Below are 72089 nucleotides of genomic sequence, written 5' to 3' on the forward strand. Positions count from 1 at the left end.
CCTAATGTTCTGTGGCAAAGGAATTGCAGTCATCTCAACGCAAACAAATTGGATCTTGCAGCTCATCTGCAATGCAAGGCATGCCCGTAGGTATGGCGACAAGCTGAATGGCCACCTCTGACGAGCAGAGGAGGATACAGCTAAATTCTCTGCTGTCACAGCAGTTCAGTGGTCAAGCTGGGTTCAAAATTGGACGAGTGAAGGAAGGAAGAAAAGCTGTGTATGATATCTATGATTGATAGGTTTCTGATGATGCCCCGAGTGCAGCTGGCCAGTGGATCTGAATCTATTTGTCAGATATGATTGCGCTGATATTGAGTTAGAGAGGGAAAAAAAAGAAGACGGTGGATGACAATGTGAAAAAAACTGAAATACTGAGAGAGCGAGAAAGAGAAATAACAGGCAGCATTGCAGGGTAAGAACAGAAGGTGGCTTGGGAAAAATGTTGAAATGGAGGTGTGATCAGTGTTTCAGAAAACTCAGGCTATTACACAGCCTGTCAGAGCCACCTCCCTTTGCACTCAGCCTCTTTTCTCTCCCTTGTTGTCCACCCCTAGGTCATCCTCAGCAATGGTCAGTGTAGCTACAAGACTATTTTTGATCATCTCGCTTCCTGGCTATTTATTGACCTTCTTTTTCCCTCTTGTATTGTAGTGCAGTGCACAGGTTCAAATGCCAAACGCACAATATATTGTACATGAAAGGAAAGAGGCGTCAACACTGCAGATCCCTCGCTGAACACGTAGGGGCTTTGTCTTTAAAGATCAAAATGGCAAGATTGTGGCCAGGATTCCACTTACGTGCTGCTGAAGACGATTTAGATCCCAGATAACGATATGGGATTTCAGACCTGGCGCCTGCCTACCTTTGAAGTCCATTCACTTAAATGAGCTACTTGAACTACGCATTAACCCCATGGAGACTGAACTTTAAATAATGACCTTCATTTAACAGTAGGAACATTAACCAAGCCTTTTAAAGAGTTATAGCCTATCAATCACAAACTATGTACTTTTACACATATATTAACATTCAAGATTGTCAACATATTAGGATATATGTTTTCATCTACATTAACTTCATCTTTATGACGCCGCAGTGATGACTGAGCTCTCCTTTCATAATCATGTCACATTTCTAAATATAAAAACACCAGTAAAATTGCACCGCTGAAAATGACACTACAGAGCAGAGTCCTTCAGAAAACCGCTGAAGCTGGAAACTGCAGTACTCTTCAGTTCCCATATCCACACAGCATTAATAGAATTCCCTCTCACTCTAAATTCTCTTACAGATATTTGTGGAATTTTATTCTCTTCAATTGTGCTCTTGTACAATAATTTCTTCTCTTAACCGGAAGCCAAAACATGGTTTGCACAGAAAATGCCGAATGTGTGCTCACAAAGTCTGACAGAATTTTGAGTTTTTCCTCCTCACATCCAATGATGTGTGTTTTTGTTTCTATGTTTGATGTACAGTACATGTGGGCGTGGGTCGGTCAGCTAATGTGGGTGTGGGTCAGCTAAGACTGTGGGTGCCTTAGCTGACCAAACAAGAAGAGACATTCAAGACAAGAAGACAGCTAGCTATGCAGAGAAAATACTGATGTGTGAGTGCATGTGTGCATTAAATCTATGACACAGATGATTAAAATCCTAATTTTGTTAATGTGTGTCAGAAAGGGAGATTTATAGTGATTTATAGTGAATGATCAGGCATCGGCTCCACCTACAGGAAGGCTGAAAAATGCAATAAATGGTTCCCAAGTCTGAGAAACAACAAATGCTCCAACCAGAGCAACCATATAGATTGTTTGTCCCCACCCTGTGAGACGACACATAAGAGCATAGGACCTTCGTTGTCATGTTTACAGTAATAAACAACTGGGTAAGCTTATGGAATGGTCACAGTTTGGTTGTGGAACAGTCATGATCTAAAGAAACAATGATGACTATTGGTTTCATATGAGAAGAGAACAGTAGTCTCCTCTGTCAATGGGACAAAGTCCTGTGTTTTATTGTCTCCTGTGGAACGTTTATTATGTGGAGTACATTATGAAACATTAGTGATGCCCAGCATGACCGAGTTTGTACAGTCTTTTCAGTGGAGCAATATGATTTTCTTCGCTATAGTTAGAGAGAGTGTATTTCGGTGAATAGAGATAATGTGCTTTTTGCCCAAATTTGTGATACAGGGAGACAAATTCTATAAACTGTGTATATAATTGTCAGGTCAGGCTTTGCAGTGTTGCTACAAGGAACAAAGGGGTAGTTTCATGGGGGGGTGATAGTTTTGATTGGCATATATTCCTTTAACAAAGTAATTGATATATGAACCATAACTGTTGTAACTTTGGCAGATAATTGTTGAATGGTGTCAGACTTCAGTTGCTCCTAGTAAGCAGCTAATTGACAAAATAGGCATTCGAGGCCTTTAAAGCCTAGCCTTCATTAGTTCTGGTTCTCTAGCCCCATTTTGAAATTGAGGAAAGTTAAAGTGACTAATTTGAGTGCCACAGAAATGTCAGAGTGCCTTCTCTTCTCCTCGAACTAATCAAATCAGTAAGCTCACTACAGACATCACTGGTCCACTCAGCGTAATTGTAGTGGCTGTTTAAGAAAGGCACCTTTTTACCTGCTCTCTGCCCTGAGACACTTCAACTCATGAGAGATGACACTGTCATATATTCCTGGTCACTGCTCACTTAAATGACAACTATGTGGTATTTGTTTTTACTTTACTATCACTTGCATTGGTATTTTTTTATAGGTTACACACGTGCTCCACACACACAAAAACTAGACAGTAGAATTCAATAACTGGTTTAAAACTGGGAGTGTCTAAATGATCAGTAATCTCCAAGCTCTCCAAGATAGGGCTTTGGATACTGCTGCCTGCTGACGATTTGCAGGAGGAAAAAAAAAAACCATCGGCTCTAAGAGAAGATTAACCTCATTTACACATTGGAAGTATTCAGTCAAAGTAAACGTATGCACGCAGGGAGGGTGGACGCTGTCCTTCTCTGTGCGCGCACTACGAAGCGTACTGGACTCCTCTCCTCCTCTCTCCATCCGCGTCTCTGAACCTCTCCGCACCAGGACCCATCTCTCTCTCTCTCTCTCTCTCTCTCTCTGTGTCTCTCTTAGTCTCTCTCTCACACACACAGAGAAGGTGTTTTAACTTTCCGAAGGGCGAAAACATTTCAGTCGACTCTCAAGGTAAACGATTTATTGCGAAGAAGGACCTTCGTATTTATAGAGGAGAGAGATTACGAGACTGTGACTGTGGTCGTGTCTCTCCGAGTAGGAGACCTGTTCGCCAGAGATGATTGGCTTTCTCTTCAAATAAGAAAGTCTGAGAAATGTCTTTTTCTCTGGGCGACACCGTCAGGCATCCCAGCCGTAATGTACCGGCGGGTACAAGCGAGTGTTTGCACCTTCCAGACAATATTTGGATTGTCAAGAACTCAAAGGTAAGGGAATTATTAAAGCATCTTTCCTGATTTTTTCTTTCTTTCTTTTAGTTTTAGTTCACAGTTTGCTTTTAATGGCACGCGTTGTGTTTTGCTTTAAAGCTGCAATTATATTTTCTAATACTGGGGAACAAACTGTCTTTACGCATTTTTTCATACGTGAACGCACGTGTTTCTATCTCAGTGACAAATAGAAATAAGTGGTGACTGTGTCGCATTGCAATGTGTCTATTGTGGTGGAGGAGGTGGAGGATGTTGTTGATAACCAACTCTGCACACAGTTTCCACCTGCGACTGCTGGAGCATAAATCCGATTTCCTTGTCTTTGTGTGTGTTGTGGCTAAGATGTAACACTAGCAGTCTATATACATATATATATATATGTATGTGTGTATTTTTTTTCTGTATGATTGCTCATTACACTTGGCTAAAGAGTGGATTCAAAAATTATTTTCACCCTGTAAACAAAGAAAGCCAAGGAATAAATAATAATTATAGCAAAGAGTAGTAAAGGAAAGGTTCAATGGCTGCATTCATGATATTTTACTGTCATCTTAATTTGTATGCATGTAATAAGCCATTGTTTAAGGTGGTAACAAGGATAATTGTGTCATCAAAGATTTAGGTGCTTAGGCAAAAAAAAAAAAAAAAAAATGGATGCAACAAGGAGCTTATGCCCTCTCTCTAACACACACACACACACTCACACACACACACATATACACACATATACACAAACAGAGCCATCAATCCCCACCTTTCCCCTCTGATCTACCCCTCGTGGCTGCAACAATTGGGACAGCACAAGTGATGTCAGGTCTGATTGCTGCTTCATCTGCAGTCCTAATAGATGGAACTGAGAAACCTCAGCCTAAAAAGTGGCTGGTTTTCACCTCAGAGCTTCAGTGGTGTTTTGAGAAAATCAGACATTTAAAAAAAAAAGATTCAGACTTAATGCACCACACATTTATTTCACTGTTGCACTCTGATTATCTATCTTTCTATACATATCTATATTTCAATATATCTATCTATTCTGGTGTCTTGCCAGCAGCTACTGGAGACCACAGTCAATAGGCAATGAACACAACTTAGCCAGAGCCTGCCTCTCACTAACAACAAACCACTCCAGCAACAGTGTACAAGGCTGCTATTGACAGCAACCTCCCACTGAATTATTCAAACACGTGGCTTAGATTTTCAATGGTGGATTTACACATCAAGGAACACTTTAAATCATCTGACGGAGGTGTGGAAAACACTAAGCCAAGAGATAGGAGTGTAGTGGTACAAGGCTCCAGAGGAGTCCTGACTCCTGTGTGGAAGGTCCCTGGCTAAGGGTTTAATGTTTTATCAGCTCCTCAGATAGACATGTAAACGGAGGGGACAGACTATCAGCAGTGGCGGCTGACACAGGAATAGGATTCAGATTAATTTCGAGTGGATTATGACATTTTTACACAGTCTCCTTTGATGATAATAGTTCATAAAAGGATCAGTCAACACTGTGTTAAACCCATTACACTCTTCATCCTTTTCTGTTGCTTAATCTGTCAGTGGACCTTCATGTGCTGAGGCCACGGGTTTCACTGGTTTCACAAGGTTCACTGACAAATGTGCTTTAGGATGCATTTGCATTTTGGGCAATGAGCTCTCATTCATTGTCGCATTCCGTGATCATCAATAACTACCTGCCGTCACCTTATTATGCATATTATGCGGCAGCCACCGCTCCCAAAATTAAATTACAGAAAGATGAAGATGTTGTTGTCGTGCGCAGTGAGCAGATCTCCGCATGCGGTATCCAGCAAAAGCTGGGAGAGACAGCCTGGATGAAATGGCTTGGTAAACATGGGCGACAGATAAGACACATTGGTATTCAGCTGCATCTCGCCACGCTGGCCTCGAGGCCTGGCTGATAATACCCGCTCTCGGCTTCAGGGTCAGAGGTCTGAGGTTGATTGGCAATAGGCTGACACAGGGAAATAGTGTGCTGACTGTAGTCTAATGGGGTTGAAGCACACATGCATATCAGTGCGGCTGGCACTTAAGCAAAGCCACGGCCTCATTCTTACCCTCCCTCACCTGGATGCTTACAGGTTGTTCGCTAATCTATTAGCCCCTTGTCAGACACCACTGGGCTCTCCTACACAGCAGCACTGCAGCACACAGGCCCGTGCTTGTGCCATCTCTGTCATGCTGAATTGTTTTCCTCACAACAGCGTTTTCCCTGCCTCGTTCGCTTTCAGCTGTACCTCCCAGCTCTTTATACCTCCCAGCCGCTGCTGTCTACCAACATGCCCAAATGCACTCAACCAGAGAATCACATACAAGTATGATCTCTCTCTTTCTTTCCCCTCTTCCCTCTCGCTGTCTCTTTGTTGCTCTCTCCTTCTCTAACCAACACATCCACCCACTCATACACACTTATATTTACTCACACATGTACATGCACAAAACACAAACGCCGACAAATGCGTACACACTCACACACAGAACCATGGTTATTTCTACAACATTCATCTCCACTGATTATGAGGTGTCCTACATTGCTCAGCTTGCACTGGAATGGCTTATTCACACTTAAATTCCCATTTACCAAAAAAAACACAGCCGCAATGAATTTGGAAGCATGACAACACCAAGAAGATTTCTCAGAGCATCCCTAAGTAATGACACGAAAAGTAATCCGCTGTCAGCTTGTAGCGCTGGTGCAGAGTAGGAGGTTTACACTGTTAGAAACAGGGAAGTGGTTCGAAGAATACTTATTATGCTATATGACAGCCATTGTGTCTGCTTCCTTAGACCCTGTAGAAGAGTTATTTTACCTAATGTAAACCATAATGTACTGTTGTGTTTGGAAAACCTTAATGAAGAGAAATTAAAATGAACATTTTTGTCTGAAGCTCCAGAATCTGACAGTGTGAAAAAGAGCAAGATCCTGATATGTGTTGCTTGGCAATTCCTCTTTGAGCTGCAACCCACCACCATCAAATCATAACTGTGGAATAGAAGCCAGTAGAAGTAACTTGTCCTCTTGCAGACTGTCTCATGTGATTATGGCAATCACAGAAGTGCTCCAGTATTAATGCAGTAGTGATTTATTGATGTTAAATGATATTTGTAGCCCCTTGTAACTGAAGTGGCTATCCTTTTATCTGAAAAGTAAAAGCTTTCTGACATTTTAAAAATCAGGGACGGAAATGGTCTTATATGTTATGTCAAAGATGTCTGCAACACCTTGTTAAAACCAATAAATATAAAGAAGCACAAACTTTAAAACAGATGAAGTTCATGTCCACAAAATAAGTTTTAATTATTCTGCAACCACACCAGGGAGCTAACTAATTTTCAGCAACAAATCATTCTGCATTCTGCTGATGGATGCTTTAGAAGAGTAGGGACCACCATGGGGTTTGAACCTAGGACAGAGTGTATCCTGGCCCAGAAAAGCAGCAGTGTATAACACGTGACAGCAGCATCTTAAGTGGATAGCAACCTCAGCTTCTGCTCATCTTTAGTCTTTCATGAGAATTTGTTCATAACCAAGATATTCACACTTTAAGTCAACAGACTCAAGAACTGCATGACTGTGCGTTCCCTGGAGCTATGCGTGGACCAAAGGGTGCACTGGTGTGGAACAACAATGTCAGCACATTGAGGCGCAGCAGGTCCAACAGGGAGGAACCACGAAAACTTTGTTAGCTGTCCGGTGCTTACTGAGCTTCAGGAAGCCTGGAAGCGTAGGCCTTGTATTTTATTCATGCGGCAGAAAACATGAAAAGTATAACAAACAAAAAGCCTACACTGGGGGAAGACAAAGAAATGTTCAGAAAAGAAAAACCAACATGAAAAGGGTAAAGGAATCTAAGAAGCAAGTCATGATTACGCTGTAAATGAAATATTAAAACAGAAGGTTAAGACTGCAAACTTTCTTGGATGGAGAATGGGTGAATAGAGGAGCAGGAGGGACAACACACTGAAGCTTCACTTGATGGGCGATCGATATCCTCCTCAGGACACTGATGCAGTGGGTCCTCTATGTCCTGTCCAATGAGAGACTGTTCTTTGAGAACTGCTCCATAACAACGTACAGTTTGGAGGAGACTGTAAATATTTTCATTACTTCTCCTGCTCATCTAAATGTCATATACTGGATGTTTACATGAATGCATGGCACAGAATATATAAGGTTTAGAAAAACAGCAATTATTGTTTAGGTTTCTGACCATGATTAACCACTGGATAAAGAAAATATCACATCATCTATGAGACGATTAGTGTGCAAGTTATTAACCTGTGAACCAACAAGCTATTATCCATATCCCATCACCACAATTTCATTTCACATTGTGTGTAATCTTGTTGTCTTCAATTGGAAATATCTTCTCTTTATGGAAATACTGCAGTAAGCTAGCCATACACGATTGGGGTCAGGATCCCAAGGAATAATCTGCTTTTGGCATTTCTATTTTAAACGCAGATTAATCAGACAAAGGTTGAGGGTGGCAACTGAGAAGCAGAGAACTCTGGGTTATTTTTGAAGAGTGGAAATAGCCGGGAGGGAAAGAAGTTTTGATCATTTTGATGGTTAAATGTAGAGCAGGTGACTTTTTTTGTCTTTTGTCCTCTGTGGGAGCAAGAGCCAAAGAAAATTTTAGTATTCACTGTATGACAGGCATCAGTATGATAATGATCAATTTTCGACTTACTTGTTTATATTAATGCTTGTGCATCTGTGGTTTACATTGATGGTGAAATGTCAGAACACTTAATGTCCTAACTTGACAGCTTTATGGCAAACAGCCACAGTTCATCTCTGGTAATTTTATTTTAGAGGGAAAATTGTATAAAAGCAAAATCATGTCTATAAAAATCTGCATCTCATGAGGAACTGAATAGATAATTATGAAATGTTATCACTGCTGAATACTAAATGTTGAAATTTAGATATCGCTGAGTTTATAGTACTGAAATATATTATTTTGAAACCCATCAAAACTTTATTTCTAGTATGCAGGATACTAAGGATAATCAATCAAGCCTGAATGGAACTGATCCAACATTGATTCAGTTTCATTATTAGGTATTCAGTTGCTAATCTTTTAGACCTGGCCATCTTAGTTATCTCATTATCATTAATGATTAAAGTACAGTTACATGTTGGTAAATAAATAAATAAATAATTTTAAGCTCTGCATTTTTTTTGACTATTATCAAATACTGATATAGTAAAGGAAATTTGCAACCAATGTCAATGTAATTTCCACATAAACGTCAGCTATATATTTGCACAGATGTGGAAGATTACAGCCCTGTGAGTTGCATACGTTGTTGTGTTGGAGGTCTCAGCTGATCCGTATCAGACTGTGAGGCTGATGCCACCAAATAAGACCTAAACAATGGAGCGATGATAATCTGATAAAGTGCACACAAAACACACACACTGTGATGGCGAAGGATAATATGCTAAGCTAAGTAGACGGCGGTGTTTTGATATATTGTTGTTACTACACTGAGATGTGTGTGTGGTGTGTATTAGCTTATAGTAAGGAAGGAAATTAAACTCAGTTGAATCATCTGCAGGGTGAAGTTCTTGAGAAGTGAGACGCTGTGAAACTTGTTGCTGCTGAGGAAATGACAGCTGAACTTTGATCTGATCTGAGAAAGTGTTTGATAAACTGTTAGCAAACTGTTACCTGCTGCTGGATCTAATCTACAAACTCCCTTTCTGTCGCTGTTTGTTTCCTCTCTAGGTCTCAGAGTGCTGAATTCTGAGTGCCATTAACACCTTTAGCGACATCAACGCGTAATTGAGGAGCTTGTTTCAACTGTCACTCTTCCATCTCCTCGCTAGTGCTAAGATCACTGAGAAGCTCCTCCTATTTGCCCTTTGACCCCAGCTGCTATGGAGAACCTCAGTGAGCTCCAGAACCCGTTGTTGGACAAAAACAGTAAGCACATGGTGAACGGTTATGGGGGAGACTTCCCTAATAACCAGTACCAGGAAAACATTATTAATTATTTTGCTGGAGGAGGAGGCGGTGGTGGAGGTGAGGGCGGAGGAGGAGGTGGAGGAAAGGTAAATAACAGCAACGTGGTAAGCGGAGGAGGATACAATACCAACGGGAAGGTGAAATCTCAACAACTTTTGGACGCCACCTCGCTGCATCTGGCAGTAGAGGCCTTCTACAGGCCCAACTTCATTCTATACAAGGAGGACAGCGGCAGCATCAAGGCTAAGGAATACAAAAGTGAGTGCTGTGAGACCACCTTCACGGAGAAGAAGGCGAAGGAGGCATCCAACACAGCAGGGGCAGACACGCCTGGCACAGAGGATCCTCAGGCGAAGTTGCTGGAGGACGGCGAACACATCAAGATCCAAACAGTTTCCTACGAGGTGGAGGAGGAGGAGTACGTGGAGTATGAGGTAAGGGAGAAAATACATGAGTGGGATGAAGGGAGAAACCAAGGAAACTTGGATTTGACCAGAATGGATTTCTAGAAAGAAAGTTTTTCTTATATTCGGTGTCAAATTTGATCTTTTTAATGTCAAAAATATCTTAAAAATCTAAATTATGCAGTTCAGAACTCAGAGTTTCTGCTTGTGGCAGTATTCAAGACAGATTAGAGACCATCAAGGATGCAAAAACTCTCCAAAGAGACCCACACAGATGAATTTAATTCAGTTTAGTGAGAGATTTTTAGGCAGGTGATGTACGTGTCTTAAGGGGTCAGGGAGAAACTTGCGTGATTTGGGTGTTTTTCAATGAAGGGCCCACCTGATTCTGCTAATCTATCTAACCCAAGCTTGGATATGTGTGGTGTGTTCGTGCTAAAAGAAAGAAAGAGCGAGCATGCTTGTATTCCTGTGATGTTTGTACATTTGTATCATCACACCAAAGGATTGGGCTCGATGCCTGGATCAGACTGACATTTTACCAACCACAAATCCCATTTGATCCGCTGACCTTGGCCTCAATTCCCAACTCTAGTAAAATTCATCATTAGATAATAATAAATCACCCACGCCTGCCTCACACAGGGATATTAGGTGCTACAGTACTACAGCATTAGCCACAGTATTTTCACTCTCAACTGGCACGGCCAGTGGCAAAAAAGCACTCCAAAGGATTTAAGGGATTGGACAGGCGGAATAGGGTGTAGAGTTTGACCAGTGTCCTGCAGAACCAAGGGGACTGAGCACACACCTGCTGGTCCACTAGAATTAACCTGGATTGGTGTGATAAACATGTAGCTGCTGAAATGCAACGTGACATGGGTACATATACTGAGGGGGCTCACTCTGCAGAAAGACAGTGCAGTTCACATTATAAATAAAGAAATCTTTGGGTGTGGGACTAAATTAAAACTAAATTATTATTAAATGTCGATATGCAGATACCAAAGCCAAAAAATAAAACAACCTACCAGTGTGATATTGTACTTTTTCAAATGTAAACTTAGTGGATGCACACAAAAAGAGAACGGATGAGTTAGACACAATTTTATGCTCCAACTGGAGGCTCCTCTTAGCTGTTCAAAGGTTAAGTGAGCACATTACCATATTGTTCATATTTTTCCACACACTTCCGTTTCACAAATGAACTAGCACATAAAAAAAGGCATCATCAGGCCCCACAGCCAGCTTCCAGATGCAAAGAGGAAAATACACAGTGGGACTCATTATGTAGCCTCCCAGCAGTAGACCATTGACACCACAAAGTGCGAGGTGTCTCTACCACCCTGCCCACAGTCTGACACAATGCAAAGACCTAAGACAAGAAAGTCCTTCCCCTGACATACACATGCTTCTTGGTGTTCTACCAAGAGGCACAAGATGTGTGATATTATGTAACCCGAGATGGAAATGCTTGCTACAGTTAATCTCCTAACTAATTTAGTAATCATCATTTATTCACTCGTCTTGCTTTTTTTTTTTCTCCCATGGGGTTTGACCTAAAACTGAGGGCAAATGAGCTTAAAGGTACCCTGTGGATTTTTCTTGCAAACAATGTTTACATTCATTGTTACTCACTAAAACACTTCCTTTAGGTCTAAGAGTTGAATGCATTTCTTTCCATATAAAACAGCCAGAAATTTCTTTATGCGCCACTGCCACCAACTGCTGACCAGAAAAATAGTCTGATATTATGACAGCTGGTATTTATTGTAACAATGCTTCACACTCAGCGTTCACAGAGGCTAACGTTATCTTGTTGAGACTAATGCATCAATAGCTTATAATGTGAGCTGGGTGGTCATACCGTTAGTAGATTACTCTCATTACAGTTCAGACTGTCAAACTATAATGTTGGCGATAATGTTAGTATTTTCACACAACTGGTCTTTCACAGTGTCAGTCAATTTAAACTGCTGCTTGCACACTAATTATATGTAGGGCTGCGTGTGTGTGTGTGCCATGGTGCTGAATTTGGTATCTCAAATTGTGGAATTTCAATGGTATCTGTATCAAATACGTACTTCTACCGAATTCTGGCACTGTGACATCCCTCGTTTATGTTCTCCCTATAAAAACTTAACAGAGAGACTTAAAGTGTCACTGATATGTCTATAAAATTATACAGGAAGATTAAAACTTAGCAGCTTTTTTATTTTTTCAAAGTATTAAAGTTGACATGGACTTTACTGTATGAGAAGTTATTTTTGCTCAGATTTTGATTTTAATTTAATTTAATTTAACTTAATCAACCAAAATGTAGATGTGCATTTGTGTGTGTGGATGTTTGTTTAATTAATAATGTGTTTTTTCCAACACATGCTGTGCATTCACCAAATTAGCTCATGCACAGTGCTTTATAAAGGTGTGTAGAATACTGCATCTATCTCCTGAAAACGTAAAAACACTGTACTAGTACAACTGAACTTAAATAGAATCCAATCTCTTATTCTCTTTATGAGGGAGGCACAAAGAAGATGAAATTTTTAGGCAGTGGAAGCTTCCTCTGAGGAGGGAGTGTGACAAAGGGGTGGAACATGATACCCCTATATCCAGGCAATTTTTCTGGTATAATCTAAACTGTTCAGTTCTCCATAGTTACACAGCGGCCTGTTATGTCTGCTCTGCTGTGTGTGAGAATTTTAGGAAGAGCTGTCTTTGAGGAAAATGGTGGCTTTTGCACCACAGTGATGTCTCATGTTTTTTCTTTGATTATGGGCACAGTGTTGACAGTTATGGGGCTTTGTGCAACATCATGAGGAACTGTCAGCTCTAGAGCGAATTTGTTATTATCATGGGCATGATGGTGATATTTCTCAAAATATACAATAAAAGAACATAGTATGCTGTACATTATCACTGCATATGCACCTCTTAAAGTTTTTTTTCTGAATAGACAGTATTGAGTATATGAATTAAGCCCTGGTCAAACCAGCAAATGTTGCCACAAAATCAATTCAGAGAATCACTTGGTTAGTGGGTTGTGTTGTGTGGGTGTTGAGTTCATCTCTGGTGAACTCTGACCTGTGACTTTGCACCGCTGACCAATGACAGTGTTGACTTTTGAGGGAATTTAGAGCTCAAGAGTTCACAATGGAGGAAGCCAGTATAGCTCATTAGCTGTGGTGAGCTGCTGAGGGATGGAGTTCCCTACAAAAACGACATGGTTTACGGATAGTTATGAGACAGGAGTCGATGGTAAAAATATGTCTTTTGAGTAAAATGCGTGAACTTTTTGTCCTGTTAGCGACCTGACAGCTTTGCCACGATTTGGCGTGACCAGGACTATTGTCTGCCAGGGATTGAACTGCTCCTCTTTTTTCACACTCTACATCTGAGTTGTGTTTTTAAAAGTCTTAATCCCTCTCTATCATGTCAGTTTCTCTTTATATGCAGCTTCTCCTTGGGGAGTTATAAAGGATGAGTTAATAAATGGCTTTTAGTTTGTGCCCCTAAAAATGATGTTTTTCAACAATCATGTTGCTTAATTGAATCTGCTGTCTAATCTATAAACATCACAATACTGCAATGCAGAATGGTACAGCCTTTGCAAATCAATATGACACGTATTATCTGAAAAGTTTTCATCAGCACTTTGTAACTAGATAAGAGAAAACTAGTGACAATGCCAGAAAGCTTTCTGAGAGATTAGCAACCAATTCTTAAACCTAAGCACATCCACAGCAGGATGATAGAGCAGCAAATATGTCAATACAATATAATATTACCCATCAAAGAACATGATCCATACCTGCTATATAAGGATGGTTGCAGCGATTAAAAAAGGCCAGAGATATTATTGTTGGCTTAGCTATGAATTGGAGGAAGACTTGGCATAAAGAAGTTACAGAGGCAACAACGTGTGTGCGCTCACCAGGTGTTGCACACAATATGGGAAACAGTGTAAAATAATGAGCTCACCAATTCATAAAAGGTCATTAACTCCAGGCGATACGAGATGTGCTCGTTTTGCGTTCCCTTTTACTCGCAGATGTTGAAAGGTTAGTGTTTTCAGAACTCGCCGCAGAAAGATAAAAAGGAGAAACTACTGCAGTGGAAGAAAGCGTTCTGCATTTCATTTTTTAAAGGAGTTATTAAACAAAGCACATAGTATCCAATTATCAAAGAGCAAGGGTAAATTACAGACGGCCTCTGTCAGTAATCAGTGAAGCAGAGGAGAAATTTCGTCAAGGAAATTTAAATCAAATTTTCCTTTGTTTTAATTTCCCTTGTTGTCAAACTTTAAATGTAAACTCTTGCTTTTAATGATATATATATATATTTATTTTTTTCAATGTCAAGTTTGATTTAACCTTACATTGTCATTCTCAAACATTTCTAGAGCTCAGTAATAGATGCAGAGGACAAACCTCTTTATTCAAAAAACCATAACAGCCAATTATCAGTTCTTGTTAAGATTCACTCATTGTTTCTAAAAAATGTATTCTCTTTGTCAAGTGCCTTTTTCATGCCTTACATCTCTACATAATTCCCTTTATTTTTGTTGGCTTTATTGCTTTTGAGAAGAACCTGTTTGTGTATCCTCAAACACCACTTTTAGTCTTTCTCTCCCTCCTTTTTCATTTACATTTTCATTGTTTTTTGATTCTTTTTGAGCAGAACATTAGAAAAGCACCAGTGCAGTTAGTAAGCAGATGATGCATTAAATAGAAGGCATAAAATAAAAAGATCTATTTCTGCTGAAGTGCCGTTAAGCATGGCACTGAATCCCTCCAAGCTGCTAGTTCACAGTTCTGCGCTCTGACCTCCGTGCTGAAGATTAAAGTGAAGAGAGTTTTGCCTTCAGAGGCCGACAAGCCCAACTCAGAGTCTTTCATGGCCTCTGTGCCAGGTAACTGAGGAAATCTCATCTGTCTCTTCTTATCAGCTCCAGCCTTAACAAGTGTACAGTATGCACTGGAGGTCTGCCAAAGGGACCCCCCTCCCCATCTCTCCCTCCTAGTCTCACTGCACGCTGGCAGGTGAGGCCGTGTTCAGACTCAGTCAGCTACTACAAAGCTCCTCTGTTTTGACCTTCCATCCACAGCCACTGTTATATCAAGTAAATCTTCTGTATACTATCTATGGACACACCTGACAAAGTTGGAAGAATGAAGTGGCAACACAAGGCAAGCCAAGGTCTGTTATTAGTTTAAATTGCTCACCTCTGCAAATTACTTGTGATAGCCTCAGACTGTGGAGCTAACTGGGGTTAATGAACCAGCAGGAAGTGATTTACCTTCATCTTAACCAGATCCCATTGCTGCCTGTAGTCCTCAGTAGTATCGGGTTTGCAGGCAGCAAGTGAAGATATTTTTGTTGGTAGCTCCTCATTCAGCTTTCAGTTCTGTTCCCAGAGATCTGTTCAAAATGACATGTTTGGTGATCAGGAGATGCACTTCAAGCTGTTACTCTGTCAGATGAACAACAAAAGAGCAAATCATGAAAATTGTGTTCTCTACACATGCTGTGTAGTACTATACGTCTACAGGGCCATATATACTTCCTCTTCAAATGACTCTACTACTGACAATGTAATCTACTATACAGAGAAGTGACAGTGGAAATATGTTTAACAGTTATAGCAGAATAATGCCAGACATAAATAATGAAAAAAAAAAAAGGCTTAATATGACACAATACTGACTTGACTCTTGATAACCTTTTATCTGGCAGGGATTCAGTCCATTAAAATTTTCATGTATTTTCACCTGCATAAAAAATAGCACTTGAGTTAGGCAGAAGACCCACCATTTCTATTTGTCTGCCATCTGTTACAACATTTCCAATGCATGAAATTAGCATTTATCTGTACATTTCATATTCACGTAATAATCTGAACATGTGGCTGTCCTTCTCATTTCATTAGCAGAATTTCAATAAAAATGACCTCTTCTCAGCTTTTCTGATTGCACCATTGTTTTGTTTTTTTTTAGCATGAAATCACAGGTGTGGGTGTAAAATAATTGAGAGATGAGTTTTAAAATAAACATATTTCTCACTGCCCTCTGCCTCACCTCTGCAGCATTTTAGATCAGGCCAGGTTTGATTGGAGGAGCTGGCCATTCTTACTAAATCTGAGGGGACGCGAGCGCTTATGCCTTCATTAAATCTAAAATGTAGTCATGCTTCGGTTCAGTGCACACAGATTGTTCCTTTTGTGAAAGGTCCTGCACCCAGTATGAGCCTGTGTCATATATTCTAGTGAAATCGTTCAGAGATATCCCATTTCTCATTTAGCAGTAAATGACAAACCAATCTCTTGGATCATTTCAATTCAGCAGTAAGCGGGTCTGTCCAATGGATTTTAAAACTTGCTCTCCTCCCATAACTGGGGATATTTATTCAATGGTTTGGTGAGTCATTCTGAGCTAGAGAAATCATTACTCTGTGATGCTGGAAAAATAGATTGTGACATGTCAAAAGATATAACGCTATTGCTGAATAAATGCTGTAACATGTACCAGGAGGACATAAGTCTTTTACCCTGGTGACTAGATCCCATGAATCACTGGTATCACGTGAGTTGATCAAACTCAAATATTTAATCAATATAAACAAAGATGTAGCCTTGCTTAAAGATTTGGAAAAGTTTTAATTGATTCTGTCAGCACTTGAAAAAACTGAATTAAAATGGAACCACATTGATGTTAAATAATAATACATTTGATTTTGCTTACTATGACTGGAATCCCCACATTTCACTTGTACTTTTTGGTACTTTGTCCCATACTGCTGTCACTGTCAGCTGTATTAGGGACCATCCAGTCAGGCATCCCAAACATTTTTCCTCTTTCTTCTGTCATCTAAGAACTTCTTCAATGTTCACTCACATTTGAAATGTTTCTATGAACAGCCCTGGTGAGAATTTCTGCCAAAATGACACATTCTCTAAATTTTCATTTCCGTTTAGTTCAGCATGAGGGACAATTTTTATTTATTTATTTTTTTGAAGCAGCTCAAAATCCAAAATGTTTAAAATGTGACTGCCCTTTCACATGGTCTGCAAATGTGACAAGCCAAACCTCACAGCTCAACTAGTACCACTGAGGTAATAAATCTAAAGTACCTCAAAATATCCTCCTTAAAATGACAGCATGGTTTTGGCAAATTGTAACTCCGTGTGAGAACATGAAAGACACTTGAAGTTGTAAAGACTCCTGCTATGAATATAAAGAATCACAAATAGTCTTTCAAAGGTAGATGATGTTCCTGTGCAAGTTGAATTTACACTTCAGAAGACGCTGAAATTCTTCTCAGTTCTAATGCTGCTCATGTAGTCCTCTTAGAAGACAATCATATCGGTTCAATCACACAAGAATTACAGTGACACCAAATGTCCTATAGTTCCTACTGAGTACCACATCGTCATAATAGCATCACTGTAATGTGTTACATTTTGTAGCTACCATTTGCAGGTGTTGCTAGGCAGCTGCCTCAGGGAAGTCTCTAGTTCCCACTCAGTTACTCAGACAGTTGTGTTATCAAAATTAATTAGCTTGAAAATAGTGAAATAAACCATTCTAATGTGAGATTTACCCAAACTGAAATCAAGTGATTATATCTACCTGTGCAGGTGTTAATCTGCCTGGGCGGGCCACCCAACTAGAACCTATGTATGGGAATCACTGGCTGTCCAATGCAAAATGCAGGCATGCCAGCTGGCATTCTGATATCCTTCACTTGCTGGGTTGGAGTGGAAGACAAATGGCCAATCAGTCTGATTCAGTGCTTTTCAATAATCATTTGACGTGCACTCCTTCACTTCCCCTTGGCACGTGGTAACACATAGCACCATACGTCACACTAATGGCCACTTGGAGAGTAAAGGCAGCAGGGTCCAAGGGAAGCAGAAAATGAATCAGACTTGCCCTTGACGAGGTATTATAATTGAGAATAATGAAAGATGATTAAAGAGAGGTTATTTTCATTAAAAAAAAAAAAAAAAGGCCTTAAACTTTAATCATTGATTGCTTAAGCATTGTTTACTTACACCTAATATTTCATGGGTATTGTGCAGAGGAAATGATAAGCTTACAATGTATTTTGAAGAACTAAAAGCTGAAACTAAAGGTCTGGCTTTGTAAAATTCAACCTGAGGTACATCTTTGGGAAAATATACCATATTGAGCACCAGAACGGTGCAGGGGAAAAAGGACTCACCCACCACTGCAGACACCTTGCTTTAAACATCAGCAGTAGTTCGGTCAACCGCAGTCAGCAATGTTTCCAGGTTGGAAACTGGTGAGTGATTTATGTCACAGTTCCTGAAAGCTACAGTCTCCTTCTGTCTACACCATCACCTCACAGAGCAAGAGTTTGAGTTAGCAGCAACAGACTCGGTCACCTCCAACTGGGTGAAACCTGGAAAAATTTTCTCTCATAAAATCTCCCATCAATCTTTTTAAAAATATTATTTAATAATTAAACCATTCTTTAGACCGTAGGTGTATTTTGTAACACATTTATAATCTTAAAAATGGGTAGAGGCAGAAAAAGATTGCACTGCAATAGACTTGTTTAAAGTCCTGTAAACAGCTTTTCTGTTCCAACATGTACAAGTCTTTTCTGTACAAGCAAGTGTGGTTGTCTCAGTTTATCACTGGTCACACTTTTCCAACCATTTTATCACTTCTTGGTGATAAGTGAAATCTTTTCCAGAGGAGTGAAGAGGAACACCCGAATGCACCATTAGATTTGGTCGCTACATCTCATTTAGGGACACACAGAATAGGTTCAATCTGGCCTTCAGGTCCTTTGAACAATGCACCTTCCTGGGCTGCATCCTTACAACCCCTGATGTGAGTCATAGGGTATATGCTGCAATACATAATGCAATGCTATTTTTATGGAACGGTAAATGGGGAAACACAATATGACCACGGTAACTCAAAAAAAAAATAAAACTGTAGGATTTTGCTGTATTTACTCTGTATTTTGAGACGTTCATGATGGATGTTTTAACCTAGAAATTATGAAAATCTAGTCATATATTTAATGAAATGACATTTTAATGAAATGAAATGTGAGACAGGTGGTTGTAACAGTCAATTAGAAAATAAAAACTAAAAAAATTCTCCTCATCCTTGCTTTTGAATAAAGTTCCTCAAAGCAGAATAAGTAGCACAGAATTGTCTCTCTGCCAAAATTCACTGGTGCTTCTTTAATCCTTGCCTGAATGTCATCTCAGAGTATTAAAAAGTGAATAATGAGAAAGATGCTTCTGAAATGCAATGACTTTTGAGTAATAGCAACCCTTTGGGGATGATTACATGTTACAAATGTGAGCCGTTTTTTATGGACAGACAAATAATGATTGTCCATCAGTCTGTCCAAGACGAGATAAGGCTCTTTTTGCGATGTGTAATCACAGGAAGAGCCTTGAGGATGTTTGGCCTTATATCCACTCTGTCCCTCTCTGTTAGTCTGGGAGGTCCAATCAGACACCTTCTCATTGGCTGTGAATATGTAATACAGCCTTGTCATATCCCATATTAAACAGCCATAGGCAGAGGCTAATCAAATACCCACTAAATTAGAGATGCAACCCCACTTCACTCTGATGCAGCTGCAATCTCAGTCTGAGCAGCACGTATCTCAACATGTAGGAAAGTGTTGGTTTTACTTATACTGTGGCTGAAATCTTTGGATCTCTGGATTTGATTTTTGCTGTGTGAAAGGAGGATTGCAGGAGTTTGTGCATTCCTGTTTACATGCCAGAGATTTTGCAGTTCATGGTTGGCCCCCTTATACCCTTAGGGCGCAAGGCGCACCCAAAAAAATAGGTTTTCTAATAATATGAGATATACAAGAGGAATTCTGGCTTCGCATCTTAAGAATTTGTTATTGTCAGAATTAATCACTGATGTCTTTGATCTACAACACAGCGTTCCTTGTGCATTTCAGCCTGTTTACAGAGCATGATGTGAATACTGAGCGTGATGTGTAGTGCTTCAGTGTTGTAACCTCATTACACCATCCTAAATTGCACACCTGTCCACAAGAGGCCAAGGGGCAATGGAAAGAAAAATAACAAATATTTTGTTTATTAATTCACCGCAGGCAGTACATCCCCCCAAAGACTGTACTGCATGTTTGAGAGGGGACTGCATCAAGATGAGGCTCTTATAATTGTGATCACACACACTGTGATTGAGTGTCCCTCTGAGGTTCCTACGTGTGGTGGACCTCATGGGGCTGCTGAGCTCAGACACTGTGTAAATCACAGAGTCTTATTAACCGCATGGTAAAGTTTGTATTTCTTTGTACCAGCCAGCCCCTGTGGTAGCACTCTGTCACACTCCATGATAAATTACAAACCCTTAAGATAACACCATAGTCACATCTGGGGCCACAGGCTCCTGCCCTGGCATAACTTAATATGACCATCTGGAGTGTGGATACAGACCAAGTGTACGTTGCACTGATGCTACATTAGGATGCCGAGGATGTGGCTCGCGTCTTGTGACAGACAGGGACACGAGATGACCTGCAGATGACTCTTATGCCAAGCGAACATGCACCGTCTTTTTTGTAGAATTGTAATTAAATGAATGGGCACTGTTAAGAGCGCACACATCCTAATGACTTCTGCCTGCTCCTTTTTCAAATGGCATGTTTTCTCATGGACACAGGACACTATTGCAGGTACTAATTTTAGATTTTTGTGATTTCCAATGAATACCTATTCTCTATCTGAGTTGTAATTGTGCTGAAAATGCCATTTTGTGCGGTATTGCATCATTAATGGCATTTGCTCATTAACTTTGCTTATGCATTCAGCCAAGTAATTGAATTCCCTTTGGTTGCAAAGTACTTTGTTTCTGCGTCCAGACCTCTCTCTATACCTTAGTGTAGCTGCACATTAAAGCAATTAACTTGTGTAATATCAACCGCTGGCTTTTGCTTTATAAAATTCATTCCTGCAGGTGCTTTAATTTGATTCAGTGTGGTCAGTGTTTTAAATTTGTGACGTGTTTGTGATGTAGAATTTCCTTTTTCCTCTCTCATACATTTGAACAGGCTGCTACCTGGCTGAGATATGAAAGCTCTTTTTTCATAAACACAACCTTTGATTGTACTGTTTTTTATGGGCTCAGTATGTTGGATGTATTGTATAAAACATGGCAATGGGAAATGATATAGTTCACATTTCCCTATAGAGGCCTGTGGCATCTTATTTAAAACCTCAGCTCTCATACCATAAGTCTGCATTCACAAGCAGACTTATATACTACTATATAAAGGAAACCGATTGATTGATTTGGTTGTATCCTCAAGGACAATGAGGCACATTTTTAATATTCTTTTATCTAAAAAGGAAAATAGTAATGGCAGAAATCCAGAACAAAGGCAAGACACGTGGGTGGTACGCTGGGTTCTTTTACCGAAATGCAGCAAAAATACCGAATTAAAATTTAACAAATGTACTTTAACAGTCCAGATTTACTGTGTCCTTTTGCAGTCACAATGTGTACACAATGTGCCTTTAATTCTTTATTTATTTTCCTGCCATGCATAAATCATGCACAGGGATTGTCCCCACACTGCTTAGTTGGAATCAACAGACATCACAAATAAAAAAGAAAATCAAATAAGGACGACCTGTGAGACACTTCGTACACAGTAGGTAGGGTAGTTTAGTGCCACGATATGTAAAATTCATGTTCAGCCAGATACGTTCTTCATATGATTTACCTGCATTGCAAGTACACGCAGGCGTCATGGCATGAGACATTTACTCAACATAAAATCAGGACAAAAGAACAATTGTTCAAAGACAAATGCCCAGAGATGGGAGAATGGAGAACAGGGGGTAAAAAAAAAAAAAAAAAAAGTGGGCAGGGGCACATTTCCTGTAGGTTGTGTAAGCAGTTTGGCAACAGATAAATTACACAAGCCCTCCTTTTGGTTATGCTGTCAAGGCAGAGTGGTGAAACCATCCATTAGCTCTTCGTTACCTGTCAGCCTGTTGCCTCATATTGACAGGATTTACGCCCTGCAAGACATATCTGAGCACAGCTAGTAGCGGCAGCATGCATAGTCATTAGGACTTTCTAGCACAGGGGAGGTGGTGAATGAATGACAATGCATGCAAGCGTGCACACACACACACACACACACACACACACACATACACTCATTAAAAGTCAGATAGAAAATTGCTAAACAAAATTCTGTTTACTTTAAATCAAATGCAGCCTCTCAGTTAATCCAAAAGCCTGTTAGTGATGGAGCCGCTCTGTGACCGGTAAGCATGTGGTTCCTGAGAGTTTCGTGGATGACACACATTTGAGGAAAAATATAAGTAAATGGTGTGATCACAAAAGAATTATGGGCGCAGGAGACAGTCTGGCAGAGGGCTTGGTGGCCTGTTTTCATCTGCTCTGGATCTCCTGCAGCCATGTGAAAGGTTTATGATTAATGACCTTCCTGAACATGCCAGACAGGTCTGCACGTAGCTTCCTTTACATGCTGACCTGTCTGCAGGTCTGTACTGACTCCACCCGACCTCATTGTTCTCTTGCCTGACTGACTTCCTCTGCCTCTCTAACATCTCTGTCTCTCCTCTCTGGTAATCGAAGTCAGCCAAACAACTATCCCCTGGATGATGTGTGTTTTCATTCTCCAAACAGCCAGAAGGCTGTGCAGATATTGTCAGTGAGCTCTGAGGCACAGAGCAGAACAGGGCTGGCTCTCTCTGCAGAGATTGCGCTATAGCGCTTGCTTAAGGCCATGGCGGCAGAATGACATTATGCAGAATGTGGGCTGCATTATGCTCATGTTATGACCTTTTTTTTGCCTCAGTGCTGCATTATGAAGAAAATGAAAACATATCGATCATCTTGGTAGGAGCTTTCACTCACAGCTTTTAACAGGTTCATAAGTACAACTTGACAACACAGAGTGGCACTGTCTTTGAGGGCACAGACAAATTGGAAAGGCTTTGCTTAATCATTCACTTTTGGAGTTGAATATACTTGTTTTGTATTCCAGAGGTCTACTTATGGTGGAAATGAATCCAGTGTTTCCCCTACCATTAGTGGACAAGGGCCCCCGCACATTTCAGCCACCCACCCACTAATCCCTACCATCAATCAGGCAACATGGCTATCAGGGGTGTGTGTTATTAAAATTAATTGAAAACTGTTTTACTCTTCAAAACAACTGCAGTCCCAACACTCTTACCTAGCCACAGTAATTTACCTTTTAATACACAGCAAACACCACGGAGAGGCACTCTCTTATTGAAATAAAACACTCATTCACAACAAAATTGCAGGGTTTTAAAAGAGTAGTCAATAGTGCCCTTATTTATTCAAATTGTTCATTCACAAAAACGCTATTTTTACTTAGCTGACCACTTAATATACATTTTTCCAGTAATGTTTTTCCTAAAATATAAAAAATTCAGCAAGCTCAAGACGCCCTGACAGCTTGAAGGTTGCAGCGCTGTCCATCATCCTCAGCATCCCTGGGTCCTTCCTGATCTCTCTCATTCATTTCCTGTTATCTTTCTATGGTTAACTGTGTAATACAGATGTCAGATTGTCCCAAAAGTAATAAAAAAGTTCTTAAAGAAAAACAATTCTATACCCTGTAATGTTGGAAGGAGTAAAGGGAGTTATGAGCCTGATGCGTCAGGGAGAAAGTTCACTATCACTAGCCGCACAAAAATCATCAACTCTATGCAACCCCAGTCTGGCCTTGTGGTCTGTACACACTACACATCAGGCTGGACTGCAGCTGAGCTGGAAAACTCGAAAATAAAAAACAGTATAAAGAATGGCCCTATATCTGCCTAGGTAAGATATCAAAATATGGTCTAGGTTAAACACTGTAATCTGAGTCTATGCGCAATAAAAGTCCAAATTCATTAGGCGCACAACTACAAGAACACATGCAGGGATTAAGTGTTATAAACCCACTGAAAATGCTTTGAAATGAAGGATTACATAGTGACAAGATGTCACATTGCTGGAAAAAAGCAGGAAAAGCTCAAGGGTGGTGGGGGGGCATTACTTTCGTCTTATTATCATCTTGTAAATGTGATGATATGACTCTTGAGAACTGCTCAATATATATTCTAGTCTCTCTCCAGGCCCCATTGTTGTCCTGATTTCTGCCCATCTTTGACTGAAATATTCAATTTAATATTGAACTAATTTTTTTGACATAACAAAATATTCTTAGCCTTGATTTTTTTTTTCATTTATTTTTCATGTTCCACCCTCATGCTGGATCATCCCTCAAACAGGATGATGTGCGAAGGATGCAGTTTAGTTGCTCATATAGAAACCGTGGCCTCAATCTGCGACTTCTTTTCATTCACAGACAGTGGAAAATAAACCGTCTTGCCTTTGTTGTTGGAGAAGATCATCTGTAAATGAGCGTTTGTATATATTTGTATGTTAGAGTTTGAAATGGCCATAACAAACCAACTTTAAGATCGTAATGCACGCTGATATTTCCTGCCGTGGATCAGGACTGAGAATCTGTAACCCCTTAAACTACATGCAGATGTATGAGCATCTATTCTCTTTTGCTGAAGGCGTTGCAGTTCTATGTGAGGAATGTTGTGTGGAGCGTGAAATAGTTTCATAAAGCTTTAGGGAGGAGGTGTGTTTGATTCATAACTATTTAACATTCGAAATGAAGTGTACTTTCAACCGTAGCCTTTTTTTTTAATGCCATCTGTTGTTTAGATGCCAAAATGCAGGAATCTCCATATCTCAGAACTAATGAGAAACAAATGGGCCATCACAAAAAGTCCATGAATTCGAGCTGTGACATTACGCGGAAGCAAATGATCCTGCATGTGGCGACTCGTCTGTATTTTGTTTCCCATTACAGTAATGCCTTTTTCTTTTTCAGTGAATGCAGATTCTTTCCCCACCCAGTCGACTTGAAAATCATATCTACCTGTGCACAGGTTGTTATACTGCACAAAGGAAAACTTTTTCTTTGGCACAATAAATCTGCCTCAATCCACCTGCCTGTCTGCAGATCTACTGCACGAAAGGATCAGACCCTACCAAAAATTATAGAAAATGTGTGCATAGACAAGCTGAAAGGAGGAAGGAATAAAACTGCCAAACAATGTACTGTATGTAGGATGAAGGTCTTTTTCTGAAGTTGCAATTAATTTTAACTTGTTTACTCCAAATGAATAGTTGGACATTTTGAAAAATGTTCACTTTCTTGCTCAGTTAGATGAGAAGCTTGATGTCACTCAAATTTCGTTAGATAAAGTTAGATAAATATGAAGATTCAGACTTGTGACATGTGCCAGACTTTTTCTTGGCTGTGAGGCTGCCACTCCCACACATAACCCCCAAAACACCACAACTTGTGCTCTTTACACTTTGGTTTTTGTACAGATCAAACAAACAAGATAAAATGTGTTAATTAGTGAGATTTGGAGGTGTTGGTAGGCGGATTTTGTTACATTTGGACAGAGCCAGGCTAGCTGTGTGTTTCCAGTCTTTATGCTAAGCTAAACTAAGTTAATCAGCTGCTGGCTGTAGCCATAAATTTGCCATGTGTATAGAGTCGACATTCCCATCTCACTCTCTAACTGTTGCTATTTGTATGAACTTATCTCATTTTTAACTTGACCCACCTGTCTGTCTACTATAACATCACCATTCATGAACTCTAACACTTTCCATCTACATAGCAAAAAGAATGTTTGTGTATTTTCATATCAATTGCTGTTTTCTGTTCTCTGCAGACGGATTGCTCCAGTGACAGTGAGAGCGAGGACAACTTCATTGTCGTCCCTCCACGAGACCACCTTGGCCTGGCCATCTTCTCGATGCTCTGCTGTTTCTGGCCTCTGGGGATTGCAGCATTTTACTTCTCACAGGGGGTGAGGATGCACTTTATGTAATTTATACAAACACATGCGTGCCATGCAAACACCTCTAAAGTTGTCGTCTGTTAACTATGAATGATGGGTGTTTGTGGAGGTCTAACATAAAAAAGGTGCATCAACCCCAATACACAGACAGATTTCCATGAATTCATAGACATGCGAGCACATTAACACACATCCACATACCCAGCTCTGTGCACAACTCATCACCCAAAGATTAAGGGCTATCGCATATCAAAAAAAAAAAAAAAAAAAAAAAAGACTGACAGCTGACTCGCTTACCGCCAACACAAGGCCACCCATCAATAACTCAAGGCCAATCTGGAAAGGCCGCTTGATGCTCTGTAAACAGACTGAAAGGCGTCTTTAGGACGACTATATAAATCACTTTCAAGGCCCTATCTGTAAACTCAGAGAAAGGAGGTGTCTAAAATACTAAGATGAGAGAGGGCCTTTTCAAGGAGACTGAAGATGAACCCAATTACAGATATGACGATGTATAAAAGGTGTTGAGCTCTCAGACACACTTAACAGCCCTGTTTGAGATGTAGTTTTGGAAAGTAGAATTTGAAGAAAAGAAATGCATGAAAACACACTAAAACAGTGTGTCCTTCAAAAGTATATATTATTTCTGATTCTCTTCATGAGAGTTTTTGGCTTAAGTGTAAAAAGGGGTCTTTCTGGGGTTATTTATCTTTCCAGCTTTCATGGACAAACTAACTGTTTTTGAATGTTAACTGTCAAAGAGTTAAATCGAAGGACTGTCTTTTAGGTTTAAAATATCAGATCTTAAATCCAGAGCTTAGGCGTTAAATCCATGAATGGGAAATAGGTTGGGTAATGTGTGCCCAGCTGTAGAGACAGTGGTTATTACCAAAGAAAACAAACCCATGTTATTTTAGAGTGCAATCTGTCAAGCTGACAAGGGAACACTGTTAATTTTGAAGCTTTTGCCAATATGGTCTTGGCCAGTAAAATCGGCAAACTGCACATAATGGTTGTCTAATGGATTCCAGCTCGACTTCCTTCCCCTTTTCATTTCTTTCGGAAACCACTCCGATGGTAGCGTGTCAGTCAAACAAAGAGCACAGGGATTGCCACTTTTCTTGCTGCTAATCAATTCTCGCTCTCTTATGTGCACCATCAACTTGAAAAGGCAAAATACGTTAAAAGGCCATCAGTCGCTCACACAAGCAGCATATGTTTAAATCACATGTAAACACACACACTTGTACACACTCACACATGCCACAGACATTCAAGCTTTTCAGTAAATTGCTCTGCCTTTGACAATAAAATCTTATCAAAAGCTTGAGCACTTAGCTGTCTTATCTGTGGGCGTGAGTAGTCTGAGGCAGATGAAGGCAGTCAGTGAATTATCTTGTCAGGAGCTAATTTGATTCTTCCTGGGTAATTATGGGAAAGTGATGGCTGTGTTTAGGGATGGATGGCTTTTCTGCCAATCTCCCTCCTTTAGAAGGTGTCATCCAGAAGAGCGGTCAGGAAAAGATGGGGAGTCTGCCCATACTTCAACCACATGCTTGTGTTACTTCTGGTCCCGTATACCCTTGGTTCCACTGCCCACGGATCACTTCATTTTATAGCTCAATAAACCACTTCACTGGTCTTCATTTCATTCAATCGTTCAAGAAGCCCCCCGATTAAATTAATTTATTCTGTAGGAGTTAACACGAGGAAGTTTTTAGCAGAACATGGACTGGAATTTGATTATCTATGTGAACTTCTGAGCCTCTGCATTGCATGTACTGAGAGAAAAAAGTGGAGGAATACGTACAGGCAGACAGTATCTACCTAGCTGAACAAGATGTAGGTAAAATCTGTTTGTCACTTATTAAAAAAATAAGACTATAGTAGGCACTACAACTAAAAGTAAGACAGCTGTTTCAAGCTACAGTTAACATGCGAAGTATAGTCACAGTTTAGCTAAAGCAAAATTTACCGACGTCATCCTGTGTTCTTTTAAATGACCAATTCTTTAAATATCTGCTGTGTGTTTGTGATTCATTTCGTTTTCCCACTAGGGCAGTAGATATATCCCTTCATAATGGTGAAAAAAAAGTAACACCAGTTAAGCTGGTTCTGCTAAAAAGTCACTTAGAAAATCTCTTGTTAATCACATTACAGCAGGTCCTGCACTGCGCTGTGCCTTCCGTGTTGGTCTGCAGGGTATTTACCACATAAAACTCCCACTGACACTCTATTAAATGTTGCCAACTTAGCTACAGTGCTAATGTTGTTAGCAGGAGATGGCTGCATTTGCATGCAATGCAGAACTTACACAATAATAGAGAGATACATGCAAAAGAGTCAAGATATGATGTGAAAGCAGAAGACTACTGTTTATTTCTTATTTGAAACAAACCAATAGTTGCTACTTTTATCTATGACCGGCCCACAACCATAACTGCATGTTTATTATTGGAACCATGACAAAGGCAGTCCAGTATGCCTGCTTCTATAAACATACTATCTCAGCAGGTGCTCCTATGGGTCCCATCCCAGTGTAGAGACAGACAATCAATATGGTTATTTAGGCTGAAAGATATCAAACCCTTTCTTCACAACTTTTTTGTTGTAGTTACTTATCTCTGCCTGTGTGGGGCAGTGTGAGCAGATTCATCGTGGACGGCAGATCAATAGTGTTCTTGTCCCACTGGAAGGTCAGACTTAGTCAAACAGAGAGAGTCGCTGCATGGCTTCCTAATCAGAGGAGCTGAGTGAGGGCGTCAAATCTAACAAACACACAGACACAGGCACGCATTCATGTGCTGCTTTAAATTGCACGTATCCTATTTGCCAAAGACTATATCTCTGATACTGTGTAACGCCTTTATGGTAAATAGTGCTGCACAGTTTAGGATTAAGCCTTAAGCACCCCCCCACACACATACACACAACTGATAATGACTAGAATACCATGAGTATCTGGGGAAAATTAGCTTTGAACATTTGATTGGGAAGCAGAATTGAGTTTCAATTATTGCCACTAATAGGGTGAGTGTTTTGTTTGGAGATTCTGATAAATGTTTCTCTCAGCTCTGAGACATCTGCTCTGGAAAGTGCACGGTAGAGAAGCAGCAGTGATTCCTTTCACGATTATGCAAATAAGACCTCCCCGAAGTTATCTTATGGCATACAAGTCATCATAACGGATGAAAACGAATGAGCAGTTTACGTATTTGCATGTGTGTGTCTGCGTGAGGGAGGTCGAGAGACAGACACGGAGAGAGGGAGAAAAAGTAAAGAGATTTTAGGCTTTATGTGTTGTTTATCTGGGAGAAAAAAACTGTTGAGGGTGCTGAATTGACTTCCGAGAGCTCATCGCAATATGAGTCTCCATGCAGCTAAGTCTGAGATGTTATCTGTTTTTTCTATGACACCACATTTCAATCATTTTGTCAAGGTTGTGGAGATAAAGCCTTAATGCTTCTAACCATTTTTCTCTCAAGGGGATTCAAGGAAAAATCCTCACATTGACATATGAGGTATGTTATACAAAGCTGATGCTCACAGAGGAGAGAGCATAACCACACACACTTTCAACCAGTTATTCTCATCTGTTTTATCCACATTACAGCATTATTATATTTAGTCTTTCAGAGCATCATCGTTTTTTTTACAATGTAAAAAATTAAATTAACTGTGTTTTTTTTTGTTTTTGTTTTTCTTGTTTTTGGAAAAAAACAAAAAATTAAATTTATTCAATGCAACCAAACCTTTAGCGAGCTATTCATGCTAAATATCTTGGCCCTGCTCCTGCCTGGCGCCAAGCTGCAGCTTGAGTCTCAGCAGCCCTGTCATCCCATCCCCACACCTCCACCTAATGAAGCAGCCCTGCTCCCAAATGAACAGAGGTGAGCAGCGTTGTGTTGAATGACATACCAGCAGGCATAATCATAGGGGGCCTGTGGGAATTTCTTTTTTTATTGTTAGGAAAAAAATAAATATGATGAAATCCTTTTCAATTACACAAGTTAAAACACTGTAATTATTATTTTTTTTCTATATATAAATAATGATCATTATATGAAACAAATGGTATGGCACAGACTGAGAACAAGATATATCTCAGTAACAGCTTTATTGCCATAGATTTTGTTGTGCACGATCAAGGAGCCCAAGTGGAAGAAAGCGATTTATTTGGTTACCACTACACCATTCATTAGGCACCACCATCAGGCCTTTTTTTTCCATTCCATTTCCATTTTTTACAGCTGCTTATTCTCTAGTTGGGATGTATACTTGGTTCAAAAATCTGCTGCTGATTTTATTGTTTTGTTTGTTGTTTCATTCTAAAGACTAAAAATGTCTTTAGACTAAAAATGTCAAAATCTCTGGCGGCACCCCTTGGGAGAGCCACAACATGCTTTGATTTAATCATTTGTGTAAAATGGAGAAAATGGTGGAGGGAATGAAACTGTCCACTGTCACATTATGACTCTTTCTGTCCCCCTACTCAAAAGCAGAATATCCTCTGTCTCTATTTGAAAGCAAATTCAAACTTAATTTCCCATAAGGCCTCGATAACAGTTGTTTGAATAATTACTATATTGACATAGAAGCTAAAGGCCTGTCTAGATTTTCTTCTTGACCTTTTGAGGCGTTTCGTCAAAAGAGTCTTTTTCTCTGGCTCTCAACTGGCTGTCTTTGTCTTGGACTATCAAACACATAAACCTTTTTGGCACTAATGAAATACTAGCACCAAAGTGAAAAGACTCCATGATTAATATTTTTTAGTAGTAACAACAGCCATCAGTGCTAAATGATTAGCTGAATTTTAATTCTTATTATTTATTTTCTTGAGTAGATGAAGGTGCTGTGGTTGGGAAGATGCTGCAAGATGCAAAGCTGGCTGCAGCTGTACTGAGTCTGTGCCAGGGCTGCCTCCTGAAAGTCAATTATTCAAATAAGCAGTCAGTTTCTCACTGCAAGCATGAGACTTTTTTTTTCTCACTCTGCTGATGCCCAAAATGTGGGATAAAGTTTTACCAACCTGTTCTTGTTAAAATAAATGTTTGAAAAAAGTTTCCCTACCCTTAAGTTAATCCTAACAAGGTAAAATACAATCTTCACAATCAAGAACTTGCATCTCATTCCCCTACAACAAACAAAACAAACCATTTGAGATGAGTAAGTACCCTTTATGCAGAGATGCTTCCTAAACAAGTACAGAAAGGACAGATACTAATTAGCTGTATCTGTCACCTCTGAATTTGCTTTGCTTAGCAGTATTTTGCAGTGATATGTGTGTCATCTCAATTTCATTGCAATATTATAGGCACACTCCAGGCTCACACATTACACTGTGTGCCAAATGTCATTCACATCTGTCTTAATGAACTGACTCACTGAGGGAGACAGAAAGATCCAAAATACAGGCAAGAGTAGTTTATATGAGAGCTCAGGTTTAGTCGGCTGCTCTGTCACTGTTTGCATGACCACAGTGCAAACTTCAAGAGAGGCTTAGTTTGACACAAAGCTTGTGTTTGCTGTTTGTTGATTGTCATGAGTCATCCCCCGTGATTTCTGTGTGGATGATGTGAACTTGGTCGATTTCGTCATCTCAATGCACGATCACAACGCAGTGCTCCTCCACGGTCCACTCCTCTCTCCTGACCCCAAATTCACCCATCACTGACGTGCTCCCGCCCCCTAAAATCCCACCCTGTTCCTTGCTCCTGTCAGGCTTTTACTGCCTCAAACACATTTTTTAATACCAGCGAACAAAATGGCCTCACTGTAAATGAGCTTGTCAGTGTTTTCAATAGCTCTTGCGCACTTTAGATTCTATAGCTCCAGTCAGATATAAAAAGCTGAACCCTTCTTCTCTGTCATGGTTGAATGAAGAATTAAAGAACCTAAAGAGACAATGCGGGAGGGCAGAGAAGAGATGAAAAAAGGATAATCACAGTGTCTCCTTTGCCTCCTTAAAAGATCTAATGTCCTCTTATCAGCGTACAGTCAAAGAAGCAATGAACACTTTTCAAATCTGACTGGGTCACAATCCCAGGAGCCTTTTTAGATCCCTCTATTTTTTCCCTCTGTTCTGTCATTTTAGACCCATCTCCAAGCTGCTGTTTTCACAAATTTTACAAAAAAATCATCTCCACCCAACTAATTTCCTTTAAGAATAACAATGAAACCTTTGAAAAATTTCTATTGGGTTTCCACTCTCTACACAGCTCTGAGAGACACCAACGACCTAATGCTTGCAGCATACAAGCCTGAACTCCATTTGAATTCTCCTTGTGAATTAATTCTCCTTTTGTGGGGTCCCCCAAGTCTCTAGTTTGGGTATCCTCTTATTTACCATACACACACTACCCCTGGGACAGATCTTGTGTAGCCATGACATTTTTTTCCACTGCTACTTGCATGAGAACCAATTATATGTCAAGATAGAGCCTTGCACCAGGGATGCTTCCTGTATTATGTCCTGCTTCACTGAAATTAAAAATTGGATGTCCAAAAACTTCCTGCAGCTGAATGACTCCAGATGAGAGGTAATTATAATTACCCTTGTCGTCCCAGCACTAGCAGCATTAATAATTTGTCCTCCAGTCTGGGTGCCTTATCTAATTATGTTCAAAAAGAGACCCATAACCTAGGCGTTATTTTTGACTGAGTTGTCTTTTGATGCTCAGGTGACTAAAGTGTTGCAGTCTTACTATGCCCGATTCAGACAACAAACCAAGACCAGGACAATCCTTTTCTCTGCAGACTTAGAAAAGGTCACCCATGTTTTTATGCCTTCCCAGACTCTACTATCACAATGCACTCTACTAATCCAAAGACTGCTGTTGATACAAAATACTGCTGCCAGGCTGTTAACACATACTAAGAGAAACGACCACATTACACCAATTCTTGCTGCCCTTCACTGGCTCCCTGTTATTTGAATTGATTTTAAGATTTTATTGCTTGTTTTTAAAGCCTTGAATGGTCTGGCTCCTGCCCACATCTGCAGTCTGCTAACTTCTTATGAGACTGATCACTGCTTGATATCTACTGGCAAGGCCCTACAAATGGTTCCCCTTACCAAAGGGGACTTTGCTATCTGGGCCCCTCAGCAGTGGAGCGCACTGTCAGGAGATCTCAGTGTCCTCCTGTAAATCTCTTCTTAAAACTATTTTATCATATGAATTTTCTTAACCGGTGGCAAGTAAAATATTTTATCTTGATATCTCAAATTATTATTATTATTAGTAGTATTATTAGTAGTATTATTATTCAATCCATTCGTTTTTAGCTGTTTATCTGGGTCAGGATCACAGTGTCAAAAGAGTAACGTCCTCCAGCTCCTCCTAGGGAATGTCAATGTGCTCCAGCAGGGTTTTTTAGTCTCATTGTGTTTCGTTTACCTCAGGCTCTCCCCTCAGTTCGCCATGCAAAGCACACCTAAAAGGGAAGGAGCCACAGGGCGAGGTGCCTGAACCAGCCGGTTCCTCTCAATAAGGAGATGAAGTGGCTCATTTCCAAAATCCTCCCAGATTTTTGAGCTTCTCACCTTGCTATGATGAGTAAGGTTAGGCATCCAGCAAAGATCCACCTCATTGGAGCCACTTTTATCCACAATCTGAGAGCTAGCAAGCAAAGTTGAAGGTCAAAACAAGGATTTATAAAGAGTCTTGCTTTGATGTTTAGTTTTCTATTTACCGCCACACTGTCAGATACAAAATCCATATCACTGCAGACGCTGCATCTAACTAGCAGTCACAGTCCCTCTTAACCTCAGTTGTAAATAAGAAACGTAACCTCGTCTGCTCGCAGCTGGGCTCACTTCCAAAATGAATGGGACGAGTTTTTATGAGATGACCATGGTTTCAAAATTGGAGGAACTGACCCTGACGCCAGCTTTACCACACTCACACACATCACACATCAGCTCCAACATTATTAGAACAGATTCAACAGAGTAATGAAGGTCACTGCACACACACTGAGCTGCTGTATTTCAGACTGTGCTGGCATACATTCAGCACAATAGTCTGAAAGGATGTATTGTGTTATTGCCACAACAAATTATGATTGGGATTTTAGCAACATGCTGAACTGCTGATCACTGAATCTCATCAAGTAGAAAAGAATGGATCAGTACATTAATATGCAACAACATTTGGAATAAAACAGAACAGAAATTAGTTTAGGAGAAGACAATGTAGATGGAGCCAATACAAAGTCCAAACAATGCCACTGTAACATTTTCTACTGTTGGCTGTGTGTAATTTCTGCTTCAGTGCTGACCTCTATTCAGCGATGTGAATGAAAACAACAAACCAAAATAGGACTCTCTTCCCTCCATTTTTCTCCTGGCAGGCATTCAAATAGTAAGATAACTAGAGGAAACCCAAAACAACAGCTCTGTAAACACATAAACAATAGACAAGATAAACAAGACAGACCACCATTCAACCACCACTTGCTGTTTACTTTTAAGCTAAGTATTCATTTCAGTTATCCAGGCAGCATGGAATGATACAAGAATCAAGGATCTTTTAGCATCACTTTGATAGACGATGTTAACTGTTACCTTTTCTAATTAGTAAACACTGGCCTGATATTGTTTACAGTAATTTTACCGACTTATTCATAGGGACTCCCAAAGATTGTGAATTTACTTTATGACATAATTTATGTTGAATATGAATCAAGCTTTTGTCATTTCTGTTTAAAATAATTTATATGTATTTTGGTGATTAACACTGAATGTAAACATAACCTTAGTTTCAGGGTTTTTTTTTTTGATTAATTGATTACTAATTTGCTTGTGCTCAATAAACCATTTAAGTACTAGTATTAAACTAATTTGATACTAATTATCAATCAAGAGTATGATCAGTTAATCTACTTATGAGTTAAATATCTCACAATATAACAAAATATTAAATAATTATTATTTCATCATTTCTCCGTGGTTGTTTTTCAGCGTACTGATTGATTCTTCTGTGTGCTGCTCTTTCTGGGCTGTTTTGAAGCACTGACCGGAGTCATCAGAGGAGGGAGAGGGCAGAGCAAAGGGCCACTAACATAAAGAGGGAAAACATGGTGACTCTGGTGTTGTTGACAAGCCCGATCCAATTGTTGTTTAGATGAGATTTTTAGTTCATAGGGCTCAGGAGGTGATTAAAAACAACAGAAGGCGTGTTGTTTTGAGTATGATGGCTTTCACAGAGCCAAAAACAATTGTGTCAAAGGGCAAAATGAAATATTTACCACTTCTAGACTGCTGTTTGATAGGGAAAAAAGTTATATTAAATGTCTTTGACAGGCTGTGGTTTAACAAGAAAGATCTCAGTTCTTTTGTACTGTGTTCAGTTACTCACTCTACAGCAGCATTCCAACGCAACAGTTATTTTAGCACAACGGTAAACACAACGCCACAGAGAGGATCTATATGTGCCTATAGTGGGCTGTAAAAATGCACTATAACCTGAAATAGTTGGTAACTGGGTAATGACGATGGGGTTGCTGCCTGGAAAAAAAAAAACATTTTTTGCTTGTTGTTAACTTAAAAGCACAAACAAACAGTAGCACTACTGTAAAAATGTACTTTATATCTCTATCTTGTTTGATCTCTTAAAACATCCTCTTTGTGATTTTTTTTTTTTGTAATTTGATGACAAATTATGACAAATCTGCTTTTCTCATGTGTCATTTATCATTCAGTGCTAGCAGCTTAGATGACCATAACGTTCAGTCCTTGACATTTTCACACTAATTGCCATTTTTCAGTCCTGCCATGCATGATGAACTCTCCTGGGTTACACTGAGCAACTCTGTCAATGGGGCCCATCCTCCAGTTCCATTCCTTTTTTTTTTCTTCACACTGCCACAGAAATAACAAACAGCTTCTGTAATTATGGTTCTTTTGAAAAATGGGTCGCTCCTTCTCTTGAGGTCCCTCCAAACTGTTTCTGACTTTCCTCTTTTCTTACATTTTGTCTTTTCCAGACCACCAAGGCAGTGAACAAAGGTGACTTCCCACTGGCCAACATCGCCTCCCGACGGGCTTTGTTCCTCGCTGCCCTCTCCATCACTATAGGCACCGGTGTGTATGTGGGGGTAGTGGTAGCTCTCATTGCATACCTTTCTAAACCAGGACACATATAGCAGCCCGCACCTTCCCTCCATAAATCTCCGGGGAGCCCAGGAAGAGAACAACCCCCTCTGGGGAACAGCACTGCTCCTGCAGACTTCAAGGAAAAGTTTTTTGGGGATGTACAGTTTTTTCCCTCCACCTTCCTTTCTTTCCAGCCATCTCTCTCCCTACAGGCCCTCTGTCAGCCAATATTAGCCACAGTGACTGGAGAGAGGTCAAGCTAGGGGGTGAGGAGAGGGGGAATTGGGGATACACATTTTTTTTTTTTCTGTTGAGACAGGGAGAGGGTTTGAGTAATGGAAGTATTCCATGTTGGAGCCCAGTTTGCATCCCATTGACATAAAACCCTGTCGGCTTCATCCTCTTTTGGCTGGTTCTGAACTTCTAAGACCCCTAGGGACACTTTAAGGCTGAAACGATAACTCCTCGAACTTAAGCAAACAGCAGAGGTTGAGGATGGTTAGAAATCAAAATCAACAAAATCAAAACTCTTCAACCAACTCTATGTTATTGTTATTTGAGCTGCTGTTAAAAAAAATGGATCCTCTCTGTGGAGTCCCATCACCTGTCATCTCAGTTTGCCTGTCCTTAATAGACCGTGATCTGCCCTCATCAACTCAAAATACCAAGACTATGTTTGTCTCTCTGATGACTGCCTCACCGTGGAGGATAAAAAATATATATATGACTACGTGCACAATTTCTTAAATCATGAGAAAGGAGGGCTTTCATTTCTAGAAAAACTGAAAAAAAAGATGATCAGAACTACTGATAATAGTTTCCATCAATAAGGAATAAAACTCTGAGAGGTTGAAAAAAAATCATTACATACAGTCAGGAACAGAGGCTGTTTTCTTTCTTACTGAACAATACGCTCTGGCATGAAATACAAGAATCTCATTGGAGCCACAGGCCTGTATTTTACCTCGGAGAAGGCATCCATCCGCTAAAGACATGAAGTCTAACAAAATCTGTTCATGCCAGATATAGTTTGCCTACATACATGCAAATGTGTTTTGTTTTTTTTTATGTTTGTCTTTTTATGTTCCCTGCTGTCCAAAAGCACCTTGATAGATCTAACTTTAAGGAATGTTCATTTATTGCATTTGATGTAAAGCACAGATGCGAGGTGGCCAGATGGTCAGAAATTCAGGGGGAATGGTGTCCGGTGTCTCCCAGAAACGCTGCATCTGGTAGCACGATGTGAAATTCAGCATCAGCCATTCACAGTGGACGTGGAAGTTATAAATCAGGTAGGTGATGCCATTAAAAGTGGGCCTTACATATCCTCCAGGGCTGCACATACAAACAACACACTGCAGTCTGACAGCTTTGAATGTAGCTGTGATCAGTTGTTCCTTGCATGACTCTTGCTATGCCAGCAGTGCACTGCTACGCATGATTGATCGGATTTGGAGCTTGTTTTTGACAGATCATAAAAAAAAAGCTTAAATTAAAATTGATCAGGCTGCGAAGGGGCTCATATTTCGTCCAATACTTTAACCCACATTCCTGACTTCAGCTATTAAAACAGAGAGCAGTACATAGTAATAAAGCATCGGGACATTTTGTGCTTTCCTCTCACAATTTCAAGAATTCTTACTCGAGTGGAAAACCAGACTCTCAACAAACAAATTCACTAATTCTCCTTGTACGAAGGGCTTATTAATCACTGAAATTTTTAGTTTGTGTTTTCTATATTGTAGATGATGAGCCAGGCAGATGCTGTTTCAATCAGCAAAGCCTCAAGAGGTGACATACACTTAGTTTTCCCTGCACACGTCCCGCATTAGTCATACCTGACATTTATGGTGCACAATTAGCTCCCCGTAATGGCTTTTTCTGAAGGAATGTGTACTCTCTGGAGCATAGCCCTAAAATAGCACAACCACATTAATTTCACTAATAAGCCACTTTTGGCGTCACTGGCTGCTGTCAGACCCTGCAAGTAAACAATCCATTTACACATCCTCGGCTCTATGAGCATTTTAAAATAAACATGTAAGTCAGTTCTGTTGTGCTAATGAAGAGTGAATATTGCCTTCCAGTGTGCTTTGCTTTAGAATAAAACTGCAGTTAGGACTTTAAGGTTTTGTCTGAATGTTATTTTTGGCTGCCTGGATGAGTAAACATCCAGATGTCTTTTGATTAAAGGCAGTCAGATAAAGACCATAATAAACTGAATGCTAATTGATTTTGAGCCCTAAGATTCACCTCATTGAGTTTCTGGTCATCTGAAAACCTGGTTATTACACTGTATATGTTTGGCCTTATGACCCCTGACTCCACCTTCTGAACACATGTCCCCGTGGTAACTCATGACCCACTGATTCCAGGACAGTGTATGCACACATCATCACTGTAACTATACTGAAATGAGTTTGCGTTCATCTCTCAAAGAAAGTTTTATTGCTAATAACGATGAACATGCTTTGTGTTATGTAGCGTGTCATTAAAATGATGTGTTTTTATCTGGCTTCTCTGGCAGCCTGGTATTGTGCAATGTGTTACAACAGTATGTGGGTTTTAATGCAGTTGTTATTTCCTTCTCATTGCGATGAGTTGATGTGCACATCCACGCAACAAAGACATTTGCTGAAAGCATTCCTCAATGCCAGGGTGATAGTGCTCTCTTTGTGTCGTGCTCTAAAGCCAAATTAAAGAAGATGACTTTTTTTTTTTTTAATTACATTTATGTTTGGGAGTTTTTCCTATCCTGTGTGAAGGCAACATGTACATAGTGCAAATAAAGACATGTTCAAATGTAATGACAAATAAATCGGAAAGGAAGGATGGCCTTTCTTAAAAGCAAAAATTGTTTTTCTCTGTGGTGTATATAACATGAAGCTCGATATTCAGATTTGTATCCGAAAAGAGAGAACTGGCTGAGTAATTGAGATGCTCGAGTTGTCCTTAAAACAAAAGCAAACACAGACTGAGTCATGGAGTGTAGGTGGTTTTGCCAGAAACAGACGGAGGAGCAGCTCTGAAGTTCGTAGTTGCAGTGTTCTCATAGCTGTGTGCAGGAAAGTACACTTCTCTTTGTGGTGTCACATCACGAGTATTGAACGTAAATGCCGAGCTGCGCTGTGCAACATTTCACACACTGAACAATGCAAGGAAAGGACAAACTGACATCTCACACTGTGCCTTTGGTGTTATAGTGATAGTCACAATCACGCAGTCTAACAGCAGCGATTATGGTTTAGTGTGCTGCGATTGTCAGGTTTGTCACTTAATATCTACAACTGTGGTTCCCAACCTTTTCGGTCTGACGTACCCCCACAGCTATAACAAACCATCCAGATATGCTGTTGTGAACTGGATGAACTATTTCAACTGTTGATTCAATACCTTTAACAAACAACTTCAACTGTTTCTGTTCTTTCATTTTATCTCACTGCTGGAACAATCAAAACCGTTAATCCATTGCTTTCAGCGAACTTAACTATTTCCACTGTTTCTTTGTTAAATTTAGTTTTGTTTAAAATGTTTATGCATTTTACTTTCATGTTACTTATAGAGAACTATTTCAAGTGCTTATCCATTTAATTGATTTTAATGACTATTTCAAAACTGTTTGTCCAGTACTTTTAGCTAATGATTTCAACTGTTTATTCATTAGCAACTTTAACTATTTTGACCACTTTTTCATTACTAAAAGCAAAGAATGGTTCTACTATCTATCTGAACCACTCACTTTTAAGCTAACGGTTAACGTCCCTGCTTGCTTGCAATTATCACGCACTCTTGATTTGCAGTAAGTGTTGTTACAGCTAACTGAATGGATGATTTTGCTTTTGAGTGTTGCTGCTTTATTTTCATTCTGAATACGAACATTGATATATTTTTTAAGCAAATCACATTTTCTTTTTTTCTTTTTTTCTTTTTTTTCTACTGAAAACTCTTCACAAAATCATCCCATCAGGTAACGGAAGCCTGAATGCACATGAATCTCATCGTGTCAGAGCTGATTTTGAGGGATTGTAGGTTCAACATCACAGGGTTTCGCCTGTGCACATGCAACAGCTTTGGGTGCGACTGCTGCAGCAGCAGCTGGGGAAGAGCTCTCATTACAGGCATGAGTAAGAAGTGAGTCACAAGCTTGATGTCTTTCTCAGTGAACACGCTGCAGCACAATAGACAGTGTTGAGATGCTTGCCTAGTCATCTGGGGTGAAAAATGCTCACTTAAGACAAAACAAAGAACATGCTCCACTTTTCTTTTTCACCAGGATATGCTAAACAAGCGATGCTCCACACCAGACACACAGGCAGATTGAATTAATAAGCGCTATAGATCAAAAGAAAGCTGTTCTGTTTCCCAGCGTTCTGTGTGTTTGCCTGAGCAAACAAGACAGTGAGCAGGAAAATATTTTGCTCGTCCTCTGGCATAGTCTGATTTGTGCGAGAGGGATTTCAAATGCTTTCCTTAAAAATGATTTGTGAAGCTTTAAGTTCTTTGGGAAAATAAGGCCTGTTATTAACAAGTTACAAATAGAATCACAAGCTTTGAGTGATTTCTGAAGAGTTTTTGACTCAGAGATTTGACTCAAAAAAGCAGTGCTGGGTGTCTCTCCCAGTTCCTCTCATCCATCGATGAGTCAGTTTTTTTTTTTTATCAGTTTTTATCAACCATTTCTTGCTGGCATTAGTGGATCACGCCAAAGACCGCCATGGGAGATAAATGAGCCTGGTTTTATTTGCTCGCATCATATTAACTGGAAGCTCCAACACTAGACTGCAGGCTTTTTCTGCAAGTGCGGGTCTTGAGATTGGTTATTGTATTTCACTCAAGGATGGTGCAATACCCTGGAAACCTCCAGTTTATGAGCTCTCACATTTGCCCACACACGACAAAAAGTGCAAGTCAGTGAATTAGGGCTTCCAGTTATTGTTCAGGTGGATTAGGCAAAAGGAGGTGTGGACGGGCTCCCACACTGTGGTACAATTTGTGTTTTAATTACAGCTTGCATGGCACATGTCGCTCACTGATGGTTTTCTGAGACAGATTATTTTCTTGGTGGCCAAGGCGTTTACTGCAGTAAACATTCAGTCCTCTTTTTTTTCCCTACAGAGGTGGAGATGACAGCCGTTTGAAACCAGAGGGAAAAGACATGAATGAAAAGAGAGAGAATGAAGAGAGATTAGCAAATGTAATTTCTTTTTTTGTTGCAAGAACTCATTGTTTTCCCAACCTGCCAAATGGAAGATTTGGGTGGGGGAGGGTGGTTGATGTAATATATAATAACTTGGAGGTTTCAAACTCCTCTTAAATGTTTTTGAGGTTTGTTTGGTGAGATAAAGTCTTTTCAGGGTGTCCTATGAGGATTTCATACCAGCGAGAAAGCTGAGGAAAATGGAAAACAAGCGAGTAGCCTCCTCCCACTGAGGTCACTCCCTGTGAGATTTCATTGCAGCTGTAAACTGAGAAACAATGCAAATCATTTTTCAAATATCCATACTTGGATAACCTATGGATTTGAGCTGGTTTGTGAGGCTGTCTTAGTTTTTCAGTGATTTGGTTAAAAAAATAAATAAATAAATAGAAAAGATATGCTACTCTCAGGGTTTTTAATAGAATAGCTAGAGGCATTAGAAAAGGTTTTTTGGACAGATTGCAACCCCAGTAAAAGAGGCTCATTTGGCTTATGTGACTCAGGCACTTTATAAAAATAGCACAGTGAACAGGTGCTTGTTTTGAGCATACCTTGTGAATTTGTAATGCAAGACTATTTGAAAAAAAAAAAAAAGCTTAGAGAACTGGGCACTGCCTTTTCTACTGAGAAAAAAAAGACATGCAGATTTCACATTATCTAAATGTTCTCATCTTGGATGACAGGAGTAGCCAGGCCTCAGGGTGTGCATTTCCATAGCAGTCCCTAAGGATTTAGTTATAGATCACAAAAGCATTATGGTCATGGAAAAAAACTCTTTGGTACTAACGTATTCACATCTCCTAACTCCACACTGCTATGGAGCTATACCTATCCGACCCTATCCACCCTCTGTATGTACACAGGATATTCCTTGTGGGTTTATTTGCCTTTACTTATCTCTTTCAATGAGGGAACCTCAATGGAGAGAAGAAAACTGTGTCCCTAGTTTGACTTTAGGAAAACCTGGAAGCCAGTTTACTGTGATATGGCCTCTTCTATTACTTCATGCCTGCACAATATTTAACGTGGCAGTTTGAGTCAAGAGAAGATGCATGAATGAGCACTTGAATTAAATCGTGCAAATATTTGCCCATGTTTACAGTCTTGTTTCTCAATAAAGCAACAGGATCATTGTTTACCTTGCATCATCAGTTTCTCTAAACAGGCTGTTACTGCTGTTGAGGATCCAGCGAATAATGCAGGTCTGGCTAAGAAAAACCTCTCCTTTTGTAAAAGTACAGCCTAAACCTACCGCTGCTGCACTGCTGGGCTCCATCCATGACTCTGCACACCTCTCAAAGAGTGTAGGCGGTGCGTTTCCAGGAAAGCCCTTTTAAATGCAATGAAAGCAAGGGATTTCATGTTTTCACATAACTCGGGCTTTTATCTCGCTTCTGCACTTGTCGGTTTGTCTGTAAGCAAGGGGAAGAAAGGGGGCGAGATGGAACTAATTTTATGGATTTTGAAGCCCTCAGGAGAGAGCCACATACCTCTGTAAAGATTTATTTATCAACTCAAAAGCAAGCAAGGGGAAGCGGAGTCAGAGACGGGGAAACATGAGATTGTACAGATGAATCTGTGTATGTACAACTATTCAGAGTTGGTCAGAGAAAGCAGCTGGGTGGCTGAGGGGAACATATCTTCTTTTGGAAGGTGATAAAGCAAAAAGTTGACACAGCAGTTAACACTGTGGATACCAGAATCAAGTATATATTATTATAGGTTATACTATTTGTCTCGTCTTTAGAATGGGACATATGTGATGCCTTTGCTTTGTTTAAAGGAATAGTTTGACATTTTGAGACACATGCTTGTTTGCTTTCTTGACGTTCCCTCCCTTAGATGGGAACATCGGCTGCCAAATAGCTTAGCTTAGCTTAAAGGGACAGCAGCTCTGTCCATTGTTACAAGCACTTCGAACTCAAAAATTAACACTATGTTTTAAAGGCTCAACCTTTGCTTTATACAGATTAAACAAGATATAAAATGTTAATTAGTGAGTTTCAGTGGTCCTGGTAGATTTTATTAAATTTGGATAGAGCCAATATTCCCCCAGTTTCCAGTTCTTTATGCTAAGCTAAACTAACCAGCTGCTGGCTGTACCTTCATTTTTTTCTGTACAAAAGTGTGAGTGTTACTGTCTCTCTCAGTAACAGCGACAACAAGCTTAAAGATGCTGCAAGACGCGAGCACAGACTTAAACACTGTTAAATAATCCATGTCTCAAATACAGCTGATTAACAGTCTGACACCACTGTTCACACACACAACAAAAAAAACACACAGCCATTTAAATCTGTTGCCTGTGGCAAAAATACATCAGTTCATGTTTTAGCAGAAGTGTATCTCTTATTTCCTCCATATTGGCTTTTGTGTGTGTGTGTGTGTGTGTGTGTGTGTGTGTGTGTGTGTGTGTGTGTGTGTGTGTGTGTGTGTGTGTGTGTGTGTGTGTGTGTGTGTGTGTGTGAGTGTGTCTGTGTGTGCCTAATAAACATTTACGCTCCAAGCTAAGTCACGACTGTCTATGAAATTCAAAAGCTATCTTCCTCAGGACAAAGAGAAGCAGGGTGTGGATGTAACATAATAAAATGGATGACACAAAGCGACCTGCTCAGAGTAGTGCTGTGGGTGTCTGGTGACAGATGCCTGTACAGAGGAACTGCCTTCAAACACTCCTATGTATCTTCCACATTTATGATAAAAAAATAGGAATAAAAAACAGAATTTAAACTCATCTTTTGGTCTACAAAATTAATGCTTTTCATTCCAGCACAGGCGACAGATGCACCAGACTCCACGTGTCACAAGTCAGATTAAAAAGCTTTTTCATTAACTGAAATGTTAAAAAGGAATCAGCACAGCAGTTAAAGGGGCTTAAACCTTAGACACTCTGGCAGAGGTATGGCAGAGCTGCTGCTAATCAAAACCAGCAATTTGCCTCAAGCAGGGATACACTGCAGGGGAAATGTGGGCATCTATTGCTTTTATGACTGGATAGTTCCAGTTTGCATGTGTTAATTGAGAGCAATTGAATGTCTACAAGGCAATGCTGACTTTCGAACGTCAAGGTTGCAAGAATATGACTCCCATCTGAGTGAAGACAAGTCATTATTTTATTCCCTTTTCTTTTCTTGCATGACTTTTGCAGATCTGCACATATATGTAGTCATTCAATGCTACTGTGGTGTGGGAGCCAATTAGATAAGACGTGGTGCTGGATATTCTCATCTCTATAATAAGGTAGTCGTAAAATGTCGCTAAGTGGTAAGACTGATGTCATGCAAAGCTCTCGAGTGATAAATCTGTCCACTTCCTATAGCTCCAGCCAGACGACTGCGACATTAATGATTCCTAAAAGATTATAGTATTTCAGACAAACGACATATGGACCTCCTTGTCTTCCGTGTGCTCATGCTTGATTGAGTTAACAGCATCTCGGCGGGAATTTTATTACAGTTTCTCTCTGCAGACTAGATGAGGCCTACAGCAGCACGCAGCCATAGACAACATGAAAATGGAAACAGTAACACTTTGAATAATGCACCATCCACCCACTCCTACTTGCTACTGTCATTATCTTCAACAATACACACTGGCCCTGTTGGAACGTACCCTGCAGCCACCGCTTGCAACATCTCCTGTTCCTCTGCACTCGAGTCATAGTTCCTTCTTTCAGACAAGAGTTTCCCCTGTAGTGTTGGCAAGTTTCAGGCGACCAACTCTATTATGGCAAAGCAGTACACAGAGTTTCTTAAGATTATTTTCAGGCCTGAAGTTTCTGGCTTTTATGCAGGTACAGTTTCCCCAGCTTATAACTCAGGACTCAAGAGACTTTTTGCAGGAGGCTGCACTTAACCCTCTAAATTTGTCTGGCCAGGCTAATTGCTTCAGTCTCTTTCATTAGCAGTAATATTCTAAAATACTGAGACTCAAACTACACACAAATTTGAAGAATTTGTTGCTTTGTGCGCAACAGCAAACTTCATTTCTGGTCAAACGTCATTTCTGGGAGATGTATTTTACTGTAGGTTGGTGAGTGGTTTGCCACAGCAGATTGTTTACGCTTGTAAGCACAGACAAAAGCCAGCAACTCAATAGAGCTTACCAGGATAAATGCCGCCTCAGTGCCACGAGCGCTCTCAGATCGCACAATGACAAGATAAAAGGGGGTTAGCTACCTACACAAGTCAATGTGTGTAACCTGGGGAATGTTATTGAGACTGTTTGGCCTTTAAGCAAAGCAAGACGTGAGCAGCGCCGATCAGCTGGTGGCAGGGGGAGACCTTTAAAACGGGGACCACTCACTCAGTTGTCTTGACCCTGTGAATGGAGCGATCACTCCTTGGAAAGGTCGCAAGTATGGTATTTACATACTGTAAATACCATCAGTGAGAGCAACATGAGACAACACGTGAGAAAGTGAAAGTGCAGGATACTTCCGAGTGAACCACGTGTAAGAGAGAAATAAAGACAAAGAGTGAAGGGAATGAAGACGAGGCTGAGGCAGCCAAGGCTGCTTGACAGACAGGTAGTGATTTACTGCCGTCCTGCCGACTCTCATGTTGTTGTCTCTGTCTCTAATTGACAGTCAATTATCTCCCGATGACAGCCCCATCCAATGGTGAGCCAGTCTGCGTGAAGGCTTTGTTGACATCCCCAGGGCAGGGCCAAGTTTACGAGGCTCAAGTCCGGTGACAAATCAATCCTGCTTGTCGACATCCTTCCTCTCCCTCCTGAGAATTGGGGAAAAAGGCCTATTGTGTACATGTGTGAGTGATGTCCAGGGAAGAAACACACCTACACTGCAGGAGGAAGAAAAAAGGGTGCTTTTAAATGAGTAAAAGAGGCTGATTGCAGGGTGGATGATTGCGCTTGATTATTATGTTTTACAAGAACGTATAATGATGATGACAAGGGGGAAGAGACAGATGTACTCTTTAAGAAATATCAGGTCATGTCGTGTTTAGAAGCAGACCATTCAGCCGTTTTCAGTGAGACTCCAGGCTGGACGTAATGGACATTAACATAGCTGGATGGTTTTCTAAATACAAGTGTACACACCATTAGACCCTGTAGGCACTGAGTTATGAAATTGACCAAAAAAAAAAAAAAACCCAAACATAAATGGAGGTACGCAGAAAACTACTAACCATGTGGTTTTGAGCATGATGCATTAGCAGACCAGTCGGCCGCTAATCAATTCTTAATTATGCTGTGGCTAAAGGAATCCAGCTGTTTGGGTTATTGTAGAAAAACTCTTAACCCGGGTCAAAGGCCGCCTGTGAAGCATGGTGACAGCAGAATCAATGTATTGATGATGTTGCAGCAGCAGGATCACAGCAGTATTAAGCACGAAGAAGCACACTAACACCAGTAGATATTAGAGAGACTGAGAAATGTTAGACGAGCTTTGTGTGCATGCGTGTGTGGTTTTACGTGCTGTGGGTCTTTTTGTGGTCCTTGAGGCGCAGCTCAGGTCCCAAGGTTTCCCTCAATCACAGCTGTTCTTGTAGATGGCTCTTTTATGAGATGTCTCATCTCCCATCATTGATGAAAACAGCTTGGTAAGGGTGTGTACTTGGCTCGGTAATGAAAGGACATGCGGTGTGCTGCCAGGCAAAGAGAAGGGTTGCAAACACCCTCCCAACACCTGTCCAATCAGCCCACAAGACCCAGCCTTAAATGTTTTCCATCAGTGCTGCTGGTGTTCAGGAGCTCTGCGCTCACAGGGAAAAGCTAGTAATTGGCTTCTGTTTGTTCTTGGCCTTATCAGTGTATTACTTTCATGGATAACTTGGAACTAATTAATCAGGGTATGGAGGGAGGGATGGGATTTGCCTTTCTCTCTTGGTCTCTTTCATTTTCTTTTCATTTTCTTTCACACCCTAACTCTTCTCACAGTGTTCAGAAAACCCTTTTGGAGCAGTTGGAATACAGATATGGACTCGGAGAAGTGGTGGAGATAAAGGCTTTGAGTATTTCCCAATTTAAGACGCTTTGTTTTTACATGCCTAATCTTATGCGTTTGTCTCACACTGTCACCGCTGTTTTGTTTTAGTGTTTACAATGTGTGTCTGCCGGCTGCCCCGAAGCATCTCACACTCATTTGAAAGCAAAATAACTAGATTTCATTCAAAAAAAATAAAAAATAAAAAAATCACAGTGTTCAAATAATTGCTTTGATCCAATCGTGGAATTTCATCTATTAATGCCCCAGGAAGTTCTTTAATGGAAACTGAGTGTTGTTGAACAATGATGCTGGAAACTGGTGCTCTCCAGCTTAGAATCCCATTGTCAGACATATCTAATAAAGAGTAGCTTTGTAACAAGAGAAATGCACATAGCGCATCCTTGAAACAAAGATATGATGAGCCTTGGTTCTTCATTATAATCCTACAGATATGGAAAAGCAGACGTGACCGTCAGTCCACTTCAGTTATTTCTTGTGATGATTAATTAAATAAAGCATATTTATGGCAATACGTGATAAATTTGATGGCCACATGTTCAGTCACCCTGACTATCAGAGGATGTACTTTTCAAAGCCTTTGGAAACCTTATACTATACATACTAAATCACGTCCTGTGCAAGTACGTATACTCTGGCAGCCACAAGCCACGTGTTATATATGTGTGTGTGGCAATAAATATTAATGAACAACCAAAACGAATTCTAACCACAGTCCTGTGATCACAGGCTCTACAGGCTTCAACGCAGCAGAAATTTATACTTGCTCAGCAAATCAGACTAGCCTAGTCTTTTTCTGTAATGCTGACCCTGAACGGACACCATGACCTCCCCAGTCTGCATCCACAAACTGAGGGCCTTTGATCATATAAAGTTACAATGGATAAAACTTTCTTCTAAATTACACAACTTCAGCTTAATGTCTGAAGTTCCACTACTGAGCATGGACCTTCAGAGAATCCATACAGTTCCAATAGACAGTAACAAATTACAGCGCAAGACCAACATACTGCCAAGTAGACATGCACTATCACCGTTGCACTGAATTGAGCCCCTAAAGTCGCCTTATTCTTGCTGGTTTTGACAGGAAGCCCTCCCCCCCGGCTACGCAAAGCCTTCACGTAGCCAGTGTTCGAGCTGTTGTTTGCATAGTGTCTTGCCCATGAGCTCCTTCACCATCAAAAATGAACAGCTGCTGTGAGCTTCTCAGAGAGGCTGTATGTTCCATATAACATGCCAAAATACACAAAAGACACAAGTGATGCATTTCCCTCCAGCATGTGCTGGAGAGAAAAGACACTGAGCTGCTCTATCTCAGACCTAAAACAGCCTCAGGCTAAAAGGATGGATTTGACCTGTATGTACGTCTAGTCCAAGTAAATTAACAAGCAAACTGCCTGGACCAATAAGGATCACAAGTATTGCTCACACATTCTCTTGGGGTCACAGTGAGTAAGAGAGCCACCTTACAGTAATAGAAGACATTGGCCTGTGAAAGGGCATTTGAAAATGGTCACACAGCTAAGCCAAACTTTATCACTGAGTGGGAAACATACATCAGCTGTGGCAGTTCGTGTTGTGTGAGCTTGATGGCCTCAGAACTCCGGTGCTGAGAACAAATTCTGCAAAGAAGCTCCAAAGAAGAGTTAAGTGAATGAAAAGTCGGCCAGCTTCGCTCTCCGACAGATGGTAGCAAAAGCTGCAGAAAAGAGAAAGCACATGCTAGGTTTTTTGCTGGAGTGGTGAACCTGTTACAACCCAGCAGGAAAGCCTGAAGATGATCAATTAATTGTGAGAATGAAGGGAACCTGCATAGTTATGCTCGAACACAGACATGACAAAGTAGGATCATCATGGGATTTGCTGACAATGACAAAAAAAAATTCTTCAAGGGACGATAGAATCTGATTGAGTAATCGCTAAATTGGCAGGGAGTGTGTTGAGATTAACTGTCTCAGTTCATTTCTACTTGCATTTTGGTGCTGACTTTCTGTCATGAACGAGCCAAATTTGAAAAAATACATTTTATATTATCACTACATGTCAGTGAATTCAATAGTTAAAAGCAGTGGTGCTGTAGACTGTTGGCAAATGCTCCTAGTCAATGTGAATCTAATGCCATTACCAAATAATTGCATCTGAGTATTCTTTTGTGCTTCATTATCAAGAGGGAATTCAGGCCTTACGGAGGTCTTCTATTATTTAAGAAACAGCAGGGAACATATTTGGGGTATAAAGCACTTTGACACATTTCTTTGGTCATGAAATGTATCCTGATGCCTCTGCCTGGCATGAAGCGCTGTTACTAGAAATCTATCATTTGAGTAGCGGCCCATGGGAGATCCGCCTTGTCGTTTTTTTTTCCCCCTTCTCTCTCTCTCTCTCTCTCTCTCTCTCTCTCTCCTCAGCCTCAGAGTGTGGGAGGAGCGCAGAAGGGCCTCGCATTAATGCCTTGTGCTTTCAAATGGAAGCCCATCGACTGGGGGATGTGTGTTCATTTCATTTGCTTGATATCTAACTCGGTAGGAGGGATGGGAAGTGTGAGGATTAGTGTGCAGACAGACACACAGCATGGAGGTGTGTCTGGCTCAGTTGACTCTGTAGGATCCCAGTAGACTCTGTGCACACATGTACGGGGGCCAGAGGATAGAGACAAGGAGGCTGTTGATCTTTGAAAACAAACCGATATGTGGACGCAAAGGGAGCCTACACACGCTCGCACGCACAGATAAAAATGAATCCGTACTTAGGTATCTTAATGCCTGTGTGCACATATACACTGCATTTGGATATACTGCTATGATAATAGGCTCCCTTAATTTTAGCAGTAGCACGGTGTCACATTATTCCATGCCCTCCCTGATATTAAATGGATTGGAATAGAAGCTCCAGAAAAGCAGATTGACTCCCACCTACATAAAGCTCAGTAAAAACTCCCACCCAGAGAGTGTGTGTTGAGTTGAAAACTCAGAATTAAACACACATTATAACAGCATTTGCATGATGAGCAGAAAGGTTCAAAAACACGTTAGACATTTAAGCTCATGTTGTTGATTGCGTGCTGCTTTTCTTAGGTTTTGGACTGTTGGTCAAACAAAGCAAGTGATTTGAAGACATCCTCACAGGCTCTATTTAGTGAGAAGATATACAGCAGATTAACTATTGATGAAAATTAATTAATTAATTGTAATGAACATTTATTGATTAAGGTATAACAACATCCACTTTGACAGATAAAGCTGCGCTAATCTGTAATTTCCTAATAACAATGGTGATGAACAACATAAAGAATTAGGACCTGACACCACAGTCCCCGCAACTCCATGAACCTTTTTAGCATCTTTAAGTGAACTGTTTTGCTTTTCCTTTGTCTCTTCAGCTGCATCTTGCTGCTGTTTTCAGAGGGAACAGCACGCTGCCTGCTCCTGCTCAGCACCAAACAGCAAGAGCAAGATATTTTTCTCAGAAGAACCAAAACAGAGCTAAAAGGAGAGTGAATATTAAATTTACAGTCATGAAGTGGCCAGAAATACGACACCAAATGAATGACAATATTGCTCTGTATCTGCTATACGTAAATAGCCAACTGTTTTCAGATACATTGTCAATCAACATAAAGGGTGGTGATATATCAGTGAGCATTCGCAGCTTGATTCTGCTACTCCTTACAGTGCAGATTTAACGTTTGTATTTGTATAGTGTGTGTCAGTGCCTGTTTCAAATACAAATGCAATGTGAACAAAGGCGAAATCATGTACACAAGGAACATGTTATTTCATCAGCACATGCTTTTGAGCTTTTGAGTGCTTCACTTGACTTTGTTGTGCGTAGCAGCACGCTGTGATTTAGATGCAGAGAAAGGAAAAGCTGTAATATAATTTTACCACTGGCTGCTGTTTCACAGCCAACCTCTGCTTATATAAATGTCTGTGTGTTTGTATATGAGTGCAGCCATGTGTGAAGTTTGCACATGTGTGGGCTTGTGCGTGTATGTGTGTGTGTGTGTATGTGAAGAATGCAGCTGCGATGTTGTGCGATCCGTGTGGGTGCAGGTGGCACACATTGGCCAGCTTCGTGTGTGTGTGCACGCGTTAGCCTGTGATCCTGAGCACAGCTGTGATATGGCAATATACTCAGCGTCAAGTTCAGCTCGGGCTATTCATACATCATCCCCACAGTTGGAAGATCCTAGAGTCATTTGTGAGGACGTGCTCTGGTAACCAGCTCATCTTCAGAGCCACTTGTCATCTGTGCACTCGGCAACACTGAAATGGCCCCTACAGGCCCCTTTAGAATCACAAAAGTGACAAATTTCTACAACAGCGCAACAAATAATTATACACTTTAAATCTCTCTAAAGGTGTGTTATTGGCTTTTACTTGTCCACTCACAATACTTTCTTCAGTTTTCTTCAATTTATTAAAAGTTTGATGGATAGCTTTCTTCGGAGTGTGTGTATGTGTGATTTGAGGTGTGTCTGCATACATGTGTACTTGATGTTGTGCACGAGAATATGTGCGAGTGTCAGCGCAGCTATGTGATTGTGTGGGCGGTTGTGTTTTTCAGGGCTAAGATGAAAAGCTGAGAGATGAGAAGAACAAGCCCTTTATTATTTTCTCACAGAGATTTATGTGCAATCTTCCACTGTGGCTCAGCGCGCTCTGATAACGGAAGCCAGTAATCTCAGCCATGGATTTAGCGCGTGAGTCAAAGGGTCAGCAACCTCTCCATCCACATACAGAACTCATCAACATGTGATGGATAACTTAGACTGCAGCAGGACACCACAAATCTCAGCCATATTGTTTCTGTCTGTCAGTACTGACAGGTGCCACGGCCGCTAACTAGTTGGCGCTATCTCTGAGGAGCTTGCATGTTCTCCGCTTCAGGTTTTTCACTTTCCCCCCACTTTCCAAGAGACGTGTTTGTTGACCCAAATGGACTATTGAAATTTTACAGAGAGCTACTGTAAAGATTTGTAAAGGTATAATCATTCACTGTAATCAACAGACTTTGATACAGTGAGCACTGCCAAAGGTTGTTTCACAAAGGGTGTGTGTCTCATATAATTAGTGGTCTGAATCCATTTTTTGGTGAATGAATACTAATTTCAGGTTAAGATGATTTCAGCAGATAATCTGCTCAAACAAAAAAGAGACGGTTCACAGAGGAAAATTGTTTCATGATCATAAAAGACAAGAACAGCCACATAAATGGCCTCCGATCTGAACAAAATTTACCACCCTTTGTGAGGGCCCCTTTTAAACTGTTACAAGCAAAAAGAGAGATAATCTAAAGGAAGATTACCTTTAGTATTACCTACAGTAAATAAGTTTCTGTATTCAGTTTCTTGCCTTGCAAATCCTACTTCTAATTATTCAGCACAGCTCTCTGAACACTCTTCCAGCCATATACTTTGAAAGCCACTGGGACAATTACTGAGACACACTGACACGAAAATGTAATTATAATGTCATTAAATGATAATTAAAAACGCGGCCATCATAATCCCAGCGGGGCCACTAACAACACATTTGCCATCAGCACAGCCAGCTCAGTGGTCTACAGGGCCTGTAAGGCACATGCATGCACTGAGAACTGTTGGCAGCCCTGGCATCATTTCTTTGAGAATAAATTCCGTCACAAGACATATATATATACCACAACCACACACAAACCCACACATTCAACATGGCCTTTAACCATCGATACCAGGCGGCAGCTGTCACAGGCACAGTTCTATACACGTCTCTGCTAAACTCTGCTGCATATATTTGTTAAATGAAGTCACAAAGTTTCTGTTCATAACAAGTGCCCACAGCAATATTTAAATGTACAGTACTTGATTTGCATGGAAGTCAGTAAATACATGAAAATAAACATCTGCACCAGCAATTCAACACAGGGATCCAGGCAAAGTGTAAAGTTAAACATTAAAGGCCCAGAAAACATATTTTCCCTTTTTCGTTCTTACTATGAGAGATGGCTTCCTACATGAATACAAAATCATGTTGGAATTTAGCTAAATTTGAATTGTGGTGTGATGAAAGCTGTTTGGTTGTCGGCACCCTCAGTAAAGTCTGATCAAACATCACCCACACTGCCCGGACAAAGAAGATTAGCTGAGATTAGCAGCATGGTCCTAGGGATGCCAGTGTTGATCTTTCGGTTGGTCTGCCATTTGACTGAAATATCTCAAATTTGATTGATTCATGATGAAATCGAGTGCAAATTTCCATAATTCCAAGATGATTATGACTTTGGTGATCCTTTGACTTTTCCTCTAGCAACACCACACCACGTTATTTGTGTTTTCAGTGAAACAAATTTTGTTCACATCTTGCAGTTTATAAGTATTGCATGACTTGGGGAGTAGCTTTAGGCCTCATTTATGTTATGCTATAGCAGACAGCCCATATACTGCAGTGATCCTTCTCTAGAGACCAAACTCTTTCTCCAGACACTGCTATACCATGCACTAGCATGCGTTTTTAATGCGCAGTGGGTCCATTTAGATTGCTGTAGAAGTTGAACCTTAGATGTGTTACTTCTTTGATAAAGATGAGAGAAAACCAATTCAGCCAGGGAGGAGGCAACTCTCTCTCCATGCTCCTCTTATACTGATTCTCCAGTAGCAGTTTGAGAGCTTGCCTAACAACAGCGTCGGCAGAGGTGAGGAACCCCAGAGCAGTGGAGAGTGAAAGTATATGAAACACCAAGCAATTCTAGGGATCAAGTTGTTCCTGGTTTTGATGACTCATACCTCAGAGAGATCAGCCCAGACACTGGCTGATAATAAAGAGTACACTGTGTAAACAGAAGAATATGCTTCTTTTTTTTTTCCAATCATACAAAAGGCACGTATACCAAGATACAGTATCTAAATCCTTCCTTGTCGTCTTTTCTTCCTCCCTGAGCCCTCCACAGCCCTTGATCTCTCCAAGGACAGGTCTATTTACCAAACAAGTCTCACATGTGCGCTAGCTATCCAAAAGCCACAAGCTATGTGTCTCATTACTGCATTAAGTTTTACAAAAGAAATGTTAGGCACAGACCATTTTGTCTCCTTGGCTCAATTACTGACTTTTCTTATACTCTGCGGGATGATGTGTCGACAGCCAAGCCTTGAGTTATTGTAGAAAGTAATCCTTTTAACTCAGTTGTGAGACATTTTTTATCTGGGTAATTGCCATAAGAGCGTGCCACACATATGGGCACGAGCTCAGAGAGGACAGAAGTGTGCAGAGGATATTGGGCATTGTGCAGCTGAGCTGGGATTGTGCACAGCTTGTGCCACATCAAGTCACTGCCACTTACCTGCTCTATTGACTGTTAAACAACAGAACGCAGTAACAGTGGACCTTGGAGTGGGGAACAGCTCCTGGTCTGGCCATTCGGTAATAAACTGTATCCGCCTCATTTCACGTTCTTCAGTTCACCCTCCTGGCTCCTGTAATTGCCAAAAACAAGACACAACATTAAAGCACAGGCAATACACACGATTGTTTTTGTTATCAATTAATGTTAGTTTGTTTGTTTGCTTTGATTTATCAAATTTAGCTTGTAAAATATCAGAATGTTGTGTTTATAATTAATAGAGCAGAGAAGATGGGCAGTTGGACAATAGCCGATTGAAGACACTGCCCAACATGGTCCAACCAGGACATGCGGCGTACTCCCTTAGAAAAGCCCATCTGGAACAAAAAAAAAAACTAAATAAGGAACTGGCCTCAGAAAACACCGCCCTGAAGGAGCAGATGGCCAACAAAGAGCTCACTTGGGAAAAGGAGAAAACAGCTGACAGCTCTGGAGCCAGCAAAAGCCAATCAGAAACTAGCGGAGTATGACTGTGTCAATGCCTTCTGGAAAGAAGAGAATGACAAAATCACAGAGACCTGGGAGAAAGAGAGAAAGGACATCAAAACAACATTTAAATGGCTTTAAATGCAAACCGGGAGAGCCAACGTTTGCGAGATTCAAGGCTGCAGTCAAGCTCAAAGCTCTGCAGAAGGAGTTTGACAGGAAGGTGAGCCAGGTCATCCTGGAAAGTGATGATCTGATCACAAAAATAATGAATCACAACAAGGACTTCTTGAAGCAAAGAACGTAGAGAGACCAGCCACACTGAAAGAGATGAAAAGTGAGTTCATCCAGCGTGAGACTGGGTGGAAGACCAAACTAAAAACTCTGAATTCTGAAAAGGGGGTCAGCAAGGTCATCAGAAAAGACTGACCTGATCACTGAAATTACAAACAAAAACAAGGTTTGTGAAGGGAAGAGTTTGGACAGCACTGCCAAACTGAGCCAGAAAGAAAAGGCAATCATCCAGAGCAAGGATGAGTGGAAAATCAAACTCAGATCTATGAAAGTGCAAGCTGGCAGCAAAGGAGGCGAGATTGAAGAGAATACAGGAGCTCCAAAGAAAGTAGAGAGATGGAAGACAATTTCAAGCACCTGACACGGCACAACACTAAGCTTCAGGGACATCACCTGATGATTTTGACCCGTAAAATGACTTGTTTGATTATAACAGCCTATTTAAAGTTGAAATTTAGCTTGTAACAGGGAAAATACTGAATATATGTAATTCCTCTTTTTCAGGGGCTTTCCCAAAAGATGAGCAAAGAAAAGACCAAAGATAAGAAAGGAAGAAAAACAGCAAAGATGGAGTCAGAAAAGATAGTGAAAAGGAAGAGGAGAGAGACAATGACATTTGACTCTACTGCCCCTCTAAACTGAAGATAATAAAACAAAGGAGGTTAGCTCCTTGGTGTAACTCCCAAACCAGCAAATTAAAGCAAGCATTGCGAAACATTGAAAGGATGATAATCCCGCTTAGCCTGGCAAGATCTTAAAACATACAAGAAGACCCTCTATAATGCCAGAGCAGCCTATTATTCACCATTAATAGAAGAAAAATAAAAACAACCTAAGGTTTCTTTTCAGCACTATAGCCCAGCTGTCAGAGAATCAAAGCTCTATTGATCTATATATTCTTATATTATCTATAGCTCTCAGTAGAAATGACTTCATGAGTTTCTTTGATGGTAAAATTCTGACTATTACAGACAGAAGTCATCACCTCTTGCCCTGAGCCAGTACCAATTTATCTTCAAACAGGAACCTTAGAAGCAGCTGTTAAACCTGGTATATATTTAGACAGTTTTTCGCCCATCAACATTCACCAAGTTCAACAGTTTCTTCATGAACCTGTCTCTTAGCCCAACGAGGTTACTTGAGGACATTTTACCCTTAGTTAGCTATTCTGTGCTAGATATGATCAATCTGTCTTCATCACAGTCTATGTACTGCAGTCATTTAAAATCAGATGTAGTTAAATATCTTCATAAAAAAAAGCCAACTCTTGATCCAGGTGTTTTAGTCAACTATGGACCTTTATATAACTTTACCTTCCTCTCTAAGATCCTTTAGAAAGCAGTCACCAATCAGTTGTGTGACTTTCTACATAAAAATAGAGAGTTTTCAGACAGGATTTAGAGGGCAATATAGCACCGAGACAGAACTGGCAAAAGTTACAAACGATCCTAACTGCATTTGACAAAGCACGTGTCTCTGTACTTGTCTTGTTAGATCTTAGTGCTGCATTTCATACCACTGACCATCACATCCCATTACAGAGACTGGAACATTTAATTGGCATTAAAGGATCTGCACTAAGCTTGTTTAAGTCCCGTTTATCAGATGAATCCTTCATGTACATAAAAGTTAGACACAGAATTCCACAAGGTTCTGTGCTTGGTCCATTTCAGATTATGCAGTATATTCTTCCTTTTTATTAGGAAACCCTCCATTAACATTCACTGTTGTGCAAATGATACCCAGTTTTACTTATCAGCTAAGCCAGATGAGACTGATCAGTTGGCTAAACTTCAAACACACCCTAAGGACATAAAAACCTGGATGACGTGCAATTTTCTGCTATTAAACTCAAACAAAACTCAAGCTATTATACTTGGTCCCAAACACCTCAGGAACGCATCATCTAAGGATATAGTTGCCTCAAGCACCATTGTAAGGAAACTCTGAGTTTTCATCAGGATTTGTCCTTTAACTTCCACACAAAACAAACTTCAAGGACTGCCTTTTTTCACCTGCATGACATAACAAAAATCAGGCACATTCTCACTCAAAAAGGTGCAGAAAAATTAGTCCATGCATTTGTTACCTCTAGGCTGGATTATTGCAATTCCTTATTATCAGCCTGCCCCAACAAGTCCCTAAGGACCTTCCAGTTTATCCACTCTGAGCCCGGTGCTGCTCAAGGTTTCTATCTGTTAAAAGGGAGTTTTTCCTTGCTATTGTTGCCAAGTGCTTGTTCATAAGGAAATGTTGGGTTTTTGTAAATAACATTGTAAAGAGTGTGGTCTAGACCTGCTCTATACGAAAAGTGCCCCTAAATCACTTTTGTTATTTGGCACTAGACAAATAAACTGACTTGACTTGACAGAGGGGAGAGAGAGAGGAAAAGAAAAGGGGAAATCAAAAGAAGGAGATTGAAAAACTTAAAAGAGAGAAGAAAGACAAGGAAGAGAGAAAGGAAGTAGAAAGAGAAGTAATATCCATTCTCCTCTTCTGACCCTCTCCCTCCTTCTGAATCTAACCACAGATGAGACTGTGGATGTGAACTCCAATCTCTGGTGTGATAGTTATGCGCTTGTAAGGCTAACATCCACCCCAACCACCTGGGGACTCCGCTGCCATGAATATACCCAACACTGCATTCGTTCAAAGGAAAAACCCTTGCCTCAGAACAAAATCCAGCCAGTGATACTGTTGCCACCACAACTAAACTGGGACAAAGTTTAGTTGTTTATGAACCTTATTTCTAGGAGACAAGGTTGGATTATAGATCCTATAGTCCATAAAAAACATATAAAACATATCACATAAACATAAAACATAACATATACTGCGCATATGGATTTGTAGGCCGAGAGTTCAGATTTACATATGGCTCATTTTTTTTCCTCAGCTGACCCTAAGGGGGTTCTGTAATTATCATATTTTTATGATATATATTTTTTTTCCTAGCCACAGTCGCCACTGATAACCTGATATGATTATCCTCAAGTTCAGTTTACGGTACAGTGTGCCCTGTAGCCTGCTTTAAAAAAACACTGGCTTAGAGTAGAAGCCCATTGTGGTCAACTTGGTGAACTCTTGAATATACTGTGAACCAGCCTGTAGCACAGATTCATATACAATGCAGACTCTGTTCTGGTTGCACAGTAATCTGGATTTGAAGGTACAATAGTTCAATCTTAAATTCTTTGTATAATTATTAGGTTTTTCGGCATCTGGCTATGAAATGAATGCTCGTGTACAGATGAGACAGTCTTTCCCTCTCAAATACACACATTTCTACGGTGGCAGTAGTTGATATTTCTAAGATTCTACAAGTGGCGGAAGAGAGCGTCTTCTCACACACGATTGATATGTGGAAGAATAACTCAGGCAAATGGAAAGGTAAACAGCCGTGGGTGGCGAGGGTATTAGAGGAGATTATACAGGTGGTCGTCAGTGGGGCTGCCTTAGCCCCATTAGCATCAATACCGTCCAGGTTTTAGAGCAGATGCAGCGTGCTGCTCCTAAGCCCTTCTTCTGGGGCCCCTCAACCCACTCCAGATGTGTGGCTCCGCTAAGCTCACCTACATCCAGCGAGGGGTGATAGAGGCTTAGCATCCTACTTTTATAGCTGGAAATAGGGGGTTACATGTGTGGCAGTGATATCATAAAATTTAAGTTGTGTGTTTATCTCACATTTCATCATGTGTCTCTGATGGGAAATATACACTTACTGTTGAGGTTTATAAACCACCTGGGTGAAATTTGGGACATCTAAACTTTCAGCAGCCTTTCCTCAACCTTGTGCTTGATTTCTTGTATTGCTCTGTGTCATTAAATGAATGCCAAATGTCACATGAGCATTTCCAATGGCCTTTGACAATGTGTGCCATTCTTTTGACAAAGTGCCTTGCAATAGCTGAGAGCAGCATGTTATATTGACTTGTTTATGTCAAAACAATGTGACGCTAATTATCAAGCATGAGTAAGCTTTAATAACTTGCTCATTGCTTATGCACTGCAGCTATTTTCCACTGCCATCCAAAGACATTCACATGCAGGAGCGAGGAAATAAGGAAAGGAAGGTCTTCGATTTTGAAGATTTCTGTGTGTGCAGATTGACTGGCAATTAGACGGGCAGACAGCGCTCTCTTGGTTTAGGTTAAGGGACAGGTATTGACGCCCCAGGGCCTCTCGTTGTGCCTTTGTCTCAGATTTTTGATAGGGTGCATTTCTGTTACCATGGGGGCATAGAAATGAACCGTTCTCTTATTTGCACTCCTCTGTTCTCTCAGAGGGAGCTGCTTTTTGAATGCTAAACAGTGTTGCAATATCTTCAAAAGGCGACAGTGGATTGATCCCCTTGAGCAACAGAGGACTTTTCCATCAAATCTGGGATCAATTTACCTCCATGCCCCACCCAGCATCCACCATCTGAAAGTGAAAACGCAGACCTAATTTCAGATCAAGATCCATACTCTTGGGGCATTTACTTTTGTCCTGTTCTTTAGAAACCAGAGACATAAAAAGACACACATATCTCTCTATTTAAGATTCTTCCATTAAAGTAGGAAATTGCAAAAATACAGATATGTCCAAATAAAAATCGCTCACAAAGCATCTTCTTCTTGCTTATTTTAAATTCAGTGAGATCTCAAGTTTACGAAGATACAAATACCTCTTACTATAAGCTAAAATACATCTGCAGGGTGTAACAGGCAACAATGAAAAGAAACAACCAAACCAACTACAGACACAATATTCAGACTATAGACATAACTGAGGTTTATTTACTGTATCCTGGAATATTAATCAGGCCCATGATGTAACAGACAAATTTACATAAATGACAGTTAATTGCTGATTGTTTATGTGAACAACTGATTCGAAACTTGCAACATTTACATTTTATTCTGCTCCACAACATAGGAAAAGAAATGCTACATAAGTGTTACTATTATTTCCTCCAATAAACATGTTTCCAGCTGTAAGCAGTCTGCGTCAAACTAATGGCTCCATCATATCTTTAAGTGCTCCACAGCTGGAGTTCGTACAGCTTAGGGAAAAGGTGCTGTAGCTCCCTAATGTCACAATGGGCAAATTGAAGAAGGTGAAATATTCAAGTGTCTCTTGAATTTGGAGCCTACCTCTTTTCTAAGAGGTGGATGAATTATGTTTTCTAAATCTCCATCAAAGGAGTGGGCTCAAGAGGGTTTTTCAGGAACTACTGTGTCAAATAGTTGCACACCAAACTTTGGGAGAGAGGTGCAAAGCTGCATTTGTTTGTTGTACTTGTTTCCTGTCTGCAATTGGTTTACAATGTCATGCCATCAACTCTGCATTTTACATGTGAGCTTTGGGTGCATGTTTACATGTTGTTTACTGTATGCGCTCACAATGGGCACATGCAGTGATTGTATGAATAAACTGTAGCCAACTTCTTTCTGTGAAAGAAATCCACTCTCTGGCTCAGCTTGACAAATCCTCAACAATTTGCAACCACACTGTAGAGATTATTCGCACTGTACATCTTCCACTGCATTCACAATGCACAACAACTACATCTATGATTATGCTAATTGCACTTTTCTACTCAATTCTAAACTTGACTGCACATTGTCTCCATAAGTGCCTGCATGTACACAGTGATTATCATATGTATTGGCTGTATCATAGCTGTCCCTAAACACGCCCAGACTCATTAGAGCAGTCAATGGTCTGTAGATGGCACCTTACCATTAGCTTGGCTGGTACTTGTAATCTATTTACACATTACGCATTACGTAAAGCTGAAATCAAAATGTGCAACAACACAGACACAATAACAAAAAATAAGCTCTCCCAGGTACGCAAAAACAAGTACAAAATACTCTGTGCACTGTATTAACCGTATATACCAGCATTAATCACAAAGTTTCTGATCTGTAGGCCTCTGCAGACACGCGGATAAGCTAACGCTAGCGTGAAAGACAAACATGCTAACTTCAGCCTGACTTTTGCAATAGTAAAACATTTAATGACTCTCCCAACATTACACTCTGAAAAACGCATATAAATAAACATACAACGTTTCAAACGTTAAATACCTTGTTGTCATTCCAGCCAGGTGCTTCATTTTTGACACGAGGAGTTTTCCATGTTAACTTTCCTTCATGTCATGTCATCATCTGAATGGCACCTTCCACAGGTGGCGAGCCCATGGCAGGTGGTGCCGTCCGGAGTGGGGCTCCAACCCACGACGCTGAGACACTGAATCTCATGCTGTACCAACTGAGCTAACCGGGCGGCCCTTCATTCCACAAAGCTGTCAAACTTGCCAACCTGGAAGAGGTGGCGAGGGACAGAATGCTGTCAAAGCCGAAGCCGAGGACAATCATGGACAGTCCCTCCCACCCGCTTCATGAAACTGTGAACAATCTGGGAAACAGCTTCAGCAACAGACAGCGTGCTACCACGCTGCTCTAAGGAACGGTACAGGAAGTCATACCTGCCGTCCGCCATCAGACTCTGTAACTCACCTGTATCTGTCAGTGTCAGTGCTGTGCTCATAAACCTGGACTAATGCAAACTAATGCACTAAGGTGCGCTATAAACCTCAGTTACATTAACTGTATATATGTATGTGCAATTATCTGCTGCTATGTGTGTATATATGTACCCCCTTCTGTATATATTGTATTTCTTTTCCATGTTTATTTTTTCATATAGTGTATTCATTTTTCCTTGTGACTGCTGCTACAACGGAATTTCCCCACGGGGATCAATAAAGTAACTCTTATCTTATTTATTTTATTTTTTTTGTTTGATGCTTGATGTAGGACTTTAGCTAAACAGGAAGCGCCTTCAAAATAAAGGCCTCAGGAAAAACAAAGAATGACAGAATAAAAGCACACAGGAAGTGGTTTACATTAATAATAGTCATAGACAGTCAATTTCACTCAGTCAGACAGTCATTTCCACCCATGGCAGAAGTATTCCCCACACGTACCATGTATGTTTGTGAGGAAGGAAGCAAAACATGCCAAACCCACGACAGACAGTGGTGGGCTTCAAACACAGGACCGTCTCACTGTAAGGCACAACTGACCACTGAAACATGATAATTTTTTATTAGTATTTCTTTTACCTCTTGGACCACATCACACAAATTAAGGATCATGTATCATATTTCGCTGCATTTCATGGAATCGCCATGAATTGCATTATATCGTACCATACAGTATTGTATCCTAATGTATCATAATATTGTGTCATGTAGTGTTGAATTGTGGTAGGTGACCTTGCTATGAGTTCATGCCAAGTTTTCATCTAGGAATAGCATAAAACATCATTGTAAGTGAAAGGAAATGGAAACATTTTCAGACTCCCCCGCACACCCACTCTTCCCCATTTTTTGCCACAAGAGGGATGAAGCGAGGCTTATCTATAACACATTTTCCTGCTCCTTTGCTTGTTTGGTTTACTCATGAGGAGGCATTGTGACGGCTTGTATTGTAGCTCAGATTGTAACAATAGACTCCTTTACCATTCAAGCGCTTCTCTTCTATTCTCTTTTGATGCTCTCTGCAGCTTTGTACGTATCTCTCCTCACCCTCCTCAGTGACATTTGGAGGATGCTATTCACGGCGACTTTGCATTTCTTAGACACTGGAATCTGATAGTGCTTTGAAGTTCAGACTTTGGGACAAAAAAAAAAAAAAAATATATATATATATATATATATATATATATATATATATGAGACTCATTTGACAGCCGAAGTAATTACTGTTTTTCCTTTTTTTTATTTGCGTGTATCTCAAGTCATTTCTTTGTTTTTCTTCACTGTTGTCTGGAAGACAACAATGCCTTGGTGGAAATGCAGCACAAATAAATCATACTTTCTCAGTGTAAACAAAAGGACTGGATAGGGATATTCATGAGACAGAGAACAAACTGGACGGAAGGAAACTTTACTGGGTTTTTATGTTTGATTGCTTATTTAGTTCAACAGGTAAATGACGAGATGTGATGAATGCTCAGTGATTTCTGTGGGAAATCAGGTTATAAATACACACCTCCAGATGCATTATATCCCATTAAGGGTCAGATTCTGAATTTGTTGTGTCTTTATTAAAAGCTGGACAGAGGGATTTTAAGAAAGACTTTTAAAAGGCAGAGAAAAGTCCACAACACATTCATGAATCTATAAAATATTCTGAGTTAGATCCCGAGGAGACTTGAAAGAAAGTTTTTGCTAATGATCAACACATGTACAGTAAAACAGGATAATAGAGGTGTTGGGTGGTGTTTTTCTTTTTCACCTTTACTAGAACAGGCTTACAATCTTTCACAATCTTTATAGACTTAATGCTGAGCTAAGCTGTTGGCTGCACTGTTATAGTTAACAGACTAACATGACAGTGGCATCAAAATTCTCATCTAACTCTTGGCAATGAACTGAAAATCTCAAACTATTCCTATAAGGAGATCTTTGCTCAAAACGTATAGCTCAGCCTATCACATCCTGGCCTGTCAATACTAAATAATTTCTTGCTGTGAAAGTATATTGCATGAATAGATGTGCTTCAAGTGTTTATTATTTTTCTTCCTTAGAGTCATCTTTATTGGTATGGAATGATAACCTGGTTTCTGAAGGCACTGAAATTGATATCCTCATCTTGTTTTCCCTTGCCTTCTGCCGTTAGAAGAGGAGCGAGGGGCAGTGCGAAGAGTTGATTAAAAAGCTATAAAGCTACAGAGCAAGAGACAGACAGTGAAAGAGAGAGACAGATTGTTTAAGACAAAGAACGAGAGACAGGGAGAGACGTATGATTGCATTGGGATCATCTCCTTGTGGTCAGACATCCCCTTGAGCATTGCTTTTGATAGCTAACTTCATTGAGTGTGAGTTTACCAGCACAGACACTCTTGGCTGATAATGAGTAATGCAGTCAATATCCTCCTGACAGATAAGACCTGTACGGATTGGACACATAGCCGAGCAGCGCTGCTACAGCCACTTGCTTCAAATGAAGGACCTGACCCAGGGGATCGGTCGGTCATCTGTTGCACAGCTCCCAGAGTTTGTTTCCAAAGCTAATAAATCAGGACAGATTGAAGTTCCAGCCCACAGGGGAAATGCCATTTAATTTGCAGTTAATGAAAACAAAGTGACTCTCTCTTCTTCAGAGTTCTCTCTGCTTCACTTGGAAATTTGGAGACTGTATTTCTACGGAAAACAAGTAATTGATTTTTAGCCCAAAGACAGACCAATACAAATCCTTTGGATATAGTTGTAACTGCAGGTAGGCAATATAACACTTAAATACAATTACAGTATGTTGCAAATTCAGTGGGCTAAATAAAACGTTGTTTAATTTAGTGTTTCTTATTTCAAGAAAGAAATATTGAAAGAAATGTTTCCGTGTTGTGGTTTTGTACATACTTTTCTCCTAAACAATGAGCCAACATCAGCAGCAAACCTTGAGGAATCTTCAGCTGTGGCTTCTTTTGTTGGTTCAGTTTGTTCTATTTCAAGATCAATTCAACAAGTCTATTTGTCCATCCCACCCTTTGAGCTGTCAGCCATTATTTGGCACCCTGCATTAAATTCACATCACTGTGTATGTTTGCACTAGTCTACAATCTGTATGGCAGCTGGGTGTCTAGGAAAATTACAGATTTCTTGTTTATTGGTTATATCAAGGCCATGTTTCTCCTGAAGAGCAGCGGACCCAACAAACAGGTGCTACATAATCACAGAAACATGCTGCATCCTGCAAAATCTGCTGACAGAACTGCAAAGTTTTGTCTCGCCAAACTACACTCTACCGTCAAACTGTCAAATGTCAAATGTTATTTGTAGCTCTTGTGCTGAAACTGTTCACTAAGCCCCACACACCTTAGTATGTAGATTTCATAGATAATGGGAGACTGATTTACAACCCCCAGTTTTGACACAAGTCCTTGATTTCAGACAGAGGTAAGCTATCGTTAGCTTTATAAGTTTGTTGAAACTTCATTGCTGACAGATGCAACTGTAAACAGAAATGTTTACAGTTGTTCTCAGGCGGACTGAAAAGCTGTTCACATTTTCAGACAGTCTCTTCAGAAAGACATTCATGGTGTTGCACTCAGTCGACAAAGAGCTGTGTAACAAATGAAAAGAGAGCTAGAGAGAGAAGGAGTTCAAACCCCAGCTGTCAATCATGTTGTTGGTCAGAGATGGTTGGATACAGATTTCCTAATCCAACATCTATGAGATCTGGAGGGAGAGGGGGCGGTTTACTGACATCTTTGTCCTAATACTTTTTCTTTTTGGCTTTTTAAAGGCTGAAAAACTCACCAAACTCCAAAACTCTTTATATAGTTTTTAATTGAGTGACTGTGAGTTTTGCCCCATTTTGATCCCAGTGCCTGATGTGCTGAACAAGAAGTCAATGAAACTCTGCACCAGTGCTGATTCAGCAAACCCAAGGCAGCCCCAGCAACTTTATCAGCTACACACACAATCTTTTCTTTCTCACATCCTCCCTCTTTGCACCCATTAAAACACCATGACAAATTTGCATTACCTTGATCTCTACATAGACCAAAACTTAATGTTCTCTGCAGGTGTCCTAACCAACAGGAATCCTGATTTTCATCTTTTAATATTAGTTGTTAGCCCACACCCCTCCAGCAACTACATCTTGTACCAAAACCTGCTCTGAGCGAGTTTTCCATCCCAAAGCCCATATTTAATACATCAGAAGCATCAGAGACTCTCCCAAAGGTGAAATTATATCCATATCTACCTGTACTACATAAAAAAAAGTCTTTTTTCCTCCTTAGTGATTTTACAAAACAATATGGTCCAATTCTCCAGATACAATCAAAGGGTTCTGCTTTTAGAGCAGGCAGATGAACAAATGCACTCAGACAGAGGGATTTGGGACTCCTCTGTCTTTGTGTGAAATATTACAGACCTGATTGGAAGTGACACAGCTATAATTCAGCATGGTGAGAGGGACCAGCCTTTGCTCCAGCACACTCCACACTCAAACACACACAGACCATTTGGTTACTTGTAAGGTACAGCTAATTTTCATCAGTATATCTCCATGCCTGTTAGAGTTGCAAAAATCACATCATCTACAATTTTACGGCCTGCTGGCACGATGACAGTGCAGGGAAATAAGCGCTGATATAAACCTAATATTCAAGACAAACAAAAGCATTAGTTGATGTTTCGAGAGATGCTTGGATGAGGTTCAGTGTTGAATTAAAAACACCAGAGATGTGAGTAGTCTAGACATTGGAGGAGTCTTTTAGCTCCATCTCAACTTTTGTACTTTTACCTTTCTCAGTTGGACCAATGAAAAGTCTGTCACGCTATACATTAGATACTCTAACTTCTGTGCTGTGGTGCACAAGTCCCTCACATTATTAGCTGAGGTTTCTTAATCTCAAAAGTGATTTTTACTTGATTTACAAATGCACTTATTAATAAGTAAAGATTTTAGATTAAATGACAATTCCCTAATTAAAAAGGTCTAAACTACAGGGCCAAAAATGAGGTTGAGGTTCTATTTTTTAGGTTAAGAGGAGTATGTGCTGACCTTTTTGATGGCAACAATGCAATAAATGTACATTGCAAGCCTTCAGGCATATATCAGTTTATTTTCATTATTAGCAATGCAGAAAAAGACTTGGACTCAATGTTAATGTTCTTCTAATCTCCTTGGATCATTTAATTTGTAAAACAGACAAGCTACTGCTTGGTTAAGGGTTATGTTGCAAGAAAGAAGAAGAAGATGGAGAAAAATAATCATAGTAATAGTTATAATTTATTTGTTGGTATAAATAATCCATAACCTTGTATGTGTTCAAAATACACAAACACATGTGCACAGCCTCACACACATAACTCCAGGAATAAAGCTCTCTCAAGGGGAGTTGTGCCTAGCTTGTAGGTAAAATGTGTTTCCCCGAGCACACATCTAAGATCTTCTCAGTTCAGTAAATTTCTTTAATTATTACAACCCTGAAGCAGTCTGACTGAGGCTTGAGACATTGTATGACTAAAATAACTGCAATAATTTAACCTAATATACTCAGCAAAGGACTTAAATTGACACAAGGGACGATCTGATTCATCCAGCTCAAGCTGGATTCACAGTGTTTTATTTAACCTAAATGTAGCTACAGAATTTCAGTAAGTTGTTAAAGCTTTTAATTTTACTGCTTTCTGTAGAATTAGACTGATATCAGAAACAAACACATAGCTATAGTCCACCTAAAATCATCCTTTCAATTCAATAATATTTATATAGTGCCAAATCATAACATACATTATCTCAAGGCCCTCTACAGAGTAAAGTCAAGACCTTACATTACTATAGAGAGAAATCTAGTAGTCCTCTCTGTGAGCAAGCACCTGGTGACAGTGGAGGGGGAAAAAACCCTCCCCTTTAACAGAAAGAAACCTTAGACAGAACCGGAGTCTGGGGGGGCAGCAGTCTGTCTCGACTGGTTGGATGAGAGGAGAGAAGTGAGGGGGCAAGAGGAGAAAGAGGGGGCAGAAGGGGAGAGAGAAAAGTGCGAGACTAGAACAGCTGTATATACTGTTAGATTAAAGAACCGTTAGACTGGTTGTTAAAATGGCAATAATAACAGCAGCAAGGACAGCAGCACAAACTGATAATAATAACAATAATAAAATGAATAATTATGGTGATTGTTGAGTAGTTATGGCAGATCCAGATAATACAGATCCTGAGTCAGAGATGCCTGTAGAATGAGGACAGGGAGGAAAAGCACAAACTACAGGAGAGAGAAGACACAAGGTTAATGACATACAGTACTGTGATACTGAGAGTTAGAGGAATACATGGCTCAATAGAGCTATGACCTTCTGTCTGTCTGGCTACAGTGCTGAAAAGAAACCTGGCATTGTTCTTATTTTCTTCTATCAATAATGAATAATAGATGGACCTGGCATTACGAAGGGCTTTTTTTGTGTATGTTATCAGACTACCTTTCCAGGCTATAGGCGACATAATTGTAGATTGGTGGAACATCTCTTCCTTTCCAGTTTTCATAATGTCTGCTTTAAAGCTAGCCTCCTCTGATTCACTACCTTCTTGTCCAGAGGGGCAGCAGTGTTGACAGTTGTACACAGTGAGGCTGCAGCTCTATCAACAAGAACATCAATCTGTGTGGGAGTAAATATTAAGTTACAGCATTATCAGATGGGCACCTATTGTGATGATTTTTGTTCCCGAATGCTTCTGATTGTGAACTCAAGCATTTCTAAAAAATGGTCAGAAAAATTGTATGAAATATACAATTTCTACACCATGAGTCAGAACAAGGTCGAGGGTGTGATTCAAACACTGAGCTGGTTCATTTTCATTTTGAGAAAATTGAGTCTAACAGTGAATTAAATGCAGAGCTGTCACTGTCAACATCTTAACTGTTGAAATCACCCTCTGAAATTTCTTCATTTGTACTAGCACAAAAAAAAGACAGAGAATTCAAATAAGATTGGTGTAATTAAATTAAAGTTCTGGCGTTTGAACTGGTGTTTGTGTTTTCAAGCTTGGGTGTGAAAGACTAAGAGTAAGGCTTATTGAAATTCGGTAGGGGTCCAGAGGAAACTACAGTATACAATACTATTGTTTTAGCAAAACTGAACACTGAGTCCACATAATCTGTGTTTGTTGTTACTGGACGTTGTCTTTGCTCAAAATACTCTCAAAGACCAACTGAGTGCCCTTTAAGGGTGGAGGAAAAAGAAGCACAGTTGAGGGATTTGAAGACACATCTGCAGTAAGTAACCTCAAGCAAACTATAATTATTCATCTGCTTAACCCTGTGTGTAGGGTGATTTGTCCTCTGCTGTCATAAAGAGAAATGTATATTATTCTGTATTTTTTCCCATTCTCTGCTTTCCATTAAAACAACACAAGAGAGGTAATATTAGCAAGTATAAAGTTGTGATGACAGTGGCAATCAAAATTCTTCTGTCACGAATGCAAAAGCTCCCATTTAAAGTGTTCGCTGGGAGTTAGTAATGCAGACAGCCAGTTATTACCCGAACTCTAATTTCCTGCCCCTGCTTCATCACCATTCCCCTGTATGTCGCTCTTCTTTTCTTGTGCTGAAACAAAATCTAGCAATTAGCTCTTATCTTCTCATTCTGCCGACAATAGCTCACGCCGAAATGAGTTCATGGTTCATGGTTGCAGTGCTTTTAATCACAACCCCCGACATTAGCCATTAGGGGGAACCAACAGCTGTGCTTACTCCCACCCAGCTCACAATAGAGGCCACATGGTCATTATGGGAGGTTCATTTGGTGAGGCTGAGGTTACTAATAAGGCTCTGTTATTAAGACAGGGAATCAAAAGAGGGCATTAGCAGGGGATGTGGAGGATGGTTTTCCCATCATTTTTGACAAGCAGGGCACTCACCCTTCACCCAGGAGGACACAGAAACACTGAGCCCTTTAGAAAGCTGAGGGCAAGTACATGTTAGGTGATGGGCGAGCCAGTATTTATTTAGCCAGTTTCACTGTATTTAACAATGAACACCAGAGCTCAGGTAAAAGTGAAGGGCTTGTATTTATGGATAATACATATGGATATTTATTTATTTGTACTCTATTTTTTTCTGTTTTACCACTCTATTACATTTCTTAATATTTTTTGGTGATCAGCATTGTCACTTTAGAACCTACACCAGTTAAAACATGATTAATTGGGAGTTATGAACCTAAAGTGGACATCATCGATTCATTCAGTTACTGTTCCATATGTATAGAAAAGGAGCGAAAGACTCATTAAGTGATGAAATTCATGTAGAAGAAGTTGTTAGACATTTTGAGAAATGTTTGCTTTCTTAACAAGCGTTGGATGCGAAGATGGACACCAGTCTCATGCCAGTCTCCAGGCTAAACTAAGCTAATGGGCTTAAATCAAATTGACAGACAAGTAATTATAGAACAGGTGGTATCGATCCTCTTATTTACCTCTAAACAAAACTATGTCTTTAAATTTAAGCACACTGTACTGTGGTCCAGCTGATGTGTAACCAGGTGAGGTTTCAGTGAAAACACATATTGTACAAATGTTAGCAACAATGAAAATAAAACTTTAATATTGGTTGGTCGGTATGATATTTAGAAAACAGGTAATTATATCCCTCTTGCTCTCCTCCACTTGAACTGGATTTTCCCAAGAGCTCCTGGGGTAAGGTTTGAGATGGATGGATAGATGCACAGGTGGATAATAAATGTTTCCTTCCGACCTCTTTTATCTTTATTGAGCTTTGCAGTCTGGCCGTTCTGCTCTCTGACTCACAGCTCGGATGTTGCATTGAGGGATCAGGCCCCTGGCTTTCACCAGCTCGTGATGAATCAAAATTGAACAGCTGGTAGAACTATACAGGACCACAAAACAAATATATACAAAGGGTAACGTGACCACAAACACGGATTACCCATCAAGGCCGTTATTTGCCTGACCTTTGGCCCCGATTATAATCTGTTGACATGTGGTCTGGTGTATTAGCAGCAACTGGGATCAGTGTTGCAATAACTGCTCTTGTTAATACACTGACAATCCCTCATCCCTCTCTCTCTCTCTCTCTCTCTCTCTCTCTCTCACACACACACACACACACACACACACACACTTTCTCTGCTTCTCTCTCCATTCATCAGCAAAAAAGCATCACAGAAGTATTGATTCAGTGCAAACAAAGAGTGAAACAATTGACGCAGGAAAAACGAGTCAGGGGTTGTCACTCATTGATTTGCTTATCAGCGCAGGTCTCTGATCAGTAGGTGCAGAGTGTGTGTGTTCTTAAAGAAATGAAATGAGAGGTGTTGGATGCAAAAACAACAAAAACAACAGGAACAGCAAACGTACAGTAAATCACTTTGGAATAAATGTGAGAGGAAATTGATCGATGCAATTTAAGGCAGCAGTAAGTAAATAATACTTTCTTATTGAATTAACTAATGCTTTCCTCCTCTGGCTTGCATTAACAAAAATCCTCTTTGCCTTGTCTTCAAGGTCTGAGCATTCTCTCAGGCACATTATACATAATTAAGTGTAAAAAATTGCACATTACCCATGGAAAATTTACAAAAAAGCTTCTTGTCTCCTCAACTGACAAGATCAGTTCAGAACCCCATTTCATAACCAGGCATACAACTTGAGAGAAATGAATTCACCTCATTTTGAAGTCAAACACAGAGTCATATTGTCCCTCTGTGAGTGCGCTGGTTCAAACTCAAGCAAAACTTTTTTTTGTTTCTTTTCCTTTCACCACAGAATCTTGAAAAAATGAATCTGCCAACTACTATGACATGATGGTGAATCACAATAAGCTGTGCCAGCTGGAAATGACAAAAATATGGATATTATTTGTGATGATTGAAAATTGAGTGTTTCCTTAGAAACTAGGAGTCTAAAAGTGTGTCACAACAGCACACACTGTCGTCTGCTCTACATGGCTTTATGTGGCCATGAAGCATTTTGCATTTTTGTTATTTACCCTTGAAACAATGCTGTATTTAGGGCTTAGCTGCTGTATTAGTGAAAGGAATGTTACTACATATGATGCCATAGAAATCAATATATTCATGACTTGGTGGGCTTCTGCTCATCATGATCACACAGGTCGGAATTTCTGTGCAACAATCATGAAAAATAACAAATTTAGGGAAGCCATTAATAGTGTTCTGGCACAAAATTATCCCTGAATGGGGCTCAAAGGTGCTCTCATTTCTCTTTTTTCTTTTCTTCTTTCTTCCTTTACTGTTTATTCTGTCATTAAACAATTTGTTTCCCAGACGTTATCTGGTTTATGCATTAGTGGATGCAGTGGTGGATTATGTTTATTAATGGAGCTATCACAAGAGAAATCTGCACTACACACCCTAAGTCGTGCAGGAACACATTGATTTTGTGCCCAAA

The 72089-nt window shown here is 40.2% G+C and overlaps 1 protein-coding gene across 1 annotated transcript; it reads left to right on the top strand.

Moving 5' to 3' along the window:
• Positions 1-9380: 9380 nt before the first annotated feature.
• Positions 9381-35940, top strand: syndig1l (synapse differentiation inducing 1-like). Its single transcript, XM_041064474.1, has 3 exons — positions 9381-9902; positions 25666-25803; positions 35782-35940. The coding sequence occupies exons 1-3, from the start codon at positions 9381-9383 to the stop codon at positions 35938-35940; spliced, it is 819 nt and encodes a 272-aa protein (XP_040920408.1).
• Positions 35941-72089: the final 36149 nt, after the last annotated feature.

This window comes from Toxotes jaculatrix, chromosome 19 (assembly GCF_017976425.1).
Source record: "Toxotes jaculatrix isolate fToxJac2 chromosome 19, fToxJac2.pri, whole genome shotgun sequence".
NCBI lineage: Eukaryota > Metazoa > Chordata > Actinopteri > Toxotidae > Toxotes > Toxotes jaculatrix.

Coding starts and splice junctions, on each gene's coding strand:
- syndig1l (XM_041064474.1), top strand. CDS start 9,381: ATGGAGAACCTCAGTGAGCTCCAGAACCCGTTGTTGGACAAAAACAGT. Junction 9,903..25,665: donor AGGAGTACGTGGAGTATGAG/GTAAGGGAGAAA, acceptor TGTTCTCTGCAG/ACGGATTGCTCCAGTGACAG. Junction 25,804..35,781: donor CATTTTACTTCTCACAGGGG/GTGAGGATGCAC, acceptor TGTCTTTTCCAG/ACCACCAAGGCAGTGAACAA.